Source organism: Ipomoea nil, unplaced genomic scaffold (assembly GCF_001879475.1).
Source record: "Ipomoea nil cultivar Tokyo-kokei standard unplaced genomic scaffold, Asagao_1.1 scaffold1700, whole genome shotgun sequence".
Classification (NCBI taxonomy): Eukaryota; Viridiplantae; Streptophyta; class Magnoliopsida; order Solanales; family Convolvulaceae; genus Ipomoea; species Ipomoea nil.
The window spans coordinates 1-67,443 of NW_017618128.1; the positions used below are offsets into that span (position 1 = coordinate 1).

Consider the following 67,443-nt stretch of genomic DNA (forward strand, 5'->3'; position numbering starts at 1 on the left):
TTTGCAAGGAATAAAGTAATAACATATATAGCATAATTTCATACATAAACAATACTTTTAAGTCGTACTTTTATAGAAAAACTATAATAGACATTTTACAAAGAATAAAGTAATAAATAACAGAATTACAGATATAATAACAATCAATACTTACATATTTTATAGCCCACATAGGTGCCCGAGGTGGACAAGGCTTCATCGAGTGATGGAGCAGCATGGAGGCCAAGGCCAGAACCTCAGTCTGGTTTGACTTAGGTGACTGGGGTCGACAGTGCTTTGGTTAATGGCGAAGCATGGGGGCCCGCGGTCGACAGGCTTTGGCGCCCAAATCTCAAATCCATGACCTGGGGTCCGAGACGAGTCAGTGACCCGGATAGAAAGCGAGGGCCCTCGGAGCCCAGCTTCGGGCCGGAATGATGGGTCGCGACCTAGTCACATGGCCCACTGCATGGGCCTTGACTTGGGATGGTCTTGCAGCCCACAACGTTTCTAGGGATTTGTTGGGACGCTTTTCCTTGTATAAATTGTCCTTGTCTTGGCATTACATAAACATGTCCAATTCTACTACAAACATCCTTTGTAATATTCTTATATCAATCTACAAAATAAATGAACTATGGATAGTGACACACGATATGTTTACGCAGTTCAGAGAAACGCTCTCCTACGTCTGTGGACCACCAAAAAGTGAAACCCAAATCCACTAGATGATCATTAAGATTATATTACAAATGGTTGAATTGATTTCCCATACACCTATGGTCTTATCATTAACACCAAAACAATATTCATCATCTCGTGAGTTGAATCCTTGCAATCAAGGTTCCAGCAGGTCTTCACTTTTCTAAGCAAATAGTAAGACTTCACGTCTCTATGGAATAAACTCCTTTCAAATTGCAGCTCTTGATCACCACTTGTAATAGATAGATAAACACATTAATTCAAGAAATTAATCTGATTAGAATTTGCAGAAGGAATGGCGTGTATAATTGATGTTTCTTGTCTGTTCATGCCACTTTATATAAGGGAAAATAGAACTCTTGATCGTTGAAAGTTTGTTGCATGAAGACTCTTTGGAATTGAAATAAGGAATAAGGTTCAAATTGGCCACATGAACGTAACCTGAAAATGCATTTAGGCCACTGAACGAAAAAAAAATGCAATTTGGCCACTGAACATTCTAAAAACGTGCAATTTCACCTGATAGCAGGTTACCAACAATTTTAGCATGTTACCTGCTTACGTGGCAGCTGATTTGGCATTTTTAATTTTAAATAATTTTTAATAATTTTTAATAATTAATTTTAATAATAAATTTTTTAAAAATTGAAAGAAATTAAATAAAAAAGAGTCTGGTATATATAGTGGTGCAAATCTACTTCCCAAATCAATGTGGGACAAAGGCGGGTCTACTTAAAAAAGTCAATTCTCATTATCTGTTTTGAGCGTACAATGTATTGATTTCAAAATCTCACTCAGTAATTAATTTTCGGTAAAAATGGTGCTTGTGATGATCGAAATGTTCCATTGACTATAGCAAAATTACTAATTTGGTCCCGAGTTAACGAATGTTTAATGGCAAAATAAACAAATTAAAGGACCAAATTGGTTAACATTTTCAAAGTGGAAGGACTTAATTGGGCACGAAAAATTGTCAAGAACCAAATTGGTAATTTTCACAATAGTCGACGGACCATTTTAGTAATAAATTTAGGGGCTTTCCTCGATCCCTTACAAAGTTACATATCGGTAGTGTACCTATACTAATCATATTCATATTTAACATTTAAAATTATATTTGATATTTATCTTAATCAGCTTGGTTAGTGTGCAATCGTTATATAAACACATTGTCAAAGTAATGAAGTATATATAATTTCTAATACTGTGCACCATGGTGCACAATGCATTGTGAGCCCTAGCCCAAAACGACGTCGTTTTTACCTTTTTTCGAATGTACATAATTTATACCTGAAAACACAGTATTTTATAACTGAAAACACATAATCTTTTTTAAAAAGATAAAAATCCCTATTTCAATTATATAAATTTTTGTTTTTATACAATTATGTACATCCGAAACAAGGAATTATGTGTATTATGTAAAGAGTTTATGTGTATTATGTATTATTTAGATTATGTGTATTATCTTTTCAAAAAATGTATGTGTATTTTGTTATACAATTATGTGCATTCTAGTATACAATTATGTACATTTTTGAAACATGAGATTTTTTAAAAAGAAAATTAACAATCTACACATGAAGCAGATTTCCGGAAAAAAAAATTCCAAAACGACATCGTTTGCACCAGGGCAAAATGCAATGCGCGCCTCGGTGCACGATATAAATTAGGCAAATTATACTCGTGCACCATGGTGCACAATGCATTGTGAGCACTGGCCCAAAACGACGTCGTTTTGTACCTTTTTTCGAATGTACATAATTTTATACTTGAAAACACAGTATTTTATAACTGAAAACACATAATCTTTTTTCAAAAGATAAAAATCCCCTGTTTCAAATTTACATAATTTGATACATGTAAACACAGAATTTTATAACTGAAAACACATAATTTTATACCTAAAATACATAATCTTTTTTTAAAATCCAGTTTTTGTGAAACCGCCGGTTCACGGTTCAAGATCCAGTTTTTGTGAGTCATAATTTTAATAAATTGAAATCCAAATATTGGGTTCTGGATCTGAATCATAACCGGAAACTTTCAATTCGATTGATATAGTGTCCGGTTCAGTTCGTACCGAACTATTGTCATCCCTATGTATAAGCAATAATTTGTTGGAGAACAAAATAAATAAAATATTTACTTTAAGGGTATAAATGTCAATTTAATATATCAGGGGTGGGGGGGGGGGGGGGGTGAAGCGCCAGTTTTAGAATAATTGAGGGGGCTAATATGCTTACATTGATAATTCAGGGGGAAAATGTGCTATAAACATATAATTCAGGGGGATTATGTACATTATGGTATATATTATGTACATTTGTTTATATAATTATGTACATTTTTTTTTATACAATTATGTACATTTTTGTTTTTATACAATTATGTACATCCGAAACAAGGAATTTATGTGTATTATGTTAAAAGTTTATGTACATAATTTTATACTTGAAAACACAGTATTTTATAACAAAAAACACATAATCTTTTTTCAAAAGATAAAAATCTCCTGTTTCAAATTTACATAATTTTATACATGTAAACACAGAATTTTATAACTGAAAACACATAATTTTATACCTGAAAATACATAATCTTTTTTAAAAGGATAAAATCCCCTGTTTCAAAATTACATAATTTTATACCTGTAAACACAGAATTTTAAACTGAATACACATACATTAATCTATTTTTTTTTCTCTGTAACTTGTTTAAGTTGAATCCTTTCTCTGTTATTTATTTATTTATTTATTTATTTATTTTGCGATGGGCTTCTCGACCGCATCTTTCACTTCTCTCTTAACTACAAAGTCACCAAAAAACATTGAACTCGGGTAGTATCCCTAGTGACTCCGTAACCATTGCATTGCACAAATAACAAAAACCATGCCTGGAAATAAAATAAAATATATAAACATATTATAAATTATTGTTTTAAACATAGCAATAATACAAAAAAATTACATATAATACAAAATTTTAAAACAAACAATAATTAAATACTATGGAAGGTCAATTATAGAAAAAATACTACGAAAATGACTTTTCTAAAAAATTAACCTTGTTTGCATCGGCTTAGTCGGAGGCTCGGAGCAACTATAGCTGATCTGGAGTGGCATCAACTCGGACAAATCCATAGTAAAGAATTGTACCATTAATTTGAAATATGCATATTAGTTTGAGTGATTATTGAACCGCAATGATTAAATTGATTAAAACGGTGATGAGAGAATCACCTGCAAGGAAAAGAGGGATGCAATGTATTTATAGGTGAAAAAATATGAGAATTATGTGATGGCCGATGGGTAGGTTTCAAATCGATAGGACATTAATCACATGATCAGTCTTCAATCCACTAGAAGGTACATGGAGAGCATGCACTCTTTTGGGTAACTTGCGTGCTATCTAATTTATATATATATATATATATATATATATATATATATATGTATATATATATATATATGTATATATATATATGTATATATGTGTATATATATATATATATATATATACACATATATACATATATATATATACATATATATATATATACACATATATATATATATATATATATATATATATATATATATATATGTGTGTGTGTGTGTGTGTGTGTGTGTGTGTGTGTATATATATATATATATATATATATATGTATGTTCAGGTTCAGGTGCATTTAAGTGTTTTCCGTGCGGTTGTGCGGGTGATTAATGTTCGCGACTTTTGTGTTGGTACCGTTGGTAGGAAACAAATAATAATCAAATAAAATTGACTATTATTTTCTTGGAAAGAAGGGAAGAAAAGATGAAGAAATTTGGCTAGTGTTTGGTGTTGGGTTTTTGCAAGAGTCGAGTGAGCACTCTTTCCTTAAAACCTTATTTGCCACTCCCGTAGATGCTAGGAGCGTTGTGGCCTAGGCTTCCCAGGATAAAACTTGCTATGATCCAATGTTTGAGCATTCAAACAAAGGATCCGGCGAGCAAGACAATGGCTATGAACACAGTATAGCTAAAGAAAGAGTAGAAGCAGAGACTTTTGAAGCTGGAAAAATATACTTTCGTGCTGTGTAAAGCTGTGTGTTAAACTCTACTGCCTCTACCCTCTCTTATATAGGGTTGAAGGAGCCAATAGCCTTTATTATGGCAATTAAAAAATGACATTAAAGCTGCCTTCCAACAGCTATAACAGCAGGCCACTACCTGGGAATTGAATTCAGAATTTAAAATTGGAATTAATAGACAATTAATTCCGTAACAGATGAATTCAATCCCCTCAACAGTCAGAACTTTCGGGTTCCTGACCGTTAGCGTACAGGGTTCGGTCTCAACTTTCGACCTCATCCAGTTTCGGCCCTTGCACCTTTCGTGGACTCTGTTGCACGAGAGTTGTGCTCTCGGTGCACCACAACCTCTGGTGTAGCACGAGAGTAGGTGGCTGTTGCACGAGAGTTGTGCTCTCGGCGCACCACAACCTCTCGTGTAGCACGAGAGTAGGTGTGCTCTCGGTCCACCCGAACCAAGTGGCTATACCAGTTGGAAATGATACCGAAGTTTGGCATAACTTAGCCCGCAAGGCCAGCCAATTTGCGGACGACATTCGTGCCCCCAGGTGCCGGCGCACACGAGCTCGGGCTTGAATCAAGTCTTTTTTCAATCTCTGCTAGTTGGAATTTGATTTGCACCCCTCCCCCCCCCCCCCCCCCCCCCCCCGCGCGAGAGAGCCTCTATGCTATACAATTCTACAAGTTTCAAAAGAGCTCTTGTATATAAGGGGGGGAAAATCTTCATTCCAAAGCAATGTGGGACAAAAGCACACTTTTCCCCTTCATTTTCCAACTCAAATGGGTCTACTTTGAGAATCAATATCTCATTCACCCATTATCCGTTTTGAGCGTACAATATATCGATCTCTTCATCTCACTACGAAGAATCCGAATCCACTTTGACCCGACCCAAATCGGAAGTGGACCCCACTGATAATTGTACCACAAAATAGCCACTTAACATGCCATTTTATCCCATTTTAAGCTATTTTTTCCAACAATCCCCCACATGAATGAAAAATTGATTTTCGGGGTATTTTGAAATCGGAAACAACTGTGTTCAAACGGTCCGATCCCTGCATAGGATAGGTAGGGAGTCACTATACCCTTTGAACCTTCCCTCGTGAAGATATGTTTACTCTACTGGCTGTACGGTAGAACGCGATGTCTTTGAACCGACTGCCGTTTGTGTAGACGATGACATATCTCACACAGGAATCTCCCAACCATGCTCTTGCTCTCATGAGTGTGCCCGTTTTGGTCGTGGGTCACCGTTCCTGGTTCTGCGAGAGTTTCTAAAGAATTGTGCCCAACAATTCTCCTTTGAAGCGACCCTCACTTCTCTCTAACATAGGTGATTCTTTCTCGAGTATCCCGCATACTCAAGAATCATTAAAGCATTAATATGCTAGCCTCTTGCGGGAGTCACTGTTTTAACGAGGAGTGGTAGGGAGTCCGAGACCCCCACAGTGACGCGCTCCGTTCCATAATTTAGTTGTCCCATTGAACCTAGGTGCCAGCTAGGTTGGGTATCCACTATAGAACTTTTTAGTCCAAGGGCAGTAGACCCATTCCTCGTGTCAACTTCTCCACAACTTCTCTTCCTAACCCTTTGGTCAGCGGATCCGCTATATTGTCTTTTGACTTTACGTAGTCAATCGAGACGACACCAGTTGTGAGCAGTTGTCTAATGGTATTATGTCTACGACGCACATGTCTAGACTTACCATTATACATATGACTCTGTACTCTCCCAATTGTGGCTTGACTATCGCAATGCACACATATTGGAGGTACTGGTCTTTCCCAATTAGGAATATCCTCTATAAAATGGCGTAGCCATTCAGCCTCTTCACAACCTTTGTCCAAGGCTATCAGCTCAGATTCCATCGTGGATCTAGCTATCACAGTTTGCTTAGAGGATTTCCATGCAACGGCTGCACCGGCTAGTGTAAACACGTAGCCACTCGTGGACTTAGAGTCCTTAATATCAGATATCCAGTTCGCGTCGCTATACCCTTCAAGTACGGCGAGATATCTCCCATAGTGCAGTCCAAGATCACGAGTATACCTCAAGTATCTCATAACCTTTACCATTGCCTTCCCAGTGCATGGCACCGGGGTTACTCGTATATCTACTGAGTTTACTAACCGCATAGGCAATATCCGGCCTAGTACAGCTCATAAGATACATCAAACTACCAATGACCCGAGCATATTCCACTTGTGAAATACCTTCTCCGTGGTTCTTGGTTAGATGAATATTTGTATCAAATGGTGTCCTAGCCACTTGACTATCATCCTTGTTAAATCTCTCAAGGATTTTGTCAATATAATGTGATTGGCTCAACACGAGACCATCAGGTCTTCTAATGATTCTAATCCCGAGGATTAAATCAGCCAAACCCATATCCTTCATGTCAAATCTCGTATTTAACATGTTTTGGTAGACTTGATCATCCGATCATTACTACCAACGATGAGAATATCATCGACATATAAACAAAGAATGACGTAGCCATCTATCGTTTCCTTAACGTAGACGCATTTGTCACCTTCGTTTATTTTAAACTCGTTCGTTAACATCGCATGGTCAAACTTCTCGTGCCACTGCTTAGGCGCTTGTTTTAAACCATAGAGCGATTTAACCAACTTACACACTTTCCTCTCTTGGCCCGGAACCACGAACCCTTCGGGTTGTTCCATATAGATTTCCTCATCTAATTCGCCATTTAGGAAAGCGGTTTTCACATCCATTTGATGGACTTCCAAGTTCCACAGTGCGGCTATGGCAAGTATCATCCTTATGGAGTTTATTCTCGTCACGGGAGAATACGTGTCGAAGTAATCGAGGCCCTCGCGTTGCCTGTAACCCTTGATTACAAGCCTAGCCTTATACTTCTCGATGGAACCGTCCGGTTTCATCTTCCTTTTAAAGACCCACTTGGATCCTAAGGGTTTACTACCCGGAGGAAGATCAACCAGTTCCCAAGTGTGATTCTGTAGAATAGAATCCACTTCACCTTTTATAGCCTCTTTCCACATTGGTCCTTCCGTAGAAGTCACGGCTTCTACATACGTTCGAGGCTCGTTCTCTATCAAACAAGATAGAAAATCGGTTCATTTACTAATAAACAAGTTAGAGTACCCAAATCGTACTCTAACAAGTAAGTTAGAAAATCAGGACCGAATGATTTTCCAACTTTCGCCCGCTTACTGCGTCTCGGCTCGAGCTCGGGTTCTCTCTCGGATTCCCCACTATCATTATCCATAGTTTCGTCAAACGTTCGTTTTGACGTACTTGGTCCCTCGTTGGACCTACAAGGAAATATATTTTCGAAAAAATATGCATTCCTTGATTCTATTATCGTGTTCTCGTGTACATCCGGATTATTGGACTCGTGTACTAAGAACCGATAAGCACTACTATTATGTGCATACCCAATAAAGATACAGTCCACCGTCTTAGGACCTATCTTTACTTTCTTAGGTGTTGGCACCAAAACTTTGGCAAGACACCCCCACACTTTCAGGTACTGGTAGGAAGGTTTCCTACCGTTCCACAGCTCATAAGGAGTCTTATCGAGCTTCTTTCGGGTACCTTATTCAAAAGGTAATTACTTGTCAAAATCGCCTCACCCCAAGCATCTTAAGGTAGGCCCGAACTTATAAGCATCGCATTCATCATATCTTTCAATGTACGATTCTTTCGTTCGGCAACACCGTTCGATTGAGGTGAGTAAGGTGCAGTACGCTCGTGTATTATACCTACACTCGCACAGAAGTCACCAATAGGTGCTTCGTACTCACCACCTCTATCGCTTCTAACCTTCTTAATTCTCCGATTAAGTTGGTTTTCCACTTCATTCTTATAAATAACGAATTTATCAACGGCTTCGTCTTTGCTCTTAAGCAAATACACATAGCAGTATCGTGTGCTATCGTCGATAAATGTGATAAAATACTTATTACCACATCTCGTTTGTATCGATCTAAAATCGCACAAATCACTATGGATTAATTCTAGTGGTTCAGTTTCCCTTTCAACCGACTTGAAAGGTACTTTCGTTAGTTTTGCCTCAACACAAATTTCACACTTGTTATTTGTGTCAATTTGAAAGTTAGGAATATGGTCCATGCTAATTAATCTACGCATAGAGTTAAAATTAACATGACCTAGTCTACCATGCCATAAATTGGAAGACTCAAGCAAGTAAACAGAATTAACTTTGCTTTTATTGATAACAGGAATTACACTGAGCTTAAACAGCCCATCAGTTACATATCCTTTACCAACAAACATTCCTAACTTGGACAAAACTACTTTGTCTGACTCGAACACCATGCGAAAGCCATGCTTGTTCAACAGAGAGCCAGACACAAGATTCTTCCTCAGCTCAGGAACATACAGCACGTTGTTCAACGTTAGTTCCTTCCCGGAAGTCATCTTCAGAACCACCTTGCCCATGCCTTCCACAGCAGACTGAGCAGAGTTTCCCATCCACACCTTTTCACCATCAACGGTCTCAAAGGTGTTGAACATTTCTCGGTTGCAACACAAGTGCCTGGTTGCACCGGTATCAATGAACCATTCACGAGGGTTTGAGCCCACGAGGTTCACCTCGGTCACCATAGCCGAAAGGCTAATCTCGACCTCTTTCTGATTGCTATCTCCAACAACATTGGCTTCAGAACTCTTGTTCTTCTTCCTTGGAGCCTTGCATTCAGATGCTCTGTGGCCACGCTTGCCACAATTGTAGCATTCACCAGGAAACTTGTTCTTGGTAATGCCACCTTTCGGACCTAGCTTTCGCTTGTCCTTCTTGTTCCTCCTGGAGTTCTTACCGTGCTCCACAACGTTGGCCTTAGCACCAACAACGATAGGAGCCTTCCTATCATTCGTCCTGTTCCCTTCCTCAATCCTGAGTCGCTGGATCAGGTCCTCTAGATTCATCTCCTTTCGCTTATGCTTAAGGTAGTTCTTGAAGTCCTTCCAACCTGGAGGCAACAAATGGATCACAGATCCCACTTGGAAGGCTTCACTTAGCACCATGCCTTCGTCACGGATCTCGTCAAAGATTAATTGCAAATCTTCTACCTGACTTAGCACGGTCTTTGAATCAACCATTTTGAAGTCGAGGAATCGGCCAACTACAAATTTCTTTGAGCCGGCATCCTCACTTCGGTATTTATGATCCAAAGCTTCCCACAACGCTTTTGATGTGCTTATCTTTCGATATACATCATATAGCGTGTCACACATTCCATTCAGGATGTAGTTTCGGCAAAGGAAGTCCGAATCCTTCCAATAGCCAACTGCCATCACGGATTGTGCATCTTGTTCCTTCAACTCGGGAACACTCTCGGACAAGAACCTTGCCAGGCCGAGAGTTGCTAGGTAGAACAACATTTTCTGTTGCCACCTCTTGAAGTTCGAACCAACACCGGTGAACTTCTCCGGCTTTTCAGCCGAACAACTCGGTACCGAAGGTACCCGAGACATGGGAATATATCCCTCAGTGCTCCCACCATCTTGTGAACCAACGTTCACTGGTGTAGCTTGGGAATTAGCAACATTGTTGCCGTTTCCTCCATTGTTGTTCTCAACAACATTTTCTTCCCCATCAATTGGCAGTACGGGATGCTCCATTTTCTTCAAGGAAATTTGGAGAAAACAACCAACGGGAAAACGAAGAATAAGGTTTTAAGACTGTTGGTACCGTTGGTAGGAAGACAAATAATAATCAAATAAAATTGACTATTATTTTCTGGAAAGAAGGGAAGAAAAGATGAAGAAATTTGGCTAGTGTTTGGTGTTGGGTTTTTGCAAGAGTCGAGTGAGCACTCATTCCTTAAAACCTTATTTTCCACCTCCCGTAGATGCTAGGAGCGTTGTGCCACCTCCCGTAGGTGTGCTCTCGGTCCACCCGAACCAAGTGGCTATACCAGTTGGAAAATGATACCGAAGTTTGGCATAACTTATGCCCGCAAGGCCAGCCAATTTCCGAACGACATTCGTGCCCCCAGGTGCCGGCGCACACGAGCTCGGGCTTGAATCAAGCCTTTTTCAATCTCTGCTAGTTGGAATTTGATTTGCACCCCTCCCCCCCCCCCCCCCCCCCGCACGAGAGAGCCTCTATGCTATACAATTCTACAAGCTTCAAAAGAGCTCTTGTATATAAGGGGGGAAAATCTTCATTCCAAAGCAATGTGGGACAAAAGCACACTTTTCCCCTTCATTTTCCAACTCAAATGGGTCTACTTTGAGAATCAATATCTCATTCACCCATTATCCGTTTTGAGCGTACAATATATCGATCTCTTCGTCTCACTACGAAGAATCCGAATCCACTTTGACCCGACCCAAATCGGAAGTGGACCCCACTGATAATTGTACCACAAAATAGCCACTTAACATGCCATTTTATCCCATTTTAAGCTATTTTTTCCAATATTTTGTACTTAATGTGCATGAGTCTTGTGCTTAATGTGCGTGAGATTTGTGCTTAATGTGCGTGTGTGTAATGTTTAATGTGCGTGAGTTTTGTACTTAATGTGCGTGAGTCTTGTGCGTAATGTGCGTGAGTTTTGTGCTTAATGTGCGTGAGTGTGTACTTAATGTGAGTTGTTGTAGAAACTTTAAAGTGCATGAGTTTTATGCTTAATGTGCTTGAGTTTTGTGCTTAATGTGCGTGAGTCGTGTGCTATTGGAGTATTTTATGATTTTTTTAAGGTTCATATAAATGATTTTTAAATTTACATTTAGTTGCAAATATTTATATTTTGTGACCCTACTAGTTTCCTTTTTTTGTCCTAACTTTAACTATTGCATTAACCGCTAGCTTCCTATATATATATATGATCTTCAATTCCTATCTTCAATTCTCTCATCACTTAATTACACTAACCGCTAGCTTTCTGTTTGCAGTTGGCAGAGCATGGACCTCTTAAGAAACTACATGGATTTGCTAGAAACAGTTTTTGGAGCATTGACGAGAAACCTCTCCTAGAAGCACCGGAAAACTCTAAAGCATTTGTTGACTTGATACTGAAGCCCTCTGAAAACGACTTGAATATCTGGCCTCACAGGTTCGAATTGGTGCATTGATTACTTTTTGGTTAACTTATAATATATATTTTTTCCACACTAATTTAGAGAGAGCGCTGGTTTTTTTCTAGGTTTGAATTCCGATTGAGGTTAACATTGAAATCTGGAGGAGAATCAGGACATCTTATACTAATATCTCAAATAGGAAACCTCAACACTGCTGGAAAGTCCTTCGACTTTACATTTGGGTATCACACCTATCTCCCTGTTTCATCAGACGACATAGGGTGAGCACTTACTTAATTAGTACATCTCATCCATTCCATCTTTAATTTTCTTGTATGTATGCCTTGAGTTCATGAATCTCATTTGCAGTTATATGTGTTTTTGTTTTTACATGCTGATTCGATCCATCTCATCTGTACAATATAATATATATATATATATATATATATATATTGCTGATCTGAGAAAATTAAAGGATGACATTTGCAATATAATTATTCAAATTTTTTAAGGAGCTAAAGAAATAAATAACCGGATTATTAATTGTTATAATTTATGTCTAGATCAGAGTATACTATACTATACAATGCTGCCTTTTAGATTAATTCCATCTTTATTACCAGGCCAATTTTGTGTTTCATCAAGTGTATTAAGTTCATACTGTCTATCTTTAAGGACAAGTGATCAATCGAACCTTGGATGTTTAGTTTTTGATGTGACAATATAATGATATGATGCTGCTATTTTACTTGTAGTAGTACTTGTGCTGCTCATGTCACAGTAAGTCTTTGGAAAAATCATATTTCTCAACCATGCGTTATAATTCTTGTAACAGTTCTGTTCGTGTTGAGGGCCAGACACAATGCATTGTTTTGATAAGTTGCAGAAGGGGGAGCTGAATACTGAACAATATGATGCTGCTATTAAAATTGAAGGACAAGTAAGGATTTTAGGAATTTTCATTGTGTCAAGTATTGTATTTGCTGCCTTTACCATGTCTCTCATTTGGAACACAATTTTACATAGGTGGATAAAATATATCTAAACACTCCAACAAAAATTGCAATCATTGATCATGAAAGCAATAGGACATATGTGATGAATAAGGGTGGACTTCCTGATGCAGGTAAGATCTATATTTATTTTTTCATGAAAGCTAAGCTAAGCTAGGGTGATTTATTCTTTCTTGATGGATGAGGTGTATAAATTAAAGGATATTTTAGCTTAATTAGCTTAGCTTGCTGGGGTTGGTTTTCACTGAAATTCTTAATTTTCTATTAAGGAAGGGTATTTGATATGCAAATAAAATATCCATCTGCCAATTCAATTCGATCTGTTAAATAGTTTTTTTCTAACATGACTGAATGACTGATTATTAAGTTTCTACATTTCATTTTAAGTGTTGTGGAATCCTTGGGACAAGAAGGTAAAGAAAATCTCGAACCTTGGAGATAATGAATATCAGAAGATGTTGTGTGTGGGAGCTGCTGCTGTGGAAAAACCCATCACTTTGAAAGCCGGTGCGAAATGGAAAGGATGGCAGGAACTGCATATTGAGAATTCAAGCTATAACAGCGGAGAGCTTGACCCTCAGGGCAGCTGAAACATGTTTGTGCTGGCTGGCTTATATCATTGCATGTCCAGGTATATCTCGATCTATATATTTCAGAAAATAGCTTTCTATTCTACCTTAGCTTGTGAATATATATATATATATTCAGGATAGATAAATGTGCACTTTTGGTTTGTTGATGACTGGATTGGACAAAGTGATGATTGTGGTTTATGTGTTATACAATATGTTTATATATGGACAGATAGAAAAACTGATCGAAATTGGAATGTAAACTTAAATATATAAATGCCTAGCTAATAATGTCGATTAAGTAAAATCATGTGATGCATATATGGATAAACAAATTGAATAAAATGTGGAGATGGAAAGGAGTGTTAATTTGAAATGTGACTTGAAACTTATTTATTTCACTGCATCTGCATGCTTAGCTTCCATTCCATTTTGGAGTAAAATTAGTGAGTCCAATGTCATATCCCACACTAACCATTATATTGCTTAATTAGGCACTATCCTATCAGGAGGAGTTAAAGTGTTTTTGGAATAAGGTTCTAGAAGCAAAGCAAAGGAGGCTTGCTTTAATTTTATGTGAAAATTAATTAGATGAGGTCCGATTGATCCTTTAATTTAAGTGTTTAATATATGTCCCTTAGCATAACTTAGATGGAGAGACATACATTCTTATATCCAATCCTCTGGTTCTTTTGTATTTGTATTATTTTATTAAACTTCATACTCAACTTTATATTGCTAGCTAGGTTAGGTTGAATACAATATTTTGTAATTCCGATCCATTATTTTCTATATATACATCATTAACAAACTTCATATATAGTTAACTTTATGTTCACTGGATCCCAAATTAAATTAAGTTGCCACTTGGAGGTAGACTTTAATTTTGTCCTTTTATTGCACCGTCACTAATTTTGTTTAAACTTGATCATGTGTCGTATTTCCTCTTTTTTACTACTTTGGCGGAATATAATAATTTTGTATGAGGCCGGGATTTCTCAAATAAGTTATGTGAATATTCAAAGAGTTGCTCCCTTAAATTAGCCTTTCATTAAGTCTCTAAGTGTATCTTGGAGCTAGGCTTTACTCTCTCTCTCTATATATATATAGTGTATAGTTTTGACATTATTATTTTCCCTTTATTCCTTTACCTTTCCATATTCTCCTTATAAAAATTTTCCAATTTGATCAGATCAATTTGATTCATTCCTTTGACAGCTTCAGTATATTGATTGATAGAATTGTTTTACTTATTGCTTCAAACTGTTTGAATAATTCGCGATCCTTCTTTTCTTCTCTTCTCTTATACATATTACAAACATATTTTAGAAACAATTACATTTGTCTGATCTGCTTTTAATATAGTTTTGGTATTGTCTTTTGTAGCTGCTCTGCTGGCTGCTGCAATTTATGTTGCGAAGCTAAGGGAATACAATTGCAATCTATTGTTTTACATTTCCCTTAATATCACATTTTCTCTACAACTTGGATTTGAGTACTCAAGACTGAAATAATATTTTGGTGTTATAGATCTTTCGAAGAACAATTCTATGCATATTCTGAATTTTGTTATCTTTCTATACTTTCGAGGATCATATCAATTCTATACATATTCTGAACATTTACCAGAAAATACTTCATTTGCCATATATGTTCTGCATTAGTTCATGTGTTCCGTATGGAATGTTTTTATTTGATTGGTGATATTATATTTAGGTGCCATTTGGTTAATATTATATTATTATTATAATATCGCTATTGGAGTGGAGTATTATATGATTTTTTTAAGGTTCATATATAGAAATGATTTTTAAATTTATATTTAGTTGCAAATATTTATATTTTTTGACAATACTAGTTTCTTATTTTATTTTATTTTATTTTTTTTTTGTCTAGTTTTAACTATTGAATGCACTGATTTTTTTGATTTTGTTTTTTGGTGACTGAAAGAAACTTATAGAGTCATTATTTGAGGAAAGGAAAGAATGAAAAAAAAAAATTCTTTAAAAGTTTCATTGATCTCTATTTTACATTGCTATTAATATCTTGGTGTTATCTTTCGAGGATCAATTCTATAGATATTCTGAATTCTGTTATCTTTCTATACTTTCGAGGATCATATCAATTCTATAGATATTCTGAACATATACCACAAAATACTTCATTTGCCATATATGTTTTGCATTAGTTCATGTGTTCCGTATGGAATGTTTTTATTACAGTGGCGATATTATATTTGGGTGCCATTTGGTTAATATAATATTACATAATATCGCTATTGGAGTATTATATGATTTTTTAAGGTTCATATATAGAAATGATTTTAAATTTATATTTAGTTGCAAATATTTATATTTTTTAACACTAGAATCATGCTCGAAAAGTTTCCTACTCGGTACTATTTGTGGTCTAAACATTCTAAAAAATTTGTTGAGCAACGCGTGTATCATTACTGTACGTAGTCATGTCATCCAGGGCAATTCACAGTGAAATTTGCCCCTCCATGAATGTATATGACATATAAGACATGTCCAATCTTGCCCATCTATATCACTAATTAGTAAATTTGGGGTGTGGTTGAGTGGAAGGAACTCATTCATCCTTTTTTTTTTTTCTTATATTTTTCCTCTTCCCTACTCATTCTCTTTCACACCAAAAAACCTAGACTCATCATGTGGTTGCTCTTAAGCGGTTAACTAATTCAAAAATTGATATACCATGGCCAAGGGTCCAAGGTAAACCTTTAATTTATTTAAAACTGATGTGTCTACTGTTAATATAATATGTGCTTTCAGTTAATAAATTACTCTGTAAATAATGAATTGAAGACAGATAAGAGTAAATTACACTTTTGGTCCTGCGACTATTGAGGTTTTATTAATTTCAATCCACGACTTTAAAAACTAATAATTTAGTACCCTAATTATTCAATTTGTATCAATTTTGGTCCATTTGGTCAAATTGCCAGAAAATACCAGAAAATACTTCATTTGCCATATATGTTCTGCCATGCATTAGTTCATGTGTTCCGATCTGTATGGAATGTTTTTATTAGAGTGGTGATATATTATATTTAGGTGCCATTTGGTTAATATTATATTACATAATATCGCTATTGAAGTATTATATGATTTTTTTTAAGGTTCATATATAGAAATGATTTTTAAATTTATATTTAGTTGCAAATATTTATATTTTTTGACACAACTAGTTTCGTTTTTTTGTCCTAGCTTTACTATTGGATACACTGATTTTTTATTTTTTTTTTGGCGACGAAAGAAACTTATAGAGTCATTATTTGAGGAAAGGTAAAAATGAAAAAAAAATTTCTTTAAAAGTTTCATTGATCTCTATTTTACATTTTCTTTACAACTTGGATTTGAGTACTCAAGACTGAAATAATATTTTGGTGTTATCGATCTTTCGAAGATCAATTCTATACATATTCTGAGTTCTGTTATCCTTCTATACTTTCGAGGATCATATCAATTCTATACATATTCTGAACATTTACCAGAAAATACTTCATTTGCCATATATGTTCTGCATTAGTTCATGTGTTCCGTATGGAATGTTTTTATTTGATTGGTGATATTATATTTAGGTGCCATTTGGTTAATATTATATTACATAATATCGCTATTGCAGTGGAGTATTATATGATTTTTTTAAGGTTCATATATAGAAATGATTTTTAAATTTATATTTAGTTGCAAATATTTATATTTTTTGACAATACTAGTTTCTTTTTTTTTTCTTTTTTTTTTTTGTCTAGTTTTAACTATTGGATGCACTGATTTTTTTGATTTTGTTTTTTGGTGACTGAAAGAAACTTATAGAGTCATTATTTGAGGAAAGGAAAGAATGAAAAAAAAAATTTTTTAAAAGTTTCATTAATCTCTATTTTACATTGCTATTAATATCTTGGTCATTATTTGTGCACTTTTGGTTTGTTGATGACTGGATTGGACAAAGTGATGATTGTGGTTTATGTGTTATACAATATGTTTATATATGGACAGATAGAAAAACTGATCGAAATTGGAATGTAAACTTAAATATATAAATGCCTAGCTAATAATGTCGATTAAGTAAAATCATGTGATGCATATATGGATAAACAAATTGAATAAAATGTGGAGATGGAAAGGAGTGTTAATTTGAAATGTGACTTGAAACTTATTTATTTCACTGCATCTGCATGCTTAGCTTCCATTCCATTTTGGAGTAAAATTAGTGAGTCCAATGTCATATCCCACACTAACCATTATATTGCTTAATTAGGCACTATCCTATCAGGAGGAGTTAAAGTGTTTTTGGAATAAGGTTCTAGAAGCAAAGCAAAGGAGGCTTGCTTTAATTTTATGTGAAAATTAATTAGATGAGGTCCGATTGATCCTTTAATTTAAGTGTTTAATATATGTCCCTTAGCATAACTTAGATGGAGAGACATACATTCTTATATCCAATCCTCTGGTTCTTTTGTATTTGTATTATTTTATTAAACTTCATACTCAACTTTATATTGCTAGCTAGGTTAGGTTGAATACAATATTTTGTAATTCCGATCCATTATTTTCTATATATACATCATTAACAAACTTCATATATAGTTAACTTTATGTTCACTGGATCCCAAATTAAATTAAGTTGCCACTTGGAGGTAGACTTTAATTTTGTCCTTTTATTGCACCGTCACTAATTTTGTTTAAACTTGATCATGTGTCTTATTTCCTTTTTTTTACTACTTTGGCGGAATATAATAATTTTGTATGAGGCCGGGATTTCTCAAATAAGTTATGTGAATATTAAAAGAGTTACATTAGTTGCTCCCTTAAATTAGCCTTTCATTAAGTCTCTAAGTGTATCTTGGAGCTAGGCTTTACTCTCTCTCTCTCTATCTATATATATATATATATATATATATATATAGTGTATAGTTTTGACATTATTATTTTCCCTTTATTCCTTTACCTTTCCATATTCTCCTTATAAAAATTTTCCACTTCGATCAGATCAATTTGATTCATTCCTTTGACAGCTTCATTATATTGATTGATAGAACTGTTTTATTTATTGCTTCAAACTGTTTGAATAATTCGCAACCCTTCTTTTCTTCTGTTCTCTTATACATATTACAAACTTATTTTAGAAACAATTACATTTGTCTGATATGCTTTTAATATAGTTTTGCTATTGTCTTTTGTAGCTGCTCTGCTGGCTGCTGCAATTTATGTTGCGAAGCTAAGGGAATACAATTGCAATCTATTGTTTTACATTTCCCTTAATATCACATTTTCTCTACAACTTGGATTTGAGTAGTCAAGACTGAAATAATATTTTGGTGTTATCGATCTTTCGAAGATCAATTCTATACATATTCTGAATTTTGTTATCTTTCCATACTTTCGAGGATCATATCAATTCTATACATATTCTGAACATTTACCAGAAAATACTTCATTTGCCATATATGTTCTGCATTAGTTCATGTGTTCCGTGTGGAATGTTTTTATGTGATTGGTGATATTATATTTAGGTGCCATTTGGTTAATATTATATTACATAATATCGCTATTGGAGTGGAGTATTATATGATTTTTTTAAGGTTCATATATAGAAATGATTTTTAAATTTATATTTAGTTGCAAATATTTATATTTTTTGACAATACTAGTTTCTTATTTTTATTTTTAATTTTTTTTTGTCTAGTTTTAACTATTGGATGCATTGATTTTTTTGATTTTGTTTTTTGGTGACTGAAAGAAACTTATAGAGTCATTATTTGAGGAAAGGAAAGAATGAAAAAAAAAAAATTCTTTAAAAGTTTCATTGATCTCTATTTTACATTGCTATTAATATCTTGTTGTTATCTTTCGAGGATCAATTCTATAGATATTCTGAATTCTGTTATCTTTCTATACTTTCGAGGATCATATCAATTCTATAGATATTCTGAACATATACCACAAAATACTTCATTTGCCATATGTGTTCTGCATTAGTTCATGTGTTCCGTAAGGAATGTTTTTATTGCAGTGGTGATATTATATTTAGGTGCCATTTGGTTAATATTATATTACATAATATCGCTATTGGAGTATTATATGATTTTTTAAGGTTCATATATAGAAATGATTTTAAATTTATATTTAGTTGCAAATATTTATATTTTTTAACACTAGAATCATGCTCGAAAAGTTTCCTACTCGTTACGGTACTATTTGTGGTCTAAACATTCTATAAAATTTGTTGAGCAACGCGTGTATCATTACTGTATGTAGTCATGTCATCCAGGGCAATTCACAGTGAAATTTGCCCCTCCATGAATGTATATGACATATAAGACATGTACAATCTTTCCCATCTATATCACTAATTAGTAAATTTGGGGTGTGGTTGAGTGGAAGGAACTCATTCATCTTTTTTTTTGTTTTCTTATATTTTTCCTCTTCCCAACTCATTCTCTTTCACACCAAAAAACTTAGACTCATCATGTGGTTGCTCTTAAGCGGTTAACTAATTCAAAATTTGATATACCATGGCCAAGGGTCCAAGGTAAACCTTTATTTAAAACTGATGTGTCTACTGTTAATATAATATGTGCTTTCAGTTAATAAATTACTCTGTAAATAATGAATTGAAGACACATAAGAGTAAATTACACTTTTGGTCCTGCGACTATTGTGGTGTTATTAATTTCAATCCACGACTTTAAAAACTAACAATTTAGTACCTTAACTATTCAATTTGTATCAATTTTGGTCCATTTGGTCAAATTGCCAGAAAATACTTCATTTGCCATATATATGTTCTGCATTAGTTCATGTGTTCGGATCTGTATGGAATGTTTTTATTAGAGTGGTGATATATTATATTTAGGTGCCATTTGGTTAATATTATATTACAAAATATCGCTATTGGAGTATTATACGATTTTTTTAAGGTTCATATATAGAAATGATTTTTAAATTTATATTTAGTTGCAAATATTTATATTTTTTGACACTACTAGTTTCGTTTTTTTGTCCTAGCTTTATCTATTGGATACACTGATTTTTTATTTTTTTTTGGCGACGAAAGAAACTTATAGAGAAATTATTTGAGGAAAGGAAAAAATGAAAAAAAAAAATTCTTTAAAAGTTTCATTGATCTCTATTTTACATTGCTATTAATATCTCCCCACAAAATCATTCGGCTTCTCAACCGTGGGTAGAATCTTAATTTGTTCGAAATCCCCAAAATCATTGCATTGTTTTGATAAGTTGCTGAATGGGAAGCTGATTACTGAACAATGCGATGCTGCTATTAAAATTGAAGGAGAAGTAAGGATTTTAGGAATTTTCATTGTGTCAAGTATTGTATTTGCTGCCTTTACCATGTCTCTCATTTGGAACACAATTTTACATAGGTGGAATTTACATATTTTCTGCTCTCTAATATTGCTTCACCATTAATGGGAATTGAGCAATTTGATCCCCCTGTTTCTGGGCATCAATTTGTTTTGAAGATTAATCTTCCAAAATTTAACATGTTCTAGGAATCCACCGCCTACCGGGGTGGCATGAACTTCCGTGCACAAATATGGTCCTATTTTATCACTCTTTACAACTTGAGGTCAATATATTTTTTTAATGGGTGGAGAGTGATACACAAAAAGAAATAAATAATTGGTCGCTCAATTAGGTGGAAGTCTAAAATGAAATAATCAATTTGGAGGTAATATTAGATGAGAATTGATCACATATTAGTAGAAGGAAATTATGTATATTAGAATAAAAGATCATTACCTTGTATAGTTAATTAGTATAATATTAGTAGCATAATTATTATTGGTGTTCATATCCAACAATATTTACAATTATATTTCTTAGGTAGTTTATTTATTTATTTTTAAATTTTCTCTTTTGTTTTAATGTTTCGCCTTTTTTGGAAAAAATTTCTGAATCCGTCTGTACTGTTTCGCCCCCCCTCAACCGAATTTCTGGCTCCGTCCCTGGGTGTTAGTAATATACTATCAATAGATCCATTGTATATGAATATTAAGGGCGTGTATTTCATGAACGCGTGTATCATTATTGTACGTTGTCATGTCATCCGGGGCAATTCACGGTGAAATTTGCCCCTCCATGAATGTATATGACATATAAGACATGTCCAATCTTGCCCATCTATATCATTAATTAGTAAATTTGGGGTGTGGTTGAGTGGAAGGAACTCTTTCATTTTTTTTTTTTATTATATTTTTCCTCTTCCCTACTCATTCCCTTTCACACCAAAAAACCTAGACTCATCATGTGGTTGCTCTTAAGCGGTTAACTAATTCAACAATTGATATACCATGGCCAAGGATCCAAGCTAAGGTAAACCTTTATTTCAAACTGATGTGTCTACTGTTAATTAATATGTGCTTTCAGTTAATAAATTACTCTGTAAATAATGAATTAAAGACGCATAATATATTAACTGCATGCACATAATGTGTAGTTAACATATTATGTGCCTACAATTAACCTATTATTTATATGTAGTTAACATATTATGTGTATATAATTAATAAACTATGTGTCTTCAATTAATTTACTGATCAGATACATAATTCGTTATATGTTAATTAGGAACAAATATGAATGTCATTTTAAATAAGGGTTCAAAATGCAAAGTGGACCTAGTCGGATTTGCCCTATCTTTGCCCCATCAAATTCAAAGAGTTAAATAGTTATAGTTTTCTTTTGCCATAGAATATAATATTTGATTCTTACATAAAGAAAGAAAGATATTGAATTTGTTGTTGTCGATTATTATATAATTACTTTGAAAATGTTATAAATATTTTATTATTATGGCAATTAAACTTGTGACCTTTTGTTAGCCTTTACCTATTTCATTACTTATGTTAAAGGATGTGAAATGTTGTAATCATCCCTATAAATTGAGGGTGAAGGCTTAATGAAAAGATGGTCTCATGTGATTGTGTTCTATACATTGTGTTCTTCCTCCCCTTTTACTTATCTATTCTATATACTCATATACATACAATCTCCAAGCATTACCGTGCAAACATCACGCGAGAACCAACGAGTTGTGTTGTTGTCGATTATTATATAATTACTTTGAAAATGTTATAAATATTTTATTATTATGGCAATTAAACTTGTGACCTTTTGTTAGCCTTTACCTATTTCATTACTTATGTTAAAGGATGTGAAATGTTGTAATCATCCCTATAAATTGAGGGTGAAGGCTTAATGAAAAGATGGTCTCATGTGATTGTGTTCTATACATTGTGTTCTTCCTCCCCTTTTACTTATCTATTCTATATACTCATATACATACAATCTCCAAGCATTACCGTGCAAACATCACGCGAGAACCAACGAGTTGATATGCCGAATTACAACACGTTATCAGCACGAGTCTCTATTGTAATCTCCGGTGAACGGTAATATTGGTTCATTTTCCTGTGCATTTTGTTTTTCTTTTTCATATGTCATTGTTTATATATAAATATTATGTGTATATATGGCTATGAGTTTGGTTTGGAACCTTCAATTCTTGTTTCTATAAAATGAGTGATTATTCTTCTTGTTTGTTAACAAGTTTTGAGTGGTGAACCCCTCATCAAGACATTGTTAAGAATTTGGGTAAATACATGAATTTGTAAATACATATTATCTTTATTTATTCTCTCAATTCTTGTATATGAGTTAGGCTCTATATGAACCCATAATCCATGATGCTTTGAAATGGTAAATATATGTAGTTATATGCCAAATTGTATGTATATGTATCCATGTATGTTCTATTACTATGGATATCGAATGCATAATCGGTCATTATTATATGTTTGCATCGGATTGCTGTGTTTGTATTAGAATGCTAAGAAACATATATGCATATTTATGTAAAAGATGTTTCTTCATCCATGGCTTGAACATGTATTCAAAATAATGGTTTTTCCCCAAGTTGTCACATTGCTTCCTAAAGTTGCATCAAATGATGATCTTATATATCATGCCTTTCATTGAAAAATGTGAATTTATTGAGTTCGCTCATGTCGATTGCAATTATTTCACTTGGGCTTTTGATATTGAAATATATTTGGCATCTAAGGAATTGAGTCAAACTTTTGTAACTAAGTCACAGAGCACCGATGCCCTGAAGGCACAAGCTCCCATTTTCATACGTCACTACTTGAACTACGATCTTACAAATGAGTATTTGATTGAAAAAGTTCCTATTGCGTTGTGGAAGTCCCTGAAGGACCATTTTGACTAGTAGTCATCTATTGTCCTTCCTCAGACACAATTTGACTAGATTAATCTTATGTTTTAAGATTATAAGTCAGTAATTGACTATAATTCAACTCTGCATAAAATAGCCTCACAATTAAAATTCTGGAAACAAGAAGTTTCAAGAGAAATATTTAATTAGAAAGATATTGCCAACTTTTCATGCGAGTAATTTGTACTCCAGTAGTAGTACAAGACAACAAATTATGAGAAGCATCCTAAGCTGATTTTAGCACTAATTGTGGCTAAGAAAGATAACGAGTTGTTGATAAATAATCAAAATGCATGTCTGGTTGATTTTGCACAGGTGCCTGAAGCACATAATGTTACCCAGTTGAGTAACTTTATAAGGGGTTGCGGTCGAGATTATAACCGGTGTGGTATGAGTTTCGAGCTCAGAATAAGAAACAAAGTGATCAAGATATTCAAGGACGACCAAACTCATCGAAGCAAGATCCTAGCCAGAAGCAGGTTTGCTAACAATGTGGGTTTGAAGGGCATTGATCCCTACGTGCTGCACACCAAAGCATTTGGTCGTCGAAGAATGCGCCTCATCTTGATGATTCTAGGTAATTTGCCTGAAGAAAATACCGCGATAAATGATGATAATGAAACGATGAGGTATTAATGAAGAATGATTGGTGTCATGATAATGTTTGAGTAATTCATGAAAATATATTCATGGCTGAAAAAGTTAGTGCATGCTAGAAACATGAAGCATCCGAGAAGTTAGCTCATGCTTGAAGCATCTGAGAAGTTAGCTCATGCTTGAAGCATCCGAGAAGTTAGTTTATGCCTGAAGCACCCGAAAAGTTAATTCATGGCCGCAGTATTTATTGCGTGGCCGAGAAGTACATATACTCCAAAAGTGTCTTTGATTGCAAAGTTATTTTTGGATGCAAATTATGATGAATGCAAAGTGATTTTACTTTGCTTATTTTCCTTGCTATTTTTACTACTTGAAGGGACTATTCATAAAGTTTACTTCTCTAAGCTTGCCCTCTAAGCTTAACTTTCTAATTTTACTTTTTGAAATTTTAATTTTCGAATGATATTTACTTCCCGGACTTTATTTTCCAGGGAGGAAGTTTACTTCTTGGAGTTACATCTTTTAGTTTGCATGCTTATTTATGGAAGTTTTTCTCATGCATACAATCATGACTCTCGTATGCAATTGACTGGATGCTAAGTCAAAGTTGAATATTATTTGTTCCATAAATCCTATATCAATCCCAAAAGGATTGCTATTATCAACAAATTATGATAATCATCTTTTGACTAAATTTAAGATGTTAACAAGACAAATCCCTCTCCGACTATGGCTTAGTGCAATTCTGTGCTGTTTAAGGAGTGGTATACTCCTTTATAAGAATGATCTTTGACTAATGCCATACATGATATGATTAATTTAGATGTTATTGGTTTGGAAGATAGAAGCGAATTATATCATATCAGTTTGCCCGAAACAAATGAGAGAATGAATTATATCATATCAATTTGCCTGAAGCAAATGAAGGAATAAATTATTTCATATCAGTTTGTCCGAAGCAAATGAGGGAGTGAATTATAACATGTAACTTTGCACGAAGCAATTCCCAAACCAGTGAGTGAACTAATGTAAAGTTGAGGATAAGGATTTTTGGGAGATCCTGAAGATCTATTTTATTTGACAAGCTTCCAACTTCCTTATGATTGTTTTGTACCCTTATAATATCATTTGATATGTATGCTTTCATATCTGATTATATGTGTTAATCTTAGATGATTGCATATGTGTTTTGGGTAATGGTTTTATTCATAAGTCTGAGAGTGATAAGGAAACCATTAAAATTAGTAAGGGTGTTTTAACTGTGATGAAAGGTAAAAGGACCACATGGAACATTTATAGGTTGTTGGGTAGTACTGTTGTAGGTGGAGCACATTCTGTTGAGTCTAGTGATGATACTACTAGGTTGTGGCATTTACATTTGGGTCACCTTGGTGAACGTGGTTTGTCTGATTTGCACAAAAGGAATCTGTTAAAAGGAGTTAAATGTTGTAAGCTAGATTTCTGTGAGTTCTGTGTCCTTGGGAAACAGACTAGAGTCATTTTTTCTAATGGGCTGCATAAAACTAAAGGGATTCTAGATTATGTGCATTATGATGTTTGGGGACCTACCACGGAACCTTCAATGGCTGGCTCTCGATATTATGTTACATATATTGACGATTTTTCTAGGAAAGTCTGGGTGTATTTCTTGAAACATAAATCTGAAGTGTTTGAGAAATTTAAGTTGTGGAAAGCTGAGGTTGAGAACTAGACTGGAAGAAAAATCAAGTACCTGAGGTCTGACAACGGGACAGAATATACTAAGAAAGAATTTCAGAAATTCTGTGCAGAACATGGAATTCAAAGGCACTATACAGTGCGTAAGACACCACAACAGAATGGTGTTGCTGAGCGGCTGAATAGAACCATTGCTGAGAGAGCAAGGTGTCTCAGATTGAATGCTGGGCTCTCTAAGTGTTTTTGGGCAGAAGCAGTGAACATGGCATGTTACTTGATCAATAGATCACCACGGACATCACTTGGTGGCAAGGTTCCTGAGGAGGTTTGGTTAGGTAATCCTGTAAGTTTTGATCACTTACGAGTTTTTAGTTGTCCTAGCTATGTTCTTATTCCAGGTGATGAGAGATCAAAGTTAGATCCCAAGTCAAAGAAGTGCATCTTTTTGGGTTACAAGAAAGGTGTAAAAGGATATAAGTTTTGGGATCCTGCAACCAAAAAGGTGGTGATTAGCAGAGATGCAGCGTTTGATGAGAATTTCATGTTCCAGCCAAAGAAAGAAGATACACTAGTTGATGGTTCTAGCACAGTAGAAGTGGATATGGATCGTGTACCTTTGAGTGAGAAAGCAGTTAATCCACCTACGATTGAGACTCAAGAAATTGCAGATACTACATCTGCAGCAGGTTCGAGTTCAGAAAATTTACAAGATTACAGTTTGGCTAGAGATAGACCAAGACGCACCAATGTCAAACCACCTAGTAGGTATGGGTTTGAGGATATGGTTTCTTTTGCACTTCTTGTTTCTAATAATGATCCAGTTACCTTTCAAGAGGCTGTTTCTAGCCAAGAGAAAGATAAATGGATGGTAGGTATGATTGAGGAGATGGAGTCTTTACATCAGAATCATACTTGGGAGTTAGCTCAACTTCCTCAAGGAAAGAAGGCTATAGGGTGCAAGTGGGTCTATAGGAAGAATCCACCAGTATCAAAAAAAGAAGGGGAAAAGTTTAAGGCTAGGTTAGTTGCGAAGGGGTTTTCTCAACAGAAGGGGATAGATTATGATGAGGTTTTCTCTCCTGTTGTTAGACATACTTCTATCAGATTAGTACTTGCTTTGGCTGCCATTTGGGATTTGCATTTGGAACAAATGGATGTGAAAACTGCTTTTCTACATGGTGATCTAGATGAACAAATTTACATGAAGCAACCTGAAGGGTTTGTTAAACCCGGAGGTGAGCACCTGGTTTGTCGATTCAAGAGGTCTTTGTATGGGCTGAAACAGGCTCCACGGCAGTGGTACAAGCGGTTCGATGCTTACATGATTCAAATTGGCTATACACGTTATGAGTATGATTGTTGTGTTTATGTTAAAAGCCTTGATGATGGTTCTTTTATTTTTCTCTTACTGTATGTGGATGATATGTTGATTGTTGCTAAGAGTATGGATGATATTACTGCATTGAAAGTTTCGTTGGGTCAGGAATGTGATATGAAAGACATAGGAGTTGCACAGAAAATTCTTGGCATGGAAATTCACAGGGATAGAGGTGCAAGAAAGTTGTGGCTAACTCAACAGAGTTATATAGAGAAAATTCTTGACAGGTTTGGGATGAGTAAGTCTAAACCGGTTAGTACCCCTTTGGCTAATCATTTTAAACTCTCATCCAATAGGTGCTTCGTACTCACCACCTCTATCGCTTCTAACTTTCTTAATCTTACGATTAAGTTGGTTTTCAACTTCATTCTTATAAAGAATGAATTTTTCCAAGGCTTCGTCTTTGCTCTTAAGCAAATACACATAGCAATAACGTGTGCTATCGTCGATAAACGTGATAAAATATTTATTACCACCTCTCGTTTATATCGATCTAAAATCGCACAAATCACTATAGATTAATTGAAAGGTACTTTCGTTAGTTTTGCCTCAACACAAATTTCACATTTGTTATTTGTGTTAATTTGGAAATTAGGAATATGGTTCAAGTTAATTAATCTACGCATAGAATTATAATTAACGTGACCTAGTCTACCATGCCACAAATTGGAAGACTCAAGCAAGTAAACGGAAGTAACTTTGCTTTTATTCATAGTAATAGGCATTACATTGAGCTTAAAGAGCCCATCGGTTACATAACCTTTGCCTACAAACACTCCTAACTTAGACAAAACAACCTTGTCTGACTCGAACACCATGCGAAAGCCATGCTTGTTCAACAGAGAGCCAGACACAAGATTCTTCATACAGCACGTTATTCAACGTCAGTTCCTTCCTGGAAGTCATCTTCAGAACCACCTTGCCCACGCCTTCCACAGCAGACTGAGCAGAGTTTCCCATCCAAAACTTCTCGCCCTCAATGGTCTCAAAGGTGTTGAACATTTCTCGGTTGCAACACAAATGCCTTGTTGCACCAGTATCGATGAACCACTCTCGTGGGTTAGAGTCCACGAGGTTCACCTCGGTCACCATAGCCGAAAGGCTAATCTCGACCTCCTTCTGACTGCTTTCCTCAACCATGTTGGCTTCAGAACTCTTGTTCTTCTTCTTTGGAACTTTGCATTCAGAGGACTTGTGGCCAGACTTGCCACAATTGAAGCATTTTCCATGAAATTTCTTCTTGGTAATGCCTCATTTCGGACCTAGCTTCTGCTTGTCCTTCTTGTTCTTCTTGGAGCTTTTAGCATGCTCCACAACATTGGCCTTAGCGCCAACAGTGACAGAATTTCTGCCATCATTCGTCCTGTTCCCCTCCTCAATTCGGAGTCGCTGCATCAGGTCCTCCAGGTTCATTTCCTTTCGCTTATGCTTAAGGTAATTCTTGAAGTCCTTCCACCCTGGAGGCAGCAAGTGGATAACAGATCCCACTAGGAAGGCTTCACTCAACGTCATGCCTTCGTCACAAATTTCATCAAAGATTAGTTGTAAATCTTCAACTTGACTTAGCACGGTCTTGGAATCAACCATTTTGAAGTCAAGGAATCGGCCAACCACAAATTTCTTTGCACAGGCATCCTCACTTCGGTATTTATGATCCAAGGCTTCCCACAGCGCTTCTGCTGTGCCAATCTTGCGATATACATCGTATAACGCATCACATAATCCGTTCAGGATGTAGTTTCGGCATAGGAAGTCCGAATCCTTCCAATAGCCAACTGCCATCACAGGTTGGGCATCCTGTTCCCTTAATTCGGGAACCGTCTCGGTCAAGAATCTCGCCAAGCCGAGAGTTGCCAGGTAGAACAACATCTTTTGTTGGCACCTTTTGAAGTTCGATCCACTACCGGTGAACTTCTCCGGTCTTTCGGCCGAACCACTTGGTACCGTAGGTACCCGAGTCATGGGAATATATCCCTCGGTGCTCCCACCATCTTGTGAACCAATGTTCACTGGTGTAGCTTGGGAATTAGCAACATTATTGTCATTCCCACCATTTTTGTTTTCAACAACATTCTCCTCCCCGAGAGCTGGCAAAACTGGATTCTTCATTTCTTCTAGGAAATTAGAGATAAACAACCAACGGGAAACGGAAATAAGGATTTAAGATTGTTGGGTAGTATTGTTGAAAAAATTCCAAAAATAATAATCCTACGAAAAGATTAATATTATATGGGAAAGCAGAAAAAACTGGGAAGGAAAAGGTTGAGTGTTTGGGTAAGGTTTAGCACGAGTTTGAACGTAAGGTTCTTTTCCTTAAAACCTTATTTGCTACCTCCCACAAGTGCTAGGAGCGTTGTAGCCTAGGTTTCCCAGGATAAAACGTGCTACGATTCCTTGTTTAAGCACCTAAACAAGGAACCCGTCGAACAAAGCAAAGCTTAGAACACGGCTGGGGAAAGAAGAGAGTAGAAGCAGAAGTTTTGAAGCTGAAAGCTACTGGAATTCCTTTCGTTTTTCACTGTGTAAAATAGCTACTGCTCTACCTCCCTTTATATAGGGCTATTGGAAGGGATAGCATTCAACATGGCCTTTAATTGGTATTAAACCAATTGTATAACACCTGTAACGGTCACCCACTAAGTAGGATTAAACTCAGAATTTAAAATTGGAATTAAAAAAAGTATTAATTCCGTAACAGATGAGTTTAATCTGTACAACAGGATGAACTTTTCGGGTTTCTGACCGTTGGGGTGCACGAGAGTACCCACTCTCGTGTTGTGATACAACACGAAAGTACAGCTCTCGTGCTGTGGTGCAATACGAGAGTACACCTCTCGTATTCACCGTTTCACGAGAGTTTTGCTCTCGGTGCACCACAACCTCTCGTGCTCTCTGTAGCACGAGAGTGGTGCTCTCGGCTTCGGCCGAGCCAAGTGACTATAACAGATGGAAAATGATACCGAAGTTTGGCATAACTTAGCCCCGCAGGTGCCGGCGCACGCGAGCTCGGGCTTGATTCAAGCCTTTTGAGCTCTTCTAGTTGGATTTTGATTTGCCAACACTCATGTGATATGTGGATTCTGATTATGCTGGAGACATGGATAATAGACGTTCTACAATAGGGTATGTTTTTACTCTTGGGGGTGGTCCTGTTTGCTGGAGATCATCAGTTCAGTCTATTGTAGCTTTGTCTACAACTAAAGCAGAATACATGGCTGTGACTGAGGCAGCTAAAGAGGCTTTGTGACTTTCAGGTTTGATTAAGGAGTTGGGTATTGAGCAAGATGGAGTTCAATTACACTGTGACAATCAAAGTGCCATTTTCTTAGCTAAAAATCAAGTATACCATGCCAGAACCAAACATATTGATGTAAGGTTTCATAAGGTCAGAGAGTTGGTTGTTTCGGGTGAGATTTTGTTGCAGAAAATTCATACAAGTGAGAATGCAGCAGACATGTTGACCAAGGCGGTTACTAGTGACAAGTTCAAACTTTGTTTGGACTTGTTGGGTGTTTTCAGATGTTAGATGAACATGGTGGTCCTATTCCAGGGAGACTATGAGATGAGTTTTTCATCCTAAAGGGCTTATTTGCGAAGGTGGAGATGGTTGGATTAGTATTTTCTCCTAAAGGGCATATTCACCAAGGTGGAGATTTGTTGAGTTATCTTTTCTCCGAGAGAGCATATTCGCCAAGGTGGAGATTTGTTGTGTTTGTCTCATATAAGGATTAGGAATATGAGTTTGTCTCATATAAGGAATAGGAGTGAAAGGGATATTATATGCATATAAATATATTGAATGTATCTCATCACCTGGATCACCATCACAAATAATAAGAGAATACTTTCACTCCCGTGGATGTTTGCACATTGCCGAACCACGTAAATCTTTTCTTCTTTACGACCATTATTATGTTTCTGGTGCTTGTTAATCTCAACAGTTACCTAGTTGAGTAACTTTATAAGGGGTTGCGATCGAGATTATAACCGGTGTGGTATGAGTTTCGAGCTCAGAATAAGAAACAAAGTGATCAAGATATTCAAGGACGACCAAGCTCATCGAGGCAAGATCCTAGCCAGAAGCAGGTTTGCTAACAATGTGGGTTTGAAGGGCATTGATCCCTACGTGCTGCACACCAAAGCATTTGGTCGTCGAAGAATGCGCCTCATCTTGATGATTCTAGGTAATTTGCCTGAAGCAAATACCGCGATAAATGATGATAATGAAATGATGAGGTATTAATGAAGAATGATTGGTGTCATGATAATGTTTGAGTAATTCATGAAAATATATTCATGGCTGAAAAAGTTAGTCCATGCTAGAAGCATGAAGCATCCGAGAAGTTAGCTCATGCTTGAAGCATCTGAGAAGTTAGCTCATGCTCGAAGCATCCGAGAAGTTAGTTTATGCCTGAAGCACCCGAAAAGTTAATTCATGGCCGCAGTATTTATTGCGTGGCCGAGAAGTATATATACTCCAAAAGTGTCTTTGAGTGCAAAGTTATTTTTGGATGCAAATTATGATGAATGCAAAGTGATTTTACTTTGCTTATTTTCCTTGCTATTTTTACTACTTGAAGGGTCTATTCATAAAGTTTACTTCTCTAAGCTTGCCCCCTGAGCTTAACTTTCTAATCGTACTTTTTGAAATTTTAATTTTCGAATGATATTTACTTCCCGGACTTTATTTTCCGGGGAAGAAGTTTACTTCTTGAAGTTACTTTTTTAGTTTGCATGCTTATTTATGGAAGTTTTTCTCATGCATACAATCATGACTCTCGTATGCAATTGACTCGATGCTAATTCAAAGTTGAATATTATTTGTTCCATAAGTCCTATATCAATCCCGGAAGGATTGCTATTATCAACAAATTATGATAATCATCTTTTGACTAAATTTAAGATGTCAACAAGACAAATCCCTCTCCGACTATGGCTTAGTGCAATTCTGTGCTGTTTAAGGAGTGGTATACTCCTTTATAAGAATGATCTTTGACTAATGCCATACATGATATGATTAATTTAGATGTTATTGGTTTGGAAGACAGAAGCGAATTATATCATATCAGTTTGTCCGAAACAAATGAGAGAATGAATTATATCATATCAATTTGCCCGAAGCAAACGAAGGAATAAATTATTTCATATCAGTTTGTCCGAAACAAATGAGGGAGTGAATTATATCATGGAAATTTGCACGAAGCAATTCCCAAACCAGTCAGTGAACTAATGTAAAGTTGAGGATAAGGATTTTTGGGAGATCCTGAAGATCTATTTTATTTGACAAGCTTCCAACTTCCTTATGATTGTTGTGTACCCTTATAATATCATTTGATATGTATGCTTTCATATCTGATTATATGTGTTACTCTTAGATGATTGCATATGTGTTTTGGGTACTTCATATATTGCTATGTACTTTTAAAGGCTTTAAATACCCACATGATTTTATAGTATAGCATGAGCTAGTGCATCGCCTTGGGCAATTATATATTTTCTTGTTGGGGACATCAATTTTATATGTTATTGTTGTTATCACAATCTGGCCTGCTGCATATCATAAGTATTCCCCCTAACACCTAGTACGTGGTATAAAATCAAACATTTTCCATCTGCGTTTTATTCACAATGTGCAGCCTTTTCCTATATCACCACCATAGCGTACATTGTGGGCATGTATATGTTAATTATGAACTTCCGTCTGATATTTAAATCTTTAGAGCCCATTATAAGGGATCAATATATAATTATGTACGTTGACTGCACACTTTATGAAGATCATTTCACAGCATTAGGGGGAGATAAGAGCTCAAATTTTATAGAATGTTGAGAAATTCTATGAATGATTGATCTTCAATATTTGAATCCACGTACTAGGTTGACTGAACTAGAAGTTCATAAGAAGTAAACTGAACTGCAAGTTCAGAAGATAATTAATCTGCCAATATATATACTGATAAAAAGAGTGACTTGGTCCCATGTATCTTCCCGAACTTGGACCGTATGTATTTACAATGCTCCTTGACACCAGAAGCGTGGAGACATGTTGGTATAAAAGACAAGAATCCGCGGAAAGCTATATCTAGTAGAAAATTTCGTCACTCTTGAAATCGCTTAAAGAAGCTAAGTATGTCCTGCAGATATTCGTCCAGAAGACATTCGTCTGGAATGTGAAAAATTCCAATAAAATTATAGGTGCACCCAAAATCATAATACTATGGATGCGGAACGACCAGATAAAAATATCTTTGAGAAATGGCTAGAGTCTGGTTGAATTAGAAATTGCCATTATTTTATATATATGGGAGAAATTTATGAAAAATGTTATAGTTGTCGACAACACAATTGCCTTATAAATTGCTCTTAGTATATGAGAATCTGGATCCAGAGCTAGGCACAGTAGTGGCCATGATTTTTTTTTTTTTTTTATGTATAAAAGGGCAATTAAGGCATATACAGCTCAACTCGCTAAAACTGCATTCTCTTTATAACATGTACACCATTTAATGTTAACCCTGAAGGTTACAAATGGGTGTTTGTACAAAAGAGAAATACAAATAATCTGGTGGTATGATATAAAGCGAGACTGGTAGCTTAAGGGTTTTCGCAGAGACCCTAAATTGATTTTGATCAAATGTTCTCTCCCATAACAGATGGCATTACGTTCCGCAAATTAACATCATTGGCAGTGAATTATAAATTTAGATATGCAGTTGATGAGTATCATGACCGCAAACTAATTACTGGTCATTAGACACTAATATTTATTTGTAAATCCCTGATGGATTCAACACTTTTGAAATTAGGAAAGTGAAAATGGCAACGAGTATCATTAAACTACTAAAGTCTTTGTATGACTTTGAACATTATTGACTGAGTGTTTTCCTCCCGAAGAAGGAATATGCAAATATGTACCATTATGTGTTCGTTAAAGAATTGTTAATGGAGTTATTTGTTTATTATCTCAGTTGGTAATGATGATTTAAATGTTATTGAAACACATAGAGAGCTTGGTGATGTCAGCTCATGTCGAAAGACGAAGTTTTGAAATAAAAGACTTGGAAATCCAAGTATTGTCTCGACCTGAAGATCGAGCTTCTCCTTGAAGAAGTTTTATACACCATTTAGCTTACTTGAAGAATATCTTGAAGATGTTTTATATAGACAAGTAGTATTTATTTATCACACAAACGGTTGCCCAATAATCTCTTGAAGTAGATAAATGACCATTTAGACATGAAGATTATAATGAGGATATTTAGGGACTGGAAGTCCATTACTTCATTACTTTTGGAGCACTATTATTGAACTAGAAGTTCCATAATCGCATCAGGCTTGATATTGAATTTGCGAATGAAATTGCTAGCAACATTTAGTGTTCCCCCCTACAATGAAAATTGGAATGGTATTTTAACATATCCTTCAGCACCTTCGAGGTACAAAGTTTTTGACGTTTATGTGAGAAACCCATATGTGGTCTTGATGGGCTACTTGAGCACTGGTTCTTTTATTTGATCCCTATGATGCCAAGTCCAAAACTGGTTATGTTATATTTTTACCCCCAATGCCCCATATGAGGACAAATAAGATTGTGTTGCACAAGCAAGTAATAGTTTTTTTAAGGGGAACCTTACAAAACATGTTGCACCTAAGTCCTTCTACACACACGAACTCTAGAAGAGTTGTAAAATTCTTGTTGAGAATGTTTGCCCCACTGAAGAATCTTGCATATATGTTCACTAAGTCTCTGCCTAAAATTGGGATGCGTAGGCTTAGAAGAATGTTATCTTCAGGGGGAGCGACAACCCCTAGCTGTGTTAAAATGGAAAATCTAGAGGACTTTTGATATCTTGAAGATTATGCTACGAAAGCATATGGTTGTACTTTTTTTCCCTTAGCTAAGTTTTTCCCACTGGGTTTTCTCAAGCTAAGGTTTTTTCCCTTAGCTAAGTTTTCCCCCCAGGGTTTTCTCAAGCTAAGGTTTTTAATGAGGCAACCGATGTCGGTGCACTTGAGTGAATAGTCCTGAAGACTCTTGAAATCTTGGAGATTATGCCCAGAAGGTTTATGGTTGTACTCTTTTCCTTGGCTAGCTAAGTTTTTTCCCACTGGATTTTTTCTTAGGCTAAGGTTTTTAATGAGGCAACCGATGCAACACATGGATCAACATACTTCGTGTACTCTTTGTCCTCGTCTAGGTTTTTCTAGCGAGGTTTTTAACGAGGCATGAGTATAATTATTTAATGGCCAAGGGGAAGTGTTATAAATATTTTATTATTATGACCATTAAACTTGTGACCTTTTGTTAGCCTTTACTTATTTCATTACTTATGTTAAAGGATGTGAAAGGTTGTAATCATCCCTATAAATTGAGGGTGAAAGCTTAATGAAAAGATGGTCTCATGTGATTGTGTTCTATACATTGTGTTCTTCCTCCCCTTTTACTTATCTATTCTATATACTCATATACATACAATCTCCAAGCATTACCGTGCAAACATCACGCGAGAACCAACGAGTTGATAGGGCGAATTACAACAGAAAAAATGTATTCTATAATTCTATTGAAGCATATTCCTAATTTACCTGTTCCATCATATCAAAACTTCAAACTAGAATAATGAGACTCTGGAGAGGGTTTACTAGTTTTGTGTAATTTACTAGCTATTATACATAAATAAAATTTATTGTGCATATACCTTTAATTAGTGGTCGTGCATTTTTCTTATAGAATAGTGAGACCATGCAATCCATATCTAGCCAATTCGATAAAAAAATTGGAAAATTACTTTGACAACATGATATTCTGTATATACTAACAAAAAAATTATTTTTCTTTTAAAATGGTTTTTTGTTTTTTAATAATTCGTAGGCGGTCCCTTATTTTCACCTTAATTACGATTGTAGGTGGAAATAAGTCGATAAATTAAAATAAATAATATATATATATATATCAACAAAAATAGGGATTTATAATTTTAGCAAAAATAATGTGAGAAATAAATACTTCAATTCGTATCATGTGAGAAATACTAATCCAACAATTGTTTGCACATGAAGTTCAGCAAGAATCCCAAAAATGGGCATTATATTGTTTTCTCAAACCTTTAGCTTCAAATAAACTAAAGGGATTGCCTCGCCCCCTTGCAAAGTTACATATCCGTAGTGTAATGGACAACCTTACTAATATATAAAAATGAAATATTAATCCTGTGAATTGAAGCACTCATTTTTCCCAAGCATATCAGACCACGCTTGTCAACTACTCCAAAGAAAACACATTGTCCATGGTCCCGTACATTCTAACTTCTTCTGGAAATTCCTCAACTCCACCCAAATCAAATTGTCTCCAAACCTCAGTGTTCAAATTACAAATCAAAATGGAAAGCCGTTCACTATTCATAAATAACAACACAATCTCCCCATCATGATTTGTAGTATGACGCAGGAATGTGCTCCTAAGTCCCTCTTCTAATGGAATGGTCATAGTAATGTTCTCCCAGCATTCCTTAGATTTCTCCCAAGTCCAAACATCCATGTAGAATTCTCTTGGGCGAACACGAACCATAGCCAGTCGACCTCCATCAACTTGTAGAAATGCAAAATTTTGGTTAAGAAAGTGATTTTTTTCCCAAGCTGAAGATAAAACTACATAATATTCCCATAATGATGATAGTTCAGTTGGAAATGGTATCAAAAAATAAGTCTCAGACCCAACTTCAAATGCTACTATGTGGAAGCTAGGACAATCAACTTTAGTGAGCCAATTATAGAAATAGATAACGCCGTCAATGTAGACACTAGTATCATAGCAGAAGTTAAAGCAGGCATAGTCATCAAAGGGGTAGAAGGGGTAGGAAAAGGGGTAGTTGATCTCCCTCCATGATTTGTCCACTCCCACAGTCAAAACCCAATGCTTATACTCGAAGCGGATGGGCGTGCTGCCTCGATCAATCATACAGGCTGACATCAAAACCTTGTATCTTTTAGATTGTGAATCAAACCCCAACTGTGCACAGGATAAAGATGGATGGGGGAAGTGGAATTGGATTGTCGGAAGGGAAATACGTACGTTGTCCCGTGCAAACGTTGCAAACAACGACGTCTCCATTGGGTCTGGACATACAAATCAGGCCATCCGAGGAGGAGTGTAGACAGCCTTCCAGAAATGGTTCAGCGTCCAAGTAGCCGAGACGGTTGGCTTGGAGCATTCCCGGCTGCCCTTGGCTGAAATTTATGGTGTAATACACATGGGAGGAACGGGAGGAGAGCCGCTTTGGCTGTATGATAGCGATGAGGATGCCCGCCCTAGTGGGAAGTGTCAAGGACAAGCTGCGATGCAGAACGCCAAAGCCATGGTCGGCTATGAGAGCGCAAAAGAATTTAGAAACGCACCTGAATCGTACTAGCGATTTAGCGGGGAGCTTGGAGAGGATTCCGACGAGAATATCTTGGGGAAGAAGAAGAGGTTGCGTCTTCTCCGATGCGCCGCCCATCGTATCCTACAAGCTGATCGAAGGTTTGCAGGAGTTTTAGGGATTTTCAAGAATGAGTTGAGTTGTATTTAAGGTAAAATTGTATTCTCCCTCTCCTCCTGATTGCGAATTTTATGCAACTAACCATTGTTGGACTCTAAATTTAAGATTTCATAATTAAATGAGGGATTAGAGCAAAAAGAAATTAATTCTATATATACTAGTATTTTCGCCTATGCGTTGCACGGAATGAATTTGTTAAAATATTTTAATAATATTTGGATCGATATATAATTATATAAATTATTACATCGAATATTATATAATGCAATTGAAGAATCGAGTTGGATCGATTGTATTTTTATGATGTTATCATTGCTTGAATTTGATCAAATAATTGTCCAATTAATAGTCAATGTGTAGATGTACGCATCCGTAGTCAATGGGTAGATATACGCATCTGGTGCTAAAACTTTAGAGATTTTAAATATCAGTGTTCAATGAATTATATATGGGGATCATATTTAATTTCCTTACACATTCTACACATAATTACACATCTTTATATATACCCATTGTAATGAGGTCCCATGGTTTTGGATAAAGATATGTTACAAAATCAGTCATAATTAATTTCTTTTGAATCATTCATACGTATTGCAAGAACATTTCCATCTTTAATTACACAATTTTCCTTATAAATTGTGGATACTAAACGATTCTATTCATTTTTTTCCATTTATAAATATAATATATATCTTTATATAACTATACTTCCAGTAACATATATATACAGAATTTTTTAAATATTTCAAGTAACTTTACATTTTATAAAATATATAACTGAGATTAATATTTTTTTCATCCCGGCTAAACCTTATTTTTTGTTGACATACTTGGCTAAACCTTATAATTACACAATCCTTATATTCTTAGTATAAAATAACATTTGGTGTAAAAATTATTAATTTCCATCTCGATTAATATTCATTCAAATTTTGGCTAAACCTTATATTTCCATCTCGTATTTGCAAAACCTTTTCCATCTTTAATTACAAAATTTTCCTTATAAATTGTTGATACTAAATGATTCTATTCCATTTTTCATTTTTAAATATATATCTTTACATAATCATATTTCTGCAACATATATATACAATTTTTTTATATATATATTTCCAGTAACTTTGTTGGTCCCGGTAGGGTCAAAAGAGAGTCTAGAGGGGGGGGGGGGGGGGGGGGTGAATAGACTCTAATCGATTTTTCAAAGTTGGTCATTTCGGAGCGATGCACAACGGAATTAAGGTTTCGTCTTAGATATATGCTTTGCACAATTTTGTAAGAAACTTTTAATGCACAACGGAATTAATGCTCCTTGTCTTTTGTGAAAATCATTCCTAGGACACCTTTTGTCCGAATGATTGCGCATTCATGAGACAACATTCTTCTTTCTTTATTTTTAATGAAGGTTGTCTTTACAAGTTTATCTTAAACTTGTTTTCTCGGAGAAGATCTTCGAAATATTGTCCTTATCTTTTGACTTATGATGAGATCCATTTTGTAGAGAGATATCTATCCGAGAGTTGCTCAATCCATATTTCGTCTGCAATCATCTTTCGACCATCTTGTTATCTTCGTGTTTTCAAGTAGACCTATTATGCTAGTTGATGATGACGGTTTTCACACATCCATCAAGTATCAAATCACAGTATCGAGTTTAGATATCGTTCCACTGGAGATGGCTCTTGTAATGTTAGGAATTGATTGCAAAGCGGAGTTAAGCACAAGCTAGAACTATTCTTTTAGAAGCTAGACCTATTGGTAAGGAGTTGGTTTGATATGATTATACTAATAACAAATAGAACAAGTAAAACAAAAGACCGGGATTTGATTGATTCAAGCTAAGATGCCAAATATTGTACTAAGGTTTAGGGAATTCAATCAAGGCATAGGGTAAGTGAGATGCACAAAAGTGTCCAAATACCACTCTCGTAGCTATTTGGACTTGCAACCTCATATTGAACTCCACTCTCGTGACAATTCAACCCAACGATGCCCAAACAAGAACACAAGGCAAAGATTCCCCTTAACACCCAAAATACTCTCGTATTGGGTATTAAGTGTGTGAATGTGTGGCTAGTGTACAAGCTCTACTCTCGTAGCAACAAACACACTCCAAATCAAGCATATAATTGGGATCCAACAATCATACACAAATTTCTCAACAAACCCATTTCACACAACAACCCTAGATCACCCAAATAATCCCTTTTATGCAATACAACTCAAATAGGCATCAATAGCAAGAAATCGAACCAAATCCTAGTCCCAAAACACTTAGCTACTCATAATATAACAATAGATACACAATATTAAAAGAGAAATTGAAAGCATAGATGAAAAGTAAAGAGAAGAGATGAATAAGAAAACTTCTCTATTGAAGCCTTGAAATCCAAGGTTTGCAATGTTCTTGAGCTTGGAAATGGAAAGGAAACACAAATCTACACTAATCTAAGCTATTCTAAACTAACCCTCACTAGAGAAATGAAAGGGAAATGAAAGATGTAATGAAAATTATGTTTTGGGGTGGAAAAATCCTCTTAAAAGGGTAAAAAACAGGCTGCAAAAAGTTGCAGAGGGCTGGCCACGGGCGTGGCTTCACCCGTGGCCAGAAATGCAGGGCACACTGCCCAGTGGCCACGGGTGTGGCCACGGCCGTGGCCAGACCCGTGGCCACAGGCAGTGTGCACTGCCTGTGCACTGAAGTCGTCTTCTAGGCCAGTTTTCACCCTCAAAGCCTTTGAATTAGCCTTTGGTGCTTGAATCAAAGTTATAGCCCTTCAAGTTAGCTTTCCAATGATATAAAATTCACTTGGTTTGGACATTCCTACGCAGAGATATGATCAAAAAACCGAGCAGTGGACGATTTGTGCGGAAATTTCAACTTCTTGCTCTTTTGCTCCACTTTTGCCTTTGTTTGTCCAAATGACCAAGACCAATAAACACACCATAATTTGGCTCTCTAAAAGGTGTTTCTCCATCTTCATAGCTTCTCATTGACTCCCATTGACTCTACATGCATCTGAAATGCCCCAAAAATCACTCAATTCATCTAAATCATCATGAATTACTCATAAGCACACAAATGAATCAAATGAGGATACTTCGGACAAAATTATAACAAATAACAAGGAAAATAAGCTTAAATGCAATGTGAAATTATAAACTTTTAGACTCTTATCAACTCCCCCACACTTAAACCTTTGCTTGTCCTCAAGCAAAAACAAGGACTAAACCACCAATATAGTACTGAAGTTGGTCATACTCCCACTGTGCCCAACTTAACAAACCACAATCCAACTCGACACAACACAACTTGTTTCAAGAATCATCTTAGCATTCCACACAAGTTCCATTCTCAAGCCAATAACCAAGCACCAAGATTATCATAGAGCGTGAGGATCAAGTGTGCACAAATACTAAGTTGAGATTATGCAAAACTTGACTTTTTGAATGAGATTCCATAGGCTTGCCCTTCATACTCCCACTAGTTCAACTCTAAGATTGCATGCTAAGATCAAGTAGGACTTTTATTAGGCTTGTAATGAGGCTAAGGGTGAATGGTTGACAAAGAAGGGGTAAGGAAATCAAACAAAAGAGAGAACTTTGCACTTATTCACAATTGATATTGGAAGAGATATGACATCAAAGAACTAAGGAGCAACTAACAACTAAACACAAAACAACACTCTAAAGTAGTGGAGGTTGAGAATAATTTTCAAAGCAAACTAACAAACTTTTATTGAAGTTCTTCTTTTTCACATCTTCATATCTTTTCAACATTTTCATGACTTTTTTTTTTTTGTTTTTTTTTTTTTTTTGGGTAGTAGAACAACAAACCAACTTTTTTAATGAATCAAGACCTCCACATTTAGACACAATTATAGAGAGAGTTGACTCTACATGCATCTGAAATGCCCCAAAAATCACTCAATTCATCTAAATCATCAAGAATTACTCATAAGCACACAAATGAATCAAATGAGGATACTTCGGACAAAATTATAACAAATAACAAGGAAAATAAGCTTAAATGCAATGTGAAATTATAAACTTTTAGACTCTTATCACTAGTCTCAACTAAGATTCGTACACCTCATAGTTTAATCAATCGTTGAGTACAATAGCTTTCAATTGTCACAAGAGTCCTAACTACGAAAGGAAAAGTAGGGGTTTACAATCTTAGTTAGTTTGGTATCATCAAAATCTAATTACATTTGTTCCTAACAAATTCCCCCTTTTTGATGATGCCAAAGCCTACTCTCTTTCTACAAGGCTGAATGATGTCCTTTAAAGGAGATTTTATTACAAAACAGCCCTATAGATGAGTTTACATGAAGATCTATGAGATTTACTGAATTTAAAGAAAAAGAATACTCAAGATATGTGCAAAACAAACTTTCATTTATAAAGAGAAAATTACAAAACGAAGAATACTGAAATTAAAAGGATCATTACATGTTCAAAAGATTCAGTTTCACTTGTTGTGCTTCCTTTCTTTCTTTATCATCACGTTCCTTTTTCTTCTTGAGCATGTTGTCGAAGTCTAGTTTGTTATTGATTGAATCTCTAACGTTTCGGAGAGGGTTTTCTCGAACCAAACCTTCATATTTTTCTCCAAAAATTGCAGCTCCTGTAATTCTTGTAAGCCTCTAAAATGTATCGTCCTGGTACAATGCCAAGGTTCCACCAAGTCACTAGCTGTATGGAGTTCATTCATTCCACATAGCTCTTGCCGGATTCTCTGTGTATTTTGAACACGACATCGTATTTGACACTTGTATCTGCATCTTTTTCAATTGTCGAAACATCTTTTATCTTCTTTTGTATTTCTTGAAAAGGAGTAAGTTCTCGCTCTCTCAAGTTTCTGGCTTCTTCATGTTCAAGCCAAAGAGCTTCATTTTCCTTTGTTATCTTCTCATTTTCTCTCCTTTGGTACTCTTGCCTTGTTGTGTTGTCTTTCTTCTTGAGCCAAATTGGTAAGTTACAACCTTCAAATCTTTTCCCGCTTCCTCTCTCGTATTCTTTGAACTTGACAAAGGTCCCTGAGCCATCCATTGTCATAGAGTTCTCCCTCATCAGCCTACTACAAAGATTTATCTTCTCTCTGTGAGATCGTCCTGCAAATGCGTAAATGGATTTGGAGCCATAGGATGGATGGGGTCTTATGGATTGTTGACGAGACTTGGAAGGTGGTTGATGAGACTTTGGTGGAGGTTCATGTCGAGACATCGATGGAGGGGGATGTGTCTTGTATCTGCTATCGTCTTGTCTGTTGTCGAATGTTCCCTCTCCTCTTCTCTCATCTTCATCGTCATCATCTTTCTTATATCTCCTTTCCCCCTTTTTGGCATCATCAGTAGGAGGATCAGAGGGCTTCAGAAGCTTGTCAACCTTGACAGAGAGATCTTTGATATAATTCAAGATTTGAAGTTGATAATCAGCCATTGTTTTTTTTTTTTTTTTGGTGAGGATCAGCCATTGTAAAGATGTTGTCTTTTGCTGAATCAATCTTCGAACAAGAAAGGTCAACTCTTTCCTTGAGACCAAATTGTGAAAGCTTGATCGAATGTTGTTCCTTGGAAATTTTGTCAAGCATCTCATTTTGATGACTGAGATCAGGAGGCTGCTGGTTTTTTTTTTCATAGAAGTTAATGTGGCCGAAATGAGGGCCATTTGTGAGGATAAATGCTTCATCATCTCAACATCTTGCTGACGCTGCTCATTGTACCGCTGATGTTGTCGTTTGAGTGCCGTAACTGTGTCGGTGAGAAGAGTTAGGAGGGACTCAGCGTCAATGTATTCTTCATGGACATTAGTTTGAATGCCTTTCTCCTTTTGACCAGAGTCATCATGTCTCGCACTCGGTGATGCTTTCGGTTTGCCTTCACGAGCTGATCCAGGACTTAAGTCGTTTCGATCATTTGACGGAGAATTTTGACCATCAGGAGTCTTTTCGGGAATCATCACTGTGTTACCTATGATGGGAGATTCTTCGGTGTCAGCATCACTGTCATCATCAGAATCCGCATCACTATCATCATCATCTCCATCATCTCCATCATCATTCCCATCATTATTCCCATCATCATCTTCATCATTATCTTCATCTTCTTCATTTTCACCATCAGTATCATCTTCTTCTTCAGAATGATCTTCTTCACTACTGTCTTCTTTATCTTCTTCATTATCAGTCTTTCGTGGCACATTCTTCCTTTCGGTTTTATCAGGCTGGTGGTCCTTAGTTTTCTCTTCATTCGTTTCTACTGGAATATCAGCACAGGAATCATCACCTTTCATGCCACTAACGCTACAGTGAGGATAATTCTTGTACAACTTCTCGATTTCCGTCTTGATTTTGGACAATCTAATGGCGTCTCGAAGATCCTTCATTTCTGCCTCAAAGACCGGATCGTCAAGTGGGGGTTTTTTGATGTCGAGACTTATTGCAGCATTTCCTTTTACAATGCTTCGATTGGTGATCTTATATGAATACGCCCGAGCGATTGTTTCCAATCTGATGGCCTGGTATACATCCTTCGTGCCAATCCAAGCAAGTGCAAAATCCTCCTCATTTCTCATGTCATCAAGGCTTTCGAGAAACAAGTTGAGAGGGGATGTACGCCATTTATGCCATTTTAACACTTGCTGATAATCATCGTATATGGCCTGTTGAAGGAGTTGATCTTGAGATGGTGGTGGTTCTCGTACCGTCTCATTGATCACTTCTTTCGTCTCTGCTGGCAACCCAAGTTCTTGTGGGAGACTTAAGTGATCAGTTGAAGAAGGATGCCCGCTTTCGTCCTTGTCTACCACAGCAGGTTCTTGTGTCAGAATCGGGTTGACCTATTCTGCCATGATAGGTTGTTGTGGTAAGGAGCTTTCGGGGTGAGGTGCATTTGTGATCTTTCGCTTCTTCCTCTCTTGCACTATGACACCGCATAAATCTAAACACTAATCAAGGATTAATTGAAGAATTAATCCAAGTTTCCTTGCTAATCCATTCCTAAAAGTCCTGAAATTTGATAGTCGAAGGACTAGATTTTGACTAGTCACTTAAGTCAAAAGGTTGTACCTTGTGCTTCTTGAGTTGTGTCCTTGTTCCCTTGCCTATCCAACATTTGTAAGGGTAAATATGTCTCTTCACATAAGAATTGTGATTCAAGCTAACCTAGCAAGATTTTCTCATTTCATTCACCTTTTCAACCTAAAACTCAAATACTCTAGCTTATCTCTAAGATGGTTTAACTTCTTCTCCAAGCAAGAAATTGAACTTCCAAGATTCCTACTTTCTCCTTCTTGAGCATAGGAAAGGGTAAGATCCTTAGCTTTTTGGTGTTTTTAACCTTCTTTTAGGTTTCTTTAACTAAAGTTATAATCTTTGTGTGTTTTGGTTGGTGTAAGAAGTTGGTGTGGGAGGAGGGCTTTTGGAAAAGGCTATTAAAGGTGGATAGAAAAAGTTATTAGACTACAATGGTAACCTATGCTATACAAACCTATTTTCTTACTTATATGATGATTCTTGGCTTCTACTTGTTATTCTTGTGCTGATTTGTGAGATTTGATGCATGATCTTGCGGTGAATGTTTAGAGCTTGTTCTTATGTTTCTTGAATGCCATTGCTTGGCTATTTCTTGGATTCAAGTCATATCATTGTTGTGTGTGAGATTTGGATGTTTTGGACTTGAACTTGACCTTGTTGTTGATTTTCCCCGAAGAGAGATTGTGGAGTATAGGTATGTACCCGCGGGCGGAATGGTGGTCAGAGGCCTACCCGCCGCCCCAACCGCGGGGAACCGGTGCCCTGTGGGTGTGTACCCGCGAGCGGAACCACGGGTGGAGGTCCACCCGTGGCCCCACCTGCGGGGTACATTATTGATGTTGGCCGGGGATTTGTTCCCCGTGATTCTTTCTTCTCGGTATTTATGTTTTGACCTCCCGATGTTGATCAATTGGGCTATTTGTGGGTCTTCTTGATGTTTCGTATGTCTAGAACGGTGTGTTAGGAATCCATGTTAGGATTTGGTGTCTTGAATCGTGCTTGTGGTCCAACTTTGTGATTCGTTGGATTGATTTGAGTCTTGAATGTTCTTTGGAACTAATTTTGGTTTACCCGTTTGATGAGCATGCTAGTTTCATGTTGATATGCTAGTATGTATAGTTTGTTCCTTCTTATTGAGATTGGTAACTTGTGTTGACAATCATTTGGCGTTCGATGGTAATCCCTTGTTGTTGAGTATGGTCTCATGTCTTTATTGTGATCTCTTGATTGATTCCTATGATGTGATCGTATGCAAATCATTATACCCTTTGTTGATACTTGATTGAGACTATTGTTGAGCCTTAGTCTTCTTGGTAATGATGATGACCTTGTGTGACTATGACTGAGATTGGTGGTTTGTTACTTGAGCTTTGCTCACGAGTTTGGCAGTTTTGTGATTAAGAAATTAATGGTACCCTCGTGTACTGAGAGTTTGGCGGAAATGTGGGTGGTATAGGTGGGGGGACGACGGTCCCCGGAGGCAAAAGGTTGGACTCAGAAGTACAGGGTGGCACTAGGAGGTAACGGTTGGAACTGTGATAAGGCCGGGGATAGCCATAAGGTTGGAACTATGAAACTTGTGACATGTAGTTGTCACTGTGTGATTGTGAATTCCTTGCTTATGAGCATGTCTTGATGTGTTCTACCTTGTGAACGGTAGGATGCATCCTGAGTTGTGTTGTCTATTGTGTTTGTGGTCTTGTTGTTGTTGTGAGGTTAATGATCCTCGTTTTTATTGAGAGTGATTGATGAGTCTTTGATGTTCACTTCCTTCCTTGGTTTTGAAATGATATATACTATATTGCCAGTTTCAAACGCTTTTGATTATATCTATCTATTCTATGATATTTAATGCGTATTGATGGGTTACCGACAATGTTCGCTGACCGGGTGTTATCCCCATGTTTTACAGGTTTTGAGTAGATGCTGAGCGCGCTAGATGTGGACCATAGATAGTATAGATCCATGCTAGACGTTTATCTTTTGTTGGCATGTGTGCCTAGAACTAGTGGTCTGTGTGCCTTAGAATTGTTATTGTTTCGTTGGATTGTTGTTGACTAGCCTGTGCACCCATGATTTATTGGTGTGGTATCACATCTCTCCGATTTTAATTAATTTTCCGCTGTTATTCATCTTGATGATTAGATGTTTACATTTGAAATTAAGTTTTAAAAATGTTGAAAAATCGGGGGTGTTACATGCACAATGGCAAGAACTTGTGCGATTTGCTGAGCTTTAGATAAACTTTCGGATTTTCCTTCCCCCTGAGCAGTAGGCGGGGAGTAGCTGATTTTCTCCTTAGCTTTGAAAGGGTTGAAGTAGGAGGTGGAGCTAGCCTAAGCATGACTTCCTGTGCTTTCTCAGCTATTGGTCTGAAACGTGCCTTGGCTTTGGCAGCGCGACTTACTTCTGAACTTCCTCCATCGGATGAGTCTTCTATCTGTGTTTGTTTAGAGGAGGAACTGCTTATCTGATGAACTTGCTCAGATGTATGCGAGACTTCCCTTTCCATTGTAGCAGTTTGCTTCTTAAGCTCGTCTGCCAAATCTTTTGTAGTTTCGAGATGTGTTAGAGACGGTGTCGAGACAACTTCAGCTGATGGTTGCTTAACCATTCGTGCTCGTTTCTGTCTTTTCGATGTTGGTTGATCAACATCAGAATTGTTCTTCCTTTTCGTTTTCCTTTTGGATTTGGATATTGGAATTGGCAAACCCAACTCTAGGGCTCGTTGTTTGTTATACCCTGGTGGCATGGATTTCATGTGGCAAACTTTCGGACCAAGTTGGGTCCCTTCTCTTAAAACAACTTTCTTATAATTCAGCAAATAGCCAATCATGAAGCTGAAACCAACCTTTCTCCAAATGTCCCCATTTGACGTTTTGCCTGCTGTGATATAGATTCGCAGATGGTCGAAAACAACTTTCAACCAATCAACCTTGTAACCATTCAGAAATGCATGAATCATATATCTTCAACTTCTCCTGTGTAACATCATCCGTCCCAGATGTTTTGTGATATACGATCTTGTTGAAAATATCTGCAGTGAATTCTTAATCTAACTTGAACCACTTTTTTTTCACATGCCACTAGACATCTGATCTGCTTTGAGGATTTTTAATACTGCCCTAGAAAGCATGTTAATCGAAGAAATATTGCGAGAGATTAGAGTGGTAAGACTCATCTCTGTCAGGAAAACCAAATGCCTTCTTGATGTCTTCACTAGTCAAGGAGATAGTCGTTCCATTCACCTCAGATGTAATGACTGATGCGTCTGAGGACACCTTCGCGTTCAGATATAACTGAGTAACATCAGATGTGAAGAAAAAGGTGTAGACATGAGTAACAAAACTGTATAAGCCGCTATCCTTGAGCAAATTGATAACCTTTTCTCCAAACTTTTTGTCCATAACGTGTTGAAGAAAACCATGTGCATCCCACATGTAGCCACAGGCGATATAATGCTCCCTCGACTTGATGAATGCCTCGTCGGAGGTAGGGAACGATGGTAGCTGTTCAGTGGGTGAAGTCTCAATATCTTTTGTGGAGGCTTTGGTTCTGGATTTCTTCGCCATTGGTGCCGGTGGAGAGAAAAATGCAGAGATTTTTGGAGAAAAATGAGGAGATGGCTAAGAAACGTAGTGGAGAAGAAAAGTTTTATGGGTATAAGTGTTTAGGTTAAATAGAAGATACCTAGTTTCTTAGGATCGGGTTGATGGATGAGCCGGAATTTGAATTGAAAAGGTAAGGGTAAGGCTTAGTTTAGACTTGGGCCAACTCTGACTAATAAGGCAACGCTTCTGTGAAGATCATCTGATAAGGTAAATATCAGATCAAAAGTTATCATTCTGAATTAAATGAGGAGAGAGAAATGCACTCGAGTACGTGATATGGGCATTAAATGCCAGTCTTTTCATCTGACACGATCATGCGTGATCATGGGTTAGTGGATCGGTTTTCTCGGCCACACGATTTTCTCCACTAACATCATCAAACGGTTGGGATTAGGACTTTTCAAATAACCGTCTAATCTACGAGAGATGATGTCTTGACTTAATCCATAAATGTAGATTCATGATCCTCCATGAAACAAATAAAGTTTCGTGAAGTCGATTGTCGTTCTTTCATGTGTAAGATGTTTCGGAGATGTTTTAGAGATAGCAATATCTAGGAACACGAAACTTGGAGATGATTTTATTAGGCACACGAAACATAGAACATACATATCATAAAACTACATTTTCATAGGGCGATAGATGATCCCAGATCCTTCCTTCTTACTTGATCTTTCCTTTCTTCAGCTCAAGAGATCTCTGCTCGATGAAATCTTTGCCAAAGACTTCAAAGGTAAGTAGGTCAATCAGAACAGAGTCTGATTCATTGTTGGTTTCTTCTTCTTCACTGCTGGGATCACTACAAGGGAGATCTCGAAGCCACATCGCGTAATCCCTATCGTACAGGGGATTGTTGATGTAGGTTTCAATGCGATTCTTGGTTGACAAAGCATTAGATGGAGTGATTGGAGGTGGGGCTTCATTCGTAGCAGGACATAGGTTAATAGCAATGAGAGGACCCATTCGATCTTTCAAACTTTCTCCATGACATAGATTATCACGAGCATATCTGATTTTTTTTTTTAGCTTCCCTCGTTCACGTTTCGCATCATCCTTAGTGCTGGACACCATTAAGTACACAATATTCTTCCCTTTTTCATTTTCTTGGAGACTTAGATGGGTTTGAAACCTTTTTGAAGCAAGTCCTTTATATAGATGAATGAAGGTCACGGGTTGTGATGCCTTCAAGACGAGACATATTGGAATGGTAGGTCACTGAGACTCGAATCTTAGTAGCATTCAAGGCGTCATCGACTGAAGATAGAATAATTATTGTTTTCCGAGACAAGGATGGCTTCTTTCTGGATTATTCCTAACCCATTCCGCTTAGATCTAATATCGATATCTCGTCATAAGCTGAATCAGAAACGATTCATTTTCTTCAAAAGAAAGGATACGAAACAAATAAAGTTTCAGACACGCATTGATAAATATAGACATGAGGCATAGAGATATTATTTCTTATTAATGAACTTAGGGGACTAGAACAGAGATTCTATCATACATAACAGTCCTTAACATAAATACGAAAGGAAATCTACTTCTTCTCTTTTCCTTTCAAGCTCTTGCTTGCCTCTTCTCTGGCCTTGAGCATTTTGCCCATCTCACGGATTAACCATTTTGAGGTTTCTGTCCTATTGGAGCTGAAAGAAGAAACAGGTCCATCTTCAGTATTCTCACTGAGTTCTGGCTCAACATCATATGTGCTCAGAAACATGACATAGTCTCTATCAGCGTGTGGGTTCTTCCAATTGTCCTGAGATGGAAATGTTCTTCTTTCGTGTACAGGAGGTTGATCCGCAAGAGGAGCATCTTCAGGATCATCTGCCAGAAAACCTTCATGGTGCTGAAATGGCTCACTGTCAGATGAGACTTCCAGTGGAGCTCTCAGGCTATTTCTGGGGTAGAGATCCCCTTGTTCTTCTCGAATCTTTTGAGCAATTTCCTTTTGCCTCTTGGTGGCATATCTGGTAACTTGTTTTCGAGGAGGCATGGTGATTTTTCTTTTTTATATAAAAAAAAAAAACTTGAAGTGTGAGAAGAGTGATTTCCATGCTTCGCGATCATATCCTTTTATAGCTACAAATTTGAAGATCACGGGTCTCAATTTTAGGTAAAATTAAATGACCATTCAATGCTTTTGCGGTTTTCCAATTCTCATTGATTTCATCCTTGACTATTTAGCATTGGATTAGACCATGTTGGTTCCGTAGTGACTCCTTCGGTCTGGTCATATAATAAGACAAAACCAGTGATTATAGATGAGAAGTCATTACGAAGTAAATAAAGCTTCGCAACAATAAATAGAGGAGCTCCTAATATATACATATTATTTCCTTATTTGAAAAATGGACACTTATTACACTTAGACATAATAATAATAATAACATGTGTCCAAGAAGACCACAAAGAGAATCAGTTCTTCTCTTTTTCCTTGATGCTTGGTCCATCTACAGAGTATGGGCTTTCTTCCTCAAATTCTCCAGCCAAACACTTTCTAACTTCCTTCTTCCAGGTGTTAAGAGATACAAGGGACTCTGTATCACTTTTAGGGAGAGGAAAGTGGATCATACGAATGTTGTCGATGAACTTCAAGAGATTTTTGTCAAAATCAGGGTCTTCAATGTCATTCGTCAGTTCTCGCAACTCTTGCTTTGAGTGACATGCAAGAATTTTACTCATTTTTTCTTGCTTCTTACCCTGACCTCTCTTGGATTTACTTCCTTCAGCATTCTGCTTTTTAGAGATAATGGATTTTCCGTTCTTCTGATTATCCATTTTGAAGTGAGATGATAAGAATGAGAGACTGTCGTCCTTAAATAGCCATTTTAATATATCATGGGTCATCAATTTTGTTGGAGTCAATTATGATAACTTCTATGACCATAAAATTCCTCAATGCATTCAATTTCTGTTTCGAAATTTTAAACGTTCTTTCACATCAATGTTGCCCTCAATTCAATATGTCATTATGACTTTTTGACTATACAGACGTTTGTAGTAGATGTAAGAATCTTTCGTTGGTCAAGATTGATATTATGACATAGATGAAAGCAATATGAGATTGCGTGATTAAGATAAGACAACCAGAAAGAGCGAGGATTTATTTGATTTGCAAGAAAGGAAATGATAACATGCCAAAAGGGACTGCAAGAGATTAGTCTTTCTTTTTCTTGCTGTTGGCAGTTGACCATAGAGAGGTAGATAGAGCAAGTGGAGTGCTTGATGGTGAATAGTCGAAACTATCGCTTCTTTCGAGTACGCACTTCACATCCTTGTATTCGTCTAACTCACTGATAGTGAGAGAGGACACATGAGACACCAATTCAGTTGGTGGTCGAATTTGAACATGTGAAATGGTCCATCAGACTTTGTGATCTTTTGTGAATAGGGTACCAGCGAAACGTAGCAGGAGTTTCGACGTCAGATTTGCTACCCGTCTTTTTGATGAACATGATTCTCTCATTTGCAAACTTTCGAGCATGTTCAAGATAGTACTCCGTTTTGGCTCGTGAATCTGCTAGGATTTTGTCCAATTCTTTCTTTTGTTCAGCCAACTCAGATGGAGACAATGTGATCTCTTCTTTGTCGGAGTGTTCTCTGATATTGATGACCTTTTCATTGGTCATCTTTCGTGCTTCCTTCAAGTATTGCTCTCTACGAGCATCATATTTTTCTGATGCTTCGTCTATCTTCTCCTTTCCTTTTCCTTGACTCATACCTACAATAAAAAAACCAATTAAAACAAACTAGAATTCTATGTGAGATTAGTGTGAGCTTTTCATATGAGGAAGCTGGCCTTTTTATAGTGGGAAAAAGGCGTTATTTTGCATGAAGATATCTCCAAGATATTTCACCCTTCTTTCAAGATATTTTCATTTTCTACATTTATTCGTTTCAAGATTTTCTTTTGGAATCTTTCACACTTGATTCGAACTTCTCATGCTACAATTCCATAATCTTTAAGTTGTTGCATCATCCATAGTATTTGTGCACAACAACTTCCAGCTGCTATGTATTCAGCTTCAGCAGTGCTAGTAGCAATAGAACTTTGTTTCTTACTAAACCATGACACGAGTCTTCCCCCTAGGAACTAGCAGGTTCCAGAGGTACTCTTTCGGTTAACCCTACACCCAGCAAAATCTGCATTTGAATAACCAATTAGATCGAAGGACCCTTCTCTCCGGTACCAAAGACCAACACTTTGGGTTCCCTTGAGGTATCTTAGGATCTTTTACGCCATGCTTAGGTGGCTTTCTTTTGGTTTAGCCTGAAATCGTGCACATACCTCAACAACGAAAGAAATGTTAGGTCCATTCGCTGTGAGGTATAAGAGAGATCCAATAATCCCTCTATATTTTGTTTGACCCACATCTTTTCCCTCATTATTAATTTCCATACGCAAAGATGTGTTCATTGGAATTTTGACAGATGTTTTTCCATCGATTCCAAACTTTCGCATTAAATCTTTCGTGTATTTTGCCTGATTGGTGAACATTCCATCAGGACATTGTTTAACTTGTAACCCAAGAAAGTATTTTAGTTCTCCCATCATGCCCATTTCAAATTTTCCTTGCATGAGCTTTGAGAACTTATCACATAGTTCTTGATTTGTGCATCCAAAGATAATATCATCAACGTATATTTGCACAAGTAGGATATGGTCACCATCTTTGATACGAAAGAGGGTTTTATCAACCACTCTTTTCGTAAAACCACATTTGATAAGGAAATATGATAGAGTGTCATACCAAGCACGTGGTGTTTGTTTTAAACCATATAATGCTTTCTTTAAGTGATATACTTTATCACTATCAATGTCAGTTATGAACCCTGGAGGTTGTTCCACATAGACTTCTTCTTCAAGAAGTCCATTTAGAAACGCACTCTTTACATCCATTTGAAACACTTTGAAGTTCTTATGAGCAGCATAGGGGAGAAATATTCGGATTGCTTTAAGTCTGGCAACTGGAGCAAATGTTTCATCAAAATCTATGCCATCTTCTTAGCAGTACCCTTTGGCTACTAGTTGAGCTTTATTCCTGACAATTATTCCATCCTCACTCATTTTGTTTATGAAAACCCACTTGGTTCCAATTACGTTCTAATGAGTTGGTCTCGGAACAAGTTTCCAAAAATTGTTTCGTTCAAACTGATGAAGTTCTTCTTGCATGGCTGAAACCCAATCTGGATCACCCAAGGCATCTTCGATGGATTTTGGCTCTATTTGAGATAGGAAGCATGCCATCAATAGTTTCTTGCATGGAGGCACGAGTTCTTACACCTTCTTGAATTTTGCCAATGACTTGGTCCGGTGGATGATCTCTCAACCATCTTAGATCTGGCTCGAAAGGTGTTGGTGGATTTTGTGCGTCCATCTCAGGTATGTAGGTGAAACTTCTTCGTTAGTTGCTTCAGTCTAAACTTGTATTTCAGGTTCAATGGATTGAGATTGACATCTTTGATATGATGTGTAAAGATCTTCATGATTAGAATCATCTTCTCTTGCTTGACTAGGTTCAACTTGCATGCTCAGATTTTTGAGTGATGCATTGTTTTGTGAGATCTTTTCAGCACTTTCATCAAATTTGACGTGAATAGATTCCTCAATGACCATAGTTCTTTTGTTTAGAACCCTAAATGTGTTGCTTACTGAAGAATATCCCATGAATAAACCTTCATCGGCTCTTTCATTGAAAGCTCTTAAGTGATTCTTCCCATTGTTGTGAATGAAACACCTGCATCCAAAGACGTGAAAATAACTAACAACCGGTTTCTTACCTTTCCATAATTCATATGGAGTCATATTATGAGCTTTGTTGATGAGAGTTCGATTCTGAGTGTAGGATGCGGTATTGATGGCTTCGACCCATAAGCGTTTTGGCTGTCCTGTATGTGTTATCATGATTCGTGCAGCATCTTTCTAGGTTCTATTTCTTTTTTCGGCTATTACGTTTTGTTGAGGAGTGCGTGCGGCCGAAAGTTGATGGAAAATGCCATTTTATCCACTGAAGTCCTTGATGACATTGTTTACGAACTCTGTCCCTTGATCTGACCTGATTCTTACAATGCTGAGCTCTTTTTCAATATGTAATTGCCTTAATAGATCTGGCAACACTTTCGGAGTTTCATTCTTCTTTTTAGAAATTGTGTCCAAGTATATCTCGTGTAGTCATCTACGACAACTAGAGAATATTTTCGTCTACCCAGGCTGGCAGGATCAACTGGTCAAAACAAATCCATGTGTAGAAGGCTTAAGGGGCGAGAATTTGTGTATGGAGATTTTGATTTGAAAGATGCTTTAACCTGTTTTCCTTTTTGACATGCATCACAAATTTTGTCTTTGACATAGGTTACTTTTGGTAACCCTTCCACAAGATCTTTCTTTGATAGCTTGTTGATGGTTTTGAGATTTAAATGACTCATTTTGTTGTGCCATTCCAGGCTCAAATATGCATTACTAGTAGCAACAAGACAAATGTTAGTTTTACAAAGTTCCCAAGCAACTACATACATGTTTTTCTTTCATTTTGCTGTGAGAACGATGTCACCATCTTCATTACTAATGACTTTGCATTCATCTTTGGAGAACTCCACTTTATAGCCCTTGTCACAAAATTGACCGGTGTTTAGCAGATTGAACTTGAGTCCTTCAACGTGTGTAACATCTCGAATGATTACTCCATTTCTAATGATGTCTCTTGTTCCTTTCGTTTTTCCACCTGATTCTCCTCCAAATACAACTTTTGGTCCATCAACTTCTTTGTAATTGCTCAAGTTTGATTTGTCTCCGGTCATATGTCTTGAGCATCCACTATCAACAACATATCATATGACCTGTTTTCCCTGAAATAAAAAATTATGTAACTTTAGGTACCCCTTCGGTCTCGGGTCCTTGAGGGTTAGTAGTCAATTTTGGGATTCACATGAACTTAGAGTTGGCATAACTCATCCTTGGTCCTTTGTACCCATTAGATACTTGATCAGCATAATAAATCTTAGCAAAATTTTTGGCTTTGTATGGACTTTGAAAATAGTCACCAGGTGGATTGCGATACTGCTTAGAATAGTTGGTTTGTTTATGCCTATGAATCTTTTCAAATTCTGCTTTTTATAAAGGTTCGAGATAAAAAAGTTAATCTTCTTTAGATGGTCCACTCCATCTGTTGCCCTCATTAGTCTTCTAAGTGACCTCTTGACATGCATGTCTGTTTCGTTCTTCTTTCAGATTTCCTCGTAGAGGATCCTTTCGTGGATACTTAGAACGATTTTGCCTCTGATTTATATTCGATTTTACATTCGTTTGGTTATGCCTTGTAGGCTGATCTTTTTGATAGTATAGACTAGGTCTATTTCCTTTCGATACATTCCTTTTTACATGTGTTATGCCTAGGATTGCCTTTCAAGGAATTTCCAATCGGAAGTTCCACAACTCGTTGTACAACCTTTCCTTTCGGTTGGCTTGTTTGTTGTGGTTGATTACGATTTTTAATATGTATCATTGGCTCAGACATTTGGGTCGGGCCTTGAACAAATGCAGACTTAAAACTTTCATGTGAGTAATTATCTGTAGATTTGTTCAACAAAATATGTGAAGGGGAGCTGAGGTCATAACCAATTCCAGTTCTTTCCTCTAGCGGTTTTAATCCATTCACCAATCGATCCATTAGATTAGATGATTTGTTAAACGAATCAAGAACCTCACGCAGATGTTGCTCCCGCAACTCTCTTTCTGTACGCTGCTCCTTAAGAAGAAGAACTTGTTTTTCGAGCTGATCTTTTGCGATGGCTAGCTTGATGTTATCGATTCTAACTCACTGTAGCTCATCGTAGCTGATCAATAGTCGAGAGTTTTCTTCTTTTAATTTGGAGTATGTGTTTTTGATTACTTTGAAATCCATCATCATCTCAAAGATAGTTTCATTTGGATTTCCTTCATTTTCTGAACTGGTCTCTATTTGAGTAGACGAGGAAGTTTGAGAGTTTACCTCATCATCATTTGCCATTAAACACAAATTATCTGCTTTTTCTTCCTGACTGAATAGACAGAAAAGGCCCTTCTCATCTCCTGAACTTTCGCTCTCTGAACTTGAGCTTGAGGTGCTTGTTTCGGGTTGAGCTTCTCCAACTGGTTTATTTACCACCGTTGCCTTTCTTCTTCTCTCGTGTGGAGAACTTGGTGATTCTAGTTTTCCACTTCTCTTGCTAGATTCAACAGCTTCTTTTGCTGAGCTTGTGCTGGTATCCAGGTCTTGGTATTTGCGGACTATGGGATGAAGACAATTTTCTTTGAAATGTCCTGGCTTTCGACAATTATAGCATAGCACTTATGCATCCACCGTCTCTTGTTTCGATGACTGGGAAGATCTTTTGTATTGCCTTCGGTTGGAGGAGTTTGGTGATCTTTGATGATGTTGAAAGTTGTTCTTCCTCATGAACCTTTTCATATTTCGTACAAACAAAGCAAAATGTTCATCAGATAAGAATTCACTAGGGTTAGAGTTTGACCTGTTTGATGTCGACATTTGTGGACTTGCAACCAAGGCAATATTCCTTATTTCAGATTCCTCAGATTCTTTGGGATCATGCTCAAATTTGTAGGCCTTGAGTTCACTAAAGATTTTACTCGTGTTGGTAGTCTTCATGTCTCTGTGATCTCTCATGACTGTCACTTTCATCTCCCATGACTTTGGAAACCCTCGGAGTATCTTTAGATTCTTCTCCTTTTTAGTTAGCTCCTTTTCGAGATCTGAAAGGTCACCCATAAGTTTTGTGAACCTAAGCTCCATGTTGGTGATTGGTTCGTTTGGCATCATTTTGAAGTTTTCAAACTTCTTCATGGCAACAGTGAGCTTGTTGTCCTTTTCTTGTTCGTCTCATTCTCCTAGACTCATGAAAGTATCCCAGATTTCCTTTGCCGTAGTGCATTTCCGCGAAAATAACGAGTCATCTAGTGACTTGGAGAGAATATCTCGTGCAACGTTGTCGAGATTTGCTCATGTCTTCTCATCTAAATTAAGCTGAGACTTCGGTTTAGGAATCATGACTTTTGGATCTGCTCCTTGAGCAGCTGCTTGTGTATTCACCATCATAACGACGATAGGACCTTCTTTTATAACGTCCCACATTTCATCATGAATAGCCGAGAGATGAGCTTGCATCCTTACTTTCCAATCATCTAATTTAGATAGATTAAAGGCAAGAGGCCTAGAATGGTTAGCATGATCTCTTTCCATTTCTTTTCAAGAAAATACGTGCAAAGACGAAAAAGCAGTTTAACCTATATAGATTTTGCAAAAGGGATCTACCAGGCAGTAAAGCAAAACGTTTACCATAAAATGTAACCGCTCTGATACCACTTATTGGTCCCGGTAAGGTCAGAAGAGAGTCTAGAGGGGGGTGAATTGACTCTAATCGATTTTTCAAAGTTGCTCCTTTCGGAGCGATGCACAGCGGAATTAAGGTTTCGTCTTAGATATGTTTTGCACACTTTCGTTAGAAACTCTTAGCGTTTGGTCGATGTGATATGCATTGCACGAAAGCAATAAAGCAATAAATAAAGAGATATGGAGAGAGAGATTTATAGTGGTTCGGCTGGTAACGAAGCCTACTCCACTCTTCTTTACAAACTCGTGAAAGAGTTTGCACTATCACTCCTAGTACAGATTACTGCAAGCTGGCTTCCTTGATCACTAAGCTGGACAACCACTTGATAGGTTTTTCAACTCCTCAAGTTTAGTCCGCCTCTATCAACTTCTTCCTAAGAGTTGAGATGTTGGAAAGAAAATCTAGTGTTTCTCCAACAGGTTGAAGCCTTGTCTTGATATCTGGATGAATCTTCACTTGAGAAAATGCAAGACTTCTTCAAATTGTGAAGTGTGGAAATGGATGAGCCCTTTGAAAAACATCACAAAATCACTGGTTATGAAAAGCTTTTAAGAGATGAAACTGTTTGAATAGCTTTTCTTTGGATAGCAAGAGTGAAAATAACCAGGACCTTCTTCAATGGTGAAGAGAGGTATTTATAGGTGGAAAAATTCATCCGTTGGAGGGAGATGGAGTTTTCAAACCTAATATCCAGTGTGTATTAACCAGTGGGCATCAAGCATTTATTGCACTTGTACTGTATAGCCGTTGGAGCCAAAAACATTATGGCTTTTGTCCTTGATCTCTGACATGGTGGTACAAGTCTTTTAATGCTCCTTGTCTTTTGTAAAAATCATTCGACCATCTTGTTATCTTCGTCCATCTTTCGACCATCTTTCGTCTGCAATCATCTTTCGACCATCTTGTTATCTTCATGTTTTCAAGTAGACCTATTATGCTAGTCTCAACTAAGATTCGTACACCTCATAGTTTAATCAATCGTTGAGTACAATAGCTTTCAATTGTCACAAGAGTCCTAACTACGAAAGGAAAAATAGGGTTCTAAAATCCTAGTCAGTTTGGTATCATTAAATCTAATTACATTTGTTCCTAACAAACTTTATATATTTTATAAAATATATAACCGAGATTAATATTCTTTCTATATACTGAGTCAGTTTGGAAACATTTTTCATTTTTAATCAATTATTAATAGTCATTTCTATTTCAATTGGACTAAATTTCGTGTTATTTTTATTCACAGTCAATTATTCTTTTTTATACATATTAATTAATTAATTACTAATAATAGTTTATTTTATATTTCCACTAACTTTACATTTTATAAAATATATAACCAAGATTAATTTATTTCCATCTCGACAAAACGTTGTGATGCAAACTTCATTTTACATTTTTATTAATACATTTTATACCAGTAATTTTTATATTTTTAGTAAATTATTAATATTCAAGTATAAATATTCATTTTCCTTTTCCTATTGGCCTTATTTCAAGAAATTTTTTATATTTTCAGTAATTTATTAATATTCATTTCATTTTTATTTTTTAATTAAATATTAATATTCATTTCATTTTTTCCATTTGAGTCAGTTTCGAAGCATTTTTAATTGTCAGTTAATTATTAATAGTCATTTCCTATTTTAATTGGCCTAAATTTCGTGCCATTTTTAGTCTCAGTTAATAATTATTATTCTAATATTCATTTATATACTATAATTTCACCTTTGAACACGGTGTAGATAAACGAATAAAACAAATGAATATTCATAGTAATATAAAACCATTAAATCTTTCCATTCAAACAAAAGACATAAATTTAAAATTTTAAATATAAAATCTATACTCTAAAAACAAATAATCCATACTCTAAAAACAAAAAATATAAGAACATTGATTTTTATAAGAATTTAATTACAAAAAATCAAGTTTAGGTCAATAAAAGCAAAAAACACTAAATGGTATTTTCAAGCATGCACATACACTAAATGGTACATTCAATTCTTTCTCAAAATCAGAAGAAGTATCTTCATCAGATGAAGAGGAACTACTTTCCACCACCTTCTTCTGAATCTTGTCATTGATCTATTTTTTTTTTCTCTGTAACTTGTTTGAAGTTGAATCCTTTCTCTGTTATTTATTTATTTATTTTGCGATGGGCTTCTCGACCGCATCTTTCACTTCTCTCTTAACTACAAAGTCACCAAAAAACATTGAACTCGGGTAGTATCCCCTAGTGACTCCGTAACCATTGCATTGCACAAATAACAAAAACCATGCCTGGAAATAAAATAAAATATATAAACATATTATAAAATTATTGTTTTAAACAAAGCAATAATACGAAAAAATTACATATAATACAAAATTTTAAAAACAAAACAATAATTAAATACTATGGAAGGTCAATAATACTAGGGATGCAGAACGACCAGATAAAAATATCTTTGGGAAATGGCTAGAGTCTGGTTGAATTAGAAATTGCCATTAATTTATATATATGGGAGAAATTTATGAAAAATGTTATAGTTGTCGACAACACAATTGCCTTATAAATTGCTCTTAGTATATGATAATCTGGATCCAGAGCTAAGCACAGTAGTACCCTGATTTTTTTTTTTTTTATGTATAAAAGGGCAATTAAGGCATATACAGCTCAACTCGCTAAAACTGCATTCTCTTTATAACATGTACACCATTTAATGTTAACCCTGAAGGTTACAAATGGGTGTTTGTACAAAAGAGAAATACAAATAATCTGGTGGTATGATATAAAGCGAGACTGTTAGCTTAAGGGTTTACGCAGAGACCCTAAATTGATTTTGATCAAATGTTCTCTCCCATGACAGATAGCATTACGTTCCGCTAATTAACATCATTGGCAGTGAATTATAAATTTAGATATATGCAGCTGATGAGTGTCATGACCACAAACTTACTGGTCATTAGACGGTAATATTTATTTGTAAATCCCTGATGGATTCAAAACTTTTGAAATTAGGAAAGTGAAAATGGCAACGCGTATCATTAAACTACTAAAGTCTTTGTATGACTTGAATATTATTGACTGAGTGTTTTCCTCCCGAAGAAGGAATATGCAAATATGTACCATTATGTGTTCGTTAAAGAATTGTTAATGGAGTTATTTGTTTATTATCTCAGTCGATAATGATGATTTAAATGTTATTGAAACACATAGAGAGCTTGGTGATATCAGCTCATGTCGAAAGACGATGTTTTGAAATAAAAGACTTGGAAATCCAAGTATTGTCTCGACCTGAATATCGAGCTTCTCCTTGAAGAAGTTTTATACACCAGTTAGCCTACTTGAAAAATATCTTGAAGATGTTTTATATAGACAAGTAGTATTTACTTATTACACAAACGGTTGCCCAATAATCTCTTGAAGTAGATAAATGACCATTTAGACATGAAGATTATAATGAAGATATTTAGGGACTGGAAGTCCATTACTTCATTACTATTGGAGCACTATTATTGAACTAGAAGTTCCAAAATCGCATCAGGCCTGATATTGAATTTGCGATGAAATTGCTAGCAACATTTAGTGTTCCCCCCTACAATGAAAATTGGAATGGTATTTTAACATATCCTCCAGCACCTTCGAGGTACAAAGTTTTTGACGTTTATGTGAGAAACCCATATGTGGTCTTGATGGGCTACTTGAGCACTGGTTCTTTATGATCTTTATGGTCTTTATTTTAATGTCATATGAAAATAAATTTGAAAAATAATATTTTTAAAAAAAAATGTATAAGTTTAAAATAATTAAAATTTAAAATTTTTGAAATGTAGAAATCTTATATGTCCTGTCTTAATGGTGCGTAGGCTTAGATGTTCTTAGGCGAGCTTTTGTGGCTTAATTTGATATGTGCGTGAGTTTGTGCGTAATGTGCGTGAGTTTTGTGCTTATTGTGATGTTATTATTGATTTTGTTTTAAGTCATGATTTTTTTTTCTTGATTTTGTGCTTATTGGTATGTTTTATTATATGATTTTTTTAAGGTTCATATAAATGATTTTTAAATTTACATTTAGTTGCAAATATTTATATTTTGTGACCCTACTAGTTTCCTTTTTTTGTCCTAACTTTAACTATTGCATTAATTTTTTATTTTTTTGGTGACGAAAGAAATTTATAGATTCATTATTTGAGGGTGTATATTGAGTAAATTCAGCAATTAAATTTTATTCCTTTGTAATTGAATGCAAATTACACATTAGAGATAAACTGCACAACGAAGAGTGTATGTCACGACTTCGGAGAAGGGAGTGTTAACAAAAATTGAATTAATGACATTTAAATATAAGAATTATGTTCTACTCATAAAAATTGTATTTCAAATCTTTTCAAATATTTTTGTTTGTTTTAGGATACATTCCTAGTCTTACAAGTAAAATATATATATATATAAGTTGTGGTTTTTGTCTCAAGAATAATATATTATTGTCGCAGTTTGGTTCATATTACATGTTTGATTAGTACGCATCTTAACACGGCCTTTTAATCAGATGAATCCTACAGTTGGATAAGTTCCTTTTTTTTATTTTAAATGCATTCGTGTATTTGTGAAAAGCCATTTCATGATTTTCATAAATTATGTAATCCTTTCAAAATTCATTGTGTTATTCACATTCTCTTCTACTTAAACGGGAAATGTTGGGCATATTATCTTCTTGTGTTATGGTTATTACAAAGAGAGACTTGTCGTGATTCAGAAGCTGGAATTGAGTGTTTGGAGGAGTTTTAGGGGTTTCAAGAAGACCGTCTCAAAATAGCTAGAGTTGTATTTAAAGGAAAATTGTATTCTCCCTCTCCTCCTCATTGCGAATTGCTATTCAAACCAATGTTGGACTCTAAATTTAAGATTTCCTAATTAATGAGGGATTATCATTAGAGTAATAAAAAGAAATTAATTCTATATATATTAAGTTTTATTAATTCTTTTACCAATAAATCTATATATATATATATATATATATATATATATATATATATATATATATATATATATATATATATATATATATATATATATCAAATCCTCGTATTTCATTTTCCCGCCCAAATAATTAATGAAGCTTATTTGGTAAACAAATGTAAAATGTAAATTAACTAAAATCTATTAATTGGTAATATTGCACAATTGGTAATATTATGTATGGTATTATATTCTATAATAAAATATGCATTAAATACATAGGCTTTAATTGTTAGTAACAGATGTATTTATATTTTGATGATACCAAAGTTACTAGGAAAAGTAGACCCCTCTTTTAACTCTCGTTATTTTGCATCTTTTGTGTTAAACGAAAGTAGTCACAACTCACCATGTGATTCGTGCTTAGTAGCATATCTACACAAATCAGAGTTGTATTTAGTCAATTAGGTCTGATCTACAAGAAAAAAAGAAGATCAAGAGAAGATCAAGAGAAGACCGAGAGAACAACTTAGACCGAAACATGGAAGGGTCTAACTCTCGTGTAAATGTCAAATTATAAGAAAGATCATTTGACTTAAAAGTAAGACGAAAGATAAGGACAATCTTTCGATCTAGAGACAGAAAGTCTAAGTCAGACTTGAATAGACAATTTCTACACGTAAACAAGAAGAATGTTTGTCTATGTCTCACAGCTGGGCAATCATCCAAGACAAAAGGAGTCCTAGGAATGAAATTCACAAATACCAAGAAGCATTAAATGATCGGTACCTTTGTCAGTGAAAAAACACAAAAGGACAAATCAGTTTTGCCATCAACGGCTACACAGTACAGCCGAATTAAATGCTTCATATCCCGTGGTTATTACACGTTGGATAATAGGTTCGAATTTTCATCGCCCTCCAAAGGATGAATTTTCCCTCACCTATAAATACCCCTCTTCACAACTGAAGAAGATGCTGGTTTTCACTCAATCTTCATCTACAAAAGCTTTGTTAACAAGTGCTATCCAAAAAGCTTTCAAACCAGTGTGTTGTTGTGAAGGTTATTTTTAAGAGTTTATCTAGACTTCAACCTCTCACAACACAAGGAAGGCTTGCATTTTATAATCGAAGATTCAAGCTTATCAAGTCAAGGTTTCACACGTTGGAGAACATCATCAATACTTTCCAACCCTCAACTCTGAAGACGACGTTGATAGAGGCGGAGTAAACTCGAGGATTTGAAAAACCTACACAATTAGTTGTCCGGCTTAGTGATCAAGGATGCTAGCTTGTTTAGTTTGTACTAGGAGTAATAGAGCAAACCCTTTTACGAGTTGTGGAAGAAGAGTGGAGTAGACTTTGTTAATAGCCGAACCACTATAAAAATCTCTCTCTCACTCTCTCCTTACTTTCGTTTACCTATCTATTTGACATTGCATTCATACTGCCAAACCCTAAGTTTTTTCGTAACTAAATTGTGCAAAGTTTAATCTAAAACAAAAATACATTTTTCCGCTGCGCATAACTTCCGAAAAAGGAATTATTTTCAAAATTCGAGCAGAGTCTATTCACCACCCCCCTCCCGCCCCCTCTATACTCTCTTTCGACCCTACCAGGACCAACATTATTATTGTAATTTTATTTTAATATTACATTATTACATAGGGTTTATTATACTTAAACAATAATATTATCAATTATATTATAGAATATAATACCATACATATTATTACCAATTATGCAATATTACCAATTAATAGATTTTAATTAATTTCCATTTAACATTTACTAACCAAATAAACTTTACTACAAAAGTTTGGGCGAAAAAATGAAGTAGGAGGATTTTGTTTATACTTACAAAAAAAAATTATTTTCCTTTTAAAATGAGTTTATGTATATATATATATATATATATATATATATATATATATATATATATATATATATATATATATATATATATATATATAAAAATTCATAGGCTACACAAATCCTAGACGATATGATCCTTTATTTTCACCTTAGTTACGACTGTAGGTGGAAGTAAGTCCATAAATTTAAATAAATAATATATATATCAACAAAAACAGGGATTTATAATTTTAGCTAAAATAATTCGAATCGCAAAATTTGGTACAAAACCAAAGGGTTCGAATTTATTTATGCAAAATAAATAAAAACGAAAAGAGGGTTTCCAATTTTAGATAGTATAAACGCACTAGTAAATCAAAAGAATGAGAAGGAGAAGAAATTCAAGTCGTGTGTATCACACACTCTCCTTAAAACCAACTCGCTACCTCCTGAGAGTGCTACGAGCGTTATAGCGTTAGTTTCCCAAGATAAATGGATTACAACTTTAGAGTCTCCCAAGATAAATGGATTACAACTTTAGTGTTCTTTCAAGAAAGGATTTTGAAGTTTCGAAAGCTAGCTAACTATCCGCCGACCCATAGATCAAAATTAATGTTTCTGGATGGCATTCATGCCCACGATGGCGTGCGAGAGACAATGTCTACGAAAGCTATACAATTTAAACTCTTTCTAAAAGAGTCTTGTATATATGGTGCTGCAAATCTACTTCCTAAATCAATGTGGGACAAAAGCGGGTCTACTTAAAAAATCAATTTCTCATTATCCGTTTTGAGCGTGCAATATATTGATTTCAAAGTCTCACTCAGTAATTAATTTTTGGAAAAAATGGTGCTTGTGATGACCGAAATGTTCCATTGACAATAACAAAATTACTAATTTGGTCCCGAGTTAACGAATGTCTAACGGCAAAATAAAAAAAGGACCAAATTGGTTAACATTTTCAAAGTCGAGGGACTTAATTGGGGCACGAAAAATTGTCAAGAACCAAATTGGTAATTTTCACAATAGTCGACGAACCATTTTAGTAATAAATTTAGGGGCTTGCCTCGATCCCTTCCAAAGTTACAAATCGGTAGTGTACCTATACTAATCATATTCATATTTAAAATTTAAAATTATATTGATATTTATGTTAATCAGCTTGGTTAGTGTGCAATCGTTATACCCTGCAACATAGCGCATACAGCATTATGCGCCCCGCGTCTCCCAAAACGACGTCATTTTGTTAAGTTGTGTTGAAAGTTGCTGCGATTATGTACATTATGGTATACAATTATGTACATTTGTTTATATAATTATGTACATTTTTTATACAATTATGTACATCCGAAACAAGGAATTTAAGTGTATTATGTTAAGAGTTTATGTGTATTATGTATTATGTTAGATTACGTGTATTATGTTTTCAAAAAATGTATGTGTATTTTGTTATACAATTATGTGCATTCTAGTATACAATTATGTACATTTTTGAAACATGAGATTTTTTTAAAAGAAAATTAACATCCACACAGGAAGCAGATTTCCGAAAAAAAAAAAAATCCAAAACGACGTCGGTTTGCACCAGGGCGCAAAATGCAATGCGCGCCCCTGTGCACGATATAAATTGGGCAAATTATACTGTGCACCGGGGTGCACCATGCATTGTGAGCCCTGGCCCACAAACGACGTTGTTTTGTACCTTTTTCGAATGTACAGAATTTTATACCTGAAAACACAGAATTTTATAACTGAAAACACATAATTTTATACCTGAAAATACATAATCTTTTTTAAAAGCATAAAAATCCCCTGTTTCAAATTTACATAATTTTATACCTATAAACACAGAATTTTATAACTGAATACACATACATTTTTGTCACGTTAATTACCCACACAACTTAACAAAAACAATTTGAGTATGATTAGTGTATATCGTCATGATAAGATATGTAAGTGCAAGCATGAGATTGTTGATAAGCTAAATTATTGTGAAAGTATGCCTATTTGATAATTAGGTTGCAAGCATATAGAAACCCTGTTGAGTATGTTTAAATGTAGCTTAAGTAGTGGTTTAGAATGCTTGATCTAATTGTGTGAAACAAATGTTTTCCAAAAGCATATACTATGGTATTTTACAAGGTTGAGTGGCGTTATACTTATCTTCGTGATAACGGGTTGTATTCTACTTGTTTGTTTGTTAACCCCTTTCAGGTGGGCCCAAGTCATGAGAGCGTTCGAGTTAGACTAGATTAGCTTAATGTGCTAGTTGTAGTCTAAACTCTTACTTTAGTTATGCTATTTTGAGACTTTGGTTGTAGACTTATTTAGTTGTTTTGATGGTGCTGGACACGGGGTTCAATCCCAAGTTGTTTTTAAGTAGTAAGTTTGTGGATGTTTTGAACCTTTCCTTGTCTGTGCAATCACCAAGTATGGTGATTGTGGCGGTGACACCTCTTTTTGATGATTAGTAGATTTATTATGCTTGTTAGTATTCATTTCTAAGTTAAGTAATTGTTAATAAGGTTTAAGAAAAGTGGGGTATTATAGCACTACCAAGACGGTTCAAAATTGCGAACTGGATCTGAAACCCGGTTCACGGTTCAAGATCCAGTTTTTGTGATTCATAATTTTAATAAATTGAAATCCAAATATTGGGTTCTGGATCTGAATCATAACCGGAAACTTTCAATTCGATTGATATAGTGTCCGATTCAGTTCGAACCGAACTATTGTCATCCCTATGTATAAGCAATAATT

General features: G+C 35.8%; 1 long non-coding RNA gene and 1 pseudogene across 1 annotated transcript; one reads left to right on the forward strand and one right to left on the reverse strand.

Moving 5' to 3' along the window:
• The first annotated feature begins 11,663 nt into the window (after positions 1 to 11,663).
• On the forward strand, positions 11,664 to 14,825 carry LOC109191590 (annotated as a pseudogene).
• A 5,259-nt stretch (positions 14,826 to 20,084) lies between these two features.
• Positions 20,085 to 37,375, reverse strand: LOC109191594. Its single transcript, XR_002055955.1, has 3 exons — positions 37,271 to 37,375; positions 32,227 to 32,232; positions 20,085 to 20,095 (listed from the first exon to the last, which is right to left on the reverse strand). It is a non-coding gene; the product is annotated as an uncharacterized LOC109191594 (long non-coding RNA).
• Positions 37,376 to 67,443: the final 30,068 nt, after the last annotated feature.